The sequence below is a fragment of the Saimiri boliviensis genome, chromosome 7 (genome assembly GCF_048565385.1).
Source record: "Saimiri boliviensis isolate mSaiBol1 chromosome 7, mSaiBol1.pri, whole genome shotgun sequence".
NCBI lineage: Eukaryota > Metazoa > Chordata > Mammalia > Primates > Cebidae > Saimiri > Saimiri boliviensis.
The window spans coordinates 66891306-66962036 of NC_133455.1; the positions used below are offsets into that span (position 1 = coordinate 66891306).

Below are 70731 nucleotides of genomic sequence, written 5' to 3' on the forward strand. Positions count from 1 at the left end.
GATCTCTTGACCTCGTGATCCACCCGCCTCGGCCTCCCAAAGTGCTGGGATTACAGGCTTGAGCCACCGCGCCCGGCCGTGAATTCTTAACTTACAAATCAGTCCTGTCCTCAGCCTAAACTCCCACAAGGGCTTCACTATGGAGCCCCAGCTCCTAACAGGGCACGGCAGGCCCTCCATGGTGAGGTCCCCACTGACTCCTCCAGCCTCACTCCTCTGACTCCTGCCCTCACTATCTTGTAACACAGGCTCATCGCACAGCACATATGATGCCGTTTCTAGCCTCCATATTTTGTTCAGCTGTCCCCCGCTCTTCCTGTGTAGGAAGTTTTCTTGACACCCCACCAAGACCACCACCACAAAGTCGGAATCTTTTCCGGGTATTCCTTTTTTTTTTTTTTTTTTTTTTTTGAGACGGAGTTTCCCTCTTGTTACCCAGGCTGGAGTGCAATGGCGCGATCTCGGCTCACCGCAACCTCCGCCTCCTGGGTTCAGGCAATTCTCCTGCCTCAGACTCCTGAGTAGCTGGGATTACAGGCACGCACCACCATGCCCAGCTATTTTTTTTGTATTTTTAGTAGAGACGGGGTTTCACCATGTTGACCAAGATGGTCTCGATCTCTTGACCTTGTGATCCACCCGCCTCGGCCTCCCAAAGTGCTGGGATTACAGGCTTGAGCCACCGTGCCCGGCCCTTTTTTTTTTTAATCGGTCTCCCTCTGTCACCCAAGCTGGAATGCATCGACGTGATCTTGGCTCACTGCAACCTCCGCCTCCCAGGTTCAAGTGATTCTCGTGCTTCAACCTTCTGAGTAGCTGCGACTACAGGCATGCACCAGCAGGCCCAGGTAATTTTGTATTTTTAGTAGAGACAGGATTTCACCATATTGGCCAGGCTGATCTCGAACTTCTGACCTCAATGATCCATCCTCCTTGGCTTCCCAAAGTGCTGGGATTACAGGTGTGAGCCACCACGTCCCCAGCCATTTCTGGGCATTCTTGACATAACCTGTGCTTCCTCCACCAGGGCACTTATCTGGAAATTAGAGGATTTATTCAACAAACATTTATTCAGTGTCTTCTGTGTACCAGATAATTGCACTAGGTGTGTGAATACAAAGACTAATTTGATGTGGCCCTCCACCCCCAGTAGCTTTATCCAGTTTTATTATTTATTGAGAGAATTTCACTCTTGTTGCCCAGGCTGGAGTGCAGTGGCATGATCTCAGCCACCTCCCAGGTTCAAGCAATTCTCCTGCCTCAGCCCCAAGTAGCTGGGATTACAGGCATGCACCACCACACCCGGTTAATTTTTGTATTTTTAGTAGAGACGGGGATTTTCCATGTTGGTCAGGCTGGTCTCGAACTCCCAACCACAGGTGATCTGCCTGCCTCAGCCTCCCAAAGTGTTGGGATTACAGGTGTGAGCCAGCACACCCAGCCCAGTTGTATTTTTAAATGATTAGTTTTTGAGCTTTTCCCACCTAGACCATGGATTATCCAGGAACAGCAGCGGTGCTTGACCCGTTCTGTATCCTCAGTGCCATGCCCGATGTCTGCATACAGTAAGGTGCGAAACAGGGGACAGGAGTGGAGGCAGGTGGGTCTGGACCTCCAAGAGCAGAGAGGCTTGTGGTCACTGGACTCTGGGGCAGTGCCTGAGAGCCCCCACCTCCAGGCACACTCACATTTGTGGCCTTTTTGCTTTGCAGGGTCTCACTGGTGCTCACCCTGCCTCCTGTACGTGTGCAGTGAGCCATAGCAGGGAGCCTGGGTGCACCGCTCCCCTGGTGCTCTTGGGCATGCTCAACAAACTTGCCTAGAGTATTCAAGGACCCAGCAGTTGTGGGTCCACATCTCTCACGGGCATCTCTACAGAGCTTTTTCAGCAAGTGTTCCTTCCTAGATTTTTCAGTCTCCCAGGTTATGATGAGCTGTCACAGATAGAGTTAGGGGACTGATGGATGGGGCAATGGTAGACAGAGGACACCACGTGACCTGAAATACTGGAACTAGCTGTCTCCACACCCTGCCCTGTGCCCACTTTATTTCCACTGAGAATGGAATACAAGTATAACCCTAGCTCTATTCAATAAGGGCTGCTGCAGGTTCTGGATGCCCCTGCCTCTTTAGCAACCCCCGCTTCCTCCATGCATTCATTTCTTCACTCATTCAACAAACATGTGAGCACTTCCTTGCCCCAATACTTTGTGGGAATACAATAAGTCTGCCCCAGTGCTGAGTGTCAGAGCTCAGAACGGCAGGAGGGCCCCTTACCCAGGGCTTCTCCTCCCCACCCCACCCTCAGTGCCCATTCCTGTAGGCACTCACTGTGTTACAGTGAGTCACAGGAGTCCTTGTTCCTTGTTCCTGAGGACATTAGGAACACCCCACCCAGGACATCAGCAGACCTGGGTGCCCAAACATCTCCCAGAGGGCTCCCACATCCCACTGCCCCCAAGAAATCTTCTGCAAACCACATGTCATCGCTTTAATACTGTGTAATACTTTTTTTTAAAATACAGTCTCTTCTGAGGTAGACAGACCACAACTGCAGAGCATCATCAGACAGGAGATAAATACGTCCATGTACAACACGCAGCAAAATGAGGTAGAAATGGTTACAGTGGGAGGAGAGGATCCCAGCGCCAGTCTGGGTAGAAGAAGGGGAGGGGCCCGCTTGGAAGTTGCCCTCCCCACTTCCTGCCCCTGGATTCTTTGGTATGCCCCCCCAACATTGCCAGAACTGGACCAGCCCTTCCCCTACCTGCCCCAGTGCCCATGAGGTAGGTGCCACTAGGCTGGGGGGGGGGTGTCCTTGTGCAAAGCTCCCCAAGCCTGGGGAACAGGAGGAGCCTAGTAGAGGAAGCGGTGGGGACTCCACCTCCCAGAGCTGCCTGCCTCTTGAAGGGAAGGCTAGGATCCCCTCCCTAACTTCCCTGCACCCTCCACCCCCCACCCCCCCCAAACATACACACCTGAGAGAGAACCCCTCACTCCATGCTCCCTCCAAGGGTCTTTTGCAGCCTGCAGCTGTGATCCTGCAGCCCACTGCTTCTGAGGCACCAAAGCCCTGCAGTCGGCTGGCTCCAAAGAGAGGAGGAAGGGGGGGGAGAAAGCAGGGCAGCCTTCCAGTCAGCACTCCTAGGCCAGCACAGGCCCTGGGTCCCTGAAAGGTCACCCACAGACACCCTCCCAGCCAGGGGGGGAGGCAGTAGACTCTGTAGGAAATGTACGGGCAGGCAGGGAACTGGAAGGGAGGCTGAGATGGGAGAGAGAAAAAGAGGTGGGGAGGGCATGTCCCCCCCGCTTGGACCAAAGATCAGAGTTGTGAAATGGGCTGGGGTGTGGGAGGGGAGCAAACTGCTAAAGCCTCTCTAAGGGAAAATTGGTGGGAAGGAGAGGAATGTGGTTCTGAGAGAGAAGGGCTCCAAGCCTGGTAGAAAGTTCAGGCAGGACTGAGACTAAACCCCCCAGGTCAAAGGAAACGCCCTGTCCATTTCCCTCCCCTCTCCCAGCTCTGGAGCTCCAGACCTAGGACTCCAGGAGAATGGTGGGAGGCATGTTTCCTCGCAGAGCCCCCTCAGTAAGGGATGCTCATCCCTCCTCAGAGCCTCCCAGCAGAGGTGGCTGAGGTCCAGTAGCTGATTTTGTGGCCAGACTGTTTACCCAGATGGAATTCTCCTAAGTCACTGGGGACCTCTGCCAAGGTGGGGCAGGTGACGTGACCTCTCTGGAGACTTTCTGCTTAGGCCACCCTCACATTTGGGCCCTCTCAGCCTACTTTCTGGGTCTCAGGAAGTAACTGGGCAAAGGCATCCTAACTCTGGATAGCCCTTCACAGAAAACACTCAGCAGAGGGGTGGGAGTGGGAGAGGGGGCGGGGAGCAGCAGGAGGGGAATAAGGCCTCCCCTCTCTCAAACCCCGCAGCCCACTCCCCACACTCTTGCCTAGGCCTTGGCCCTGGGGAGGAAGCCCTTAGGAATACATTCTGCTTCTGCCCAGGAATAGCTAGGGTTTCACTGAGGCCTCTGGTCTTCCTCTCCCCTTCCCCGTAAGTCCCATTTTTTTGAGTGTCTGGGAGAATTTGCTCCCCTGAATGGAGTGGGGGGGGGGGCGAGGGCAGGAGTGGGGGGAACACAGGAGAGCAGCCAAAATCTAACATTCTTTCTGAGGTCAGTTTCTTCCTGAGTTGTCAAAATAAAAAGAAAAACAGCAAATTCTACACATCTTACAAAAATAAAAAGCCTAAAATATGAAACAAGCTACATTTCTGGGATCTCCCCTCAAAAACAAAAAACTTCCCTTCTTTGGGGAATTTTTCCCTTGATCCCTAGACCCTAGGTTTCGGATGGGTAAGAGGTAACCCTCCTCCCCTCCTCCTCAGCCCCTGGGCCTCCAGAGCTCCTGCAAAGGGCCACTGCAGTCCAAATGAGAACAGAAGGCAGAAAGAGGCATTAAAGCTCAGGGACCAAGAGGCCCAGGATGCTGGAGAGCCAGGGATAGAGAATGAAGTACAGAGGGTGAGGGATGGAGAGCTGGGGAGGAAGGTAGGGAGGGAGGGAGGGGCAGGAGAGAAACAGGGCCAGCATGGAGGGCGGGGGTGTCAGTGACAAGGCAAAGGAGAGAGAAAACCAAGCGAATGCAGAGAAAGGGGTGGAGAGAATGAGGGAGAAGAAGGGTGCCATTCAGATAGCGAGGAGACAAAAGCGTTGTGGCAAGAGAGCAGGAGTTCCTAAGGCCCCGGGTGCCAGCCCATGCCGGATCTGCCCGGTCTGCCGGGCGGAGATGGCGAGCTTCCAGTCCACAATAAATAGGAAAAACCTGAGTACACGGCGCATATGGCATCTATCTGCCTGGCAGAAGCATTTCCTTCCCCCCCCCCAAAAAAAAAAAAAAATCCACCGGCAGAGCCCTCCTGTCCCCGACCCCACATTCACCATTCCGGCCCCTGCCAGCCGGGTTTAGTCAGTGACAACCCTCCCACGCGGAGGCGGCGGGGACGGAGGAGCAGCGGCCTCCCCGCGCGCCGTCAGTGTCCGGAGCCGTACATTTTGTCCCATTCCACGAACGTGTCCAGTTCCTTGGCGGAGGTCCTAGGGCCCACCTTGGACAGCGCCGCCTCCAGGTCCTTGTAGGAGAGGGGGCGCTGCAGCCCCGGGAGGCCCGCCCCGGCCGCGGCCTGCTGGCACAGCTGCTCCAGCTCGCCCCCAGAGAAGCCCTGCGTGCCCTGCACCAGCGCTGCCAGCTCCCGCTCACTGAGCGCGCAGCCCTGCTGGGCCAGCGCCCGCTGCAGGATCTGCCCGCGGGCCGAGCTGTCGGGCAGCGCCACGTAGAAGCGGAGCGCGAAGCGCCGGCGGGTCGCCTCATCCAGAGCCGCGGGCCGCCAGGTGGTGCCTACGACCAGCACGCCTTCAACCCCAGCGCCGCAGCTGCCATCCAGGCAGGCCAGGAGCGGCACCTGCAGCGCGCCCCCTGCCGCCGCGCCGTCGTCCCGGGAGGGGAGCAGCGCGTCCAGCTCGCTGATAAGGAGCACTGAGGGCGGGCGGCAGCGTGCGGCCGCAAAGGCGGCCTGGAGGAGGCGCGCGCCCTCAGCGGAGCCGGGCGCAGCCAGGGTCGCACCGCGCAGGCGCAGCAGCGTGGCGCCCAGTTGCGTGGCGAGGCAGCGGCCCAGCAGCGCTTTGCCCGCGCCCCGCGGCCCAAAGAGCAGGACGGTCCGCGGCGGGCGCAGGCTGCCGGGGTAGGCGGGCGGCCTGAGCAGGGGCCACACCAGCTCCTCCTCCAGCGCCGCCTTGAGCGCGCTCTGGCCCGCCACATCCGCCCACTGCACTGGGGGCCCGCAGTCCACCATCTTGCTCGTCACCAGCTCCAGGGCCCCAGGGTCCACGCCGCCTTTGGGAGGCTCCCCCGACGGCACGGCGAACCCCCCACGGGGAGCCGGGGCCCGCTCCGGGAACTTTTCAAAGGCCTCGAGTTGCGGGCCGTACACGGCGGAGCCCAGGACCTTGAGGGGGACGCCGCCACCGTACTTGCCCGACGCCTCCTCCGCGGCTCCCGGCGGCTTGGCCCGGAACCCGTTGCCCCGACACTCGCCGTTGTCGGCGGCTGGGTAGGAGGCGCCATCGGCCGCGGGGGCCTTGGCTGGCTCGTACACGTACTTGCGGTAGCGGCCCTCGGCGCCCTCGTCCGCGGCCTTGCGCTTCAGCGACAGCCCGGCCTCGGCGCCCGACGCGGCCGTGGGGAAGCCATAGGCGGCGGGCGGCGCGGGTGCGGGCAGGGGCGTGGGCGCGGGCAGGCCTGGGGTCAGGTAGGGGGCCGGGGGCGGCCCCGGGGGCGGCGGGAGCGCGCCGTAGCCGGGCTGCACCGCATAGCCCCCAGCGGGGTAGTTGTACAGCGGCGCTGAGGGCCCGTACCCAGGCGGCGGCGGCGGCGGCTGCAGGAGCGCGGCCGGGGGCGGCGCGGGCAGCGCGGCGCCGGTCTGGGAGCAGTAGCCCGGCCCCAGGTACCCCGCGCCGTAGCCCGGCGCGTACTCGGGCGCCGCGGACGGGCCCCCGCACGCATTGCCGGCGTAGAGGGGTTCAGGGAGGTTCCCGGCTAAAACTGGGGAGCTCCCCAGGGCCCCGGAACCGCCCCCACCGCCCGACTTGGTTCCTGGGAGGCCCTCGTGGAGTGAGGCCAAGGGGTAGGATGGCTCCGGCCCTGACCAGGGCTCGGGGTCCCCTTTGGCGCCGTTGAGGAAGGCGGCGTCGCTGTAGCCGCCCAGGGCGGGACGCTCGTAGGGAGAGTCCAGGACCCCCGAGTACTTCTCTGCGTAGCGCTTTAGGAGGTTGGAGGCAGTGAGGGCGGATATGTCGTCGTGTGCCCAAGCGTAGTGGCAGCGTTGGCGACCGCCAGGGGGCAACTCCAACTTGTGGGCGGGCGACGGGGTGGTGGAGGAGACGTCCAGGTGCTGCTCTGGCCACTGGTTGAGGGGCTGGGCGTGTTCCGGTGTCCAGTGCATCTTCAACAGAGCTGCGGGCAAGAGACGAGAGGGCTGGTGACGTCGAGCTGCTGAGGACCCAGCGGGCCACTGCTAACCATAGTCCAGTCCGCCTAGACGGTGGCTTGTGACAGGCTGGGCTTCCGGCATCCACCGCCTACCGACCCACTCTCCCGGGGCCCTCCCTCCAGGGACCAAATACCCCTTATGTCCTATGATTAAAGTTGAGACTATTTTCTCAGCGCCCAGTTGGGTCTGGAAATGATGTGGTTGGCCCTAACTTCACCTTGTAGGCAATGGTTATTATTTTTGTCCTGGCCACTCCAGTCATGTCCTGTGTAGGACACGTGATCCTTACTTTCAGACCTTACTTTCTAGTGAAGGATTGGACAATGGGTGGGACACCCCAGCCCTGGGAATAGTCAGACTCAAGTGAAGCTCAGCAACAGATGTTTGTCACCCACCCACTGTGTGCTGGCCACTACAGAGGCACCAGGGTTATGTAAAGAGGTGTGTGAGGCCTGCCCGGGATCCCTGGCCTAGTGACCCAGAAGTTTATTATTCCTAAATGCTCTGTTCACCTCAGCCTTTCCTGAGATTCCAAGGCCCCCTCTGGGCCTGAGATCAAAGATGCTGGTGTATGGCACTACCTTATCCATGGGAAACCTCAGTGGCTGACCAGGAGCATGCATTTCCTTCCCACTTGGTTTTAGCTTCTGCCTGATGAAGTCAGGGCACCTGGATTCCAGACCCAGCTGCATGTAATAGCTGTGTGCCTGTGGCAGGTGCTGCCACCTGCTTCATTCCCAATAGGGCTCACCACAATACAAAAATATGTACAACAGATAGGTCATATGCTGCAGAAGACAGGGGAAAGTTAATACACAACAATACACATCATAGGATATGGACCACACATTTGTCTCTAAGCTTCTCAGTAGCCAATAAAGAGGGAGAAGTAGTCAGACTCACTTTGCAAAGTAAAAAACACTGTACTTTAAAAAAGCAAAGGTGTTTCTGTCTTAGAGATCATAGAACTTTTTTTCGTGGTCCTCAGGAAGCAGACCTGTGAGATGTAATAACCTCCTTCTTGCCCTCCATGCTGTGAACACAGCAGAGATGTTCGGTGGCTGTTCCTGATACTGTCCCTTAGCACCACCCAGCATGAGCCAAACAGTCTGGTAAAGGAGATCCGGGGCTTGAGGAATGGCTCTGCCTAGGCATGTAGCTCCTGTGGGCCAGCCTGATAAAATATCTCAAAGGCTAAGAAGCCCATGTCACACCCAGAGACAGCTGATGCTGATGATGGTTTCTCAAAGCTCAGATTTTGATTAAGACAAGTTTCTTAACAGATTCACATGTTCTCATAGGTTCAGCATTCTTTCTTCAACAGATTTTTATGGAGCAAATCCCAAGTGTTTCGCTAGGCATGGGGAAAGATTAAAAGGTGAATAGGATGGTTCAACCAGGTAGAGGAGACAGGTAGACGATGGCCTCTGTGAAGTGAGAAAATGGAGGTATATACCAAGGGCACTGGGACTCAGGGGAACATTCCGAAGAGGTGGTGCCTTTGCTGGACCATGAAAGGTGAGGGATCAGGTCGACCAGACAAAGTGAGTAGGGCATCCCAGATCACAAGAACAGCACCTTCAAAGGTGCGGGGCACAGTGCCTTCAGAAAGCCAGGGCTGTCCTAGCTCACGTGCCATGTTCCCTTCCTCAAGGCACTTTACTGCCACCTTCTGGAAAGCTACCGTAAACCTAGTGTCTGCTGCCCTGGAATTGTGAATTGTGCCCTGTTAGTAGAGCTGTTGTGCACAACCGACATAACCACACACTTCGAGTCCGTAGAGAACATCAAGAAATATTGGGTCACCAGAGCTTTGACAGTGGGTGTTTATAGAAGAAGAGGCTGAAGGTAACCCGGTCTCTGCTCAGTTCTCCACAGCTGGCCTTCCTAGCAGCAGCTTGTTGACAGCACCCCACCCCTGTTGATTCTCTTTACTTCATGTGGCTGTGACCTGATATCAATGGAAGAAGACAGTCTTTGAAAATAATTTAGTCTCTTCCCCACTCCCCTAAGGAAGGCATGAGCCATAGATGTAAAGCTTAAAAAGGAAGGGACGTGAGTTCTCGAGGTTGTCCCGCCCTGATGTGAGAGGTGATGCTGGCCACCGGGCAAGAGGGAGAACAGAGACTAACAGAGCTAAGTGCGGTGTCCTTGGGGATAGATGTGCAGCCCTCCAGCTCTTGCTGAGAAGGAGCTCTAAAGATCAGAGACATTACCTGCTGTGAAAGAGGGTGATTTCCTGGAACATCAAAAATCATAAGTGGTTCTAGCTGCCGAGTCTTAGGAGGTAACATCAAAGTTACTGGCCTGGTGGCTCACATCTGTAATCCCAGCACTTTGGGAGGCCGAAGCTGGCGGATCACCTGAGGTGAGGAATTCAAGGCCAACATGGCAAAAGCCTGTCTCTACTAAAACTACAAAAATTAGCTGGGCATAGTGGTGGGCACTTGTAATCCCCGCTACTTGGGAGGCTGAGGCAAGAATCACCTTGACCTGGGAGGTGGAGGTTGCAGTAAGCTGAGATGGCACCACTGCACTCCAGCCTGAGCAATGAGAGCGTGACTCCATCTCAAAACAAAAAAAGTTACACAAATGCCAGTATTGTGTTACTATCCAGACTACAAATCTGTTTTTTTTTTCTATTCACTATTTTCTGTGCTTTGTTTCCTTAACTTAATATGGAAAAAAGATATTTGACCTTGATGACAGCATTTACCCTGAGCATATTACACTGGACAAGCTGGGGAAAGGGCACAAACAGTAAATGAAGAAGGCTCAGATCTGGACTTGTCCATACACATCTCCTCCCCCCACCAGCCCCTGTGCTCCTAATGCTGTCAGTGATGTCATCCCTCCCTCATCCCCCAGACTTTTGGGCCAGGCTCCCTCTCACCAGCCCCTGGTCAGTCCTTGAGTAATCCTCACTCAAACCTCCACCTGCCAAGGAAGATCCTCTGACCCTGGCCATCACTGAGAACTGCTCTACCTCGGAAACTATGGACTCCAGTAAGCCACCTGCATTCCTCCACCCCAGCTTCATACCCATAATATCTCCTGTACTCCACAGCTCAGCCCCTCTCTGTGTCCCTTCCAGAGAGGGGACATTGTCTATGACATTCCATCTAAACCACCTGATCTCGATCCTCAATCTTTAGATACTGGCCCTTCCACTCCAGGTAAATTTCCTCCCATTTTAGCCAGGGCAAAAAATGAAGTCATTGGGTAAATCTCCCTTACCTCTGGCCCTCTTTTTACTTTTATATCTGTATCCATCTTGCACCCAGAAGGCCTCAGGGTCCATCCACCCCAGCCCTTGGCTCCATCTAGGTACTGGGTCCCTCCCCACAATTAGCTTAATTCAGTCACATCTTCAAAATGACCTCTCTTGACCCTGAGTTCCCCACTAGCTGCCAGCTCATTCCTTTTTCCTTCTTCATCCTTCTTTAAGGTATCATTGTCTAGAGGCAGGGACATGGCATCTGCTAGAGATCCTTTCAATAGTCTAACCGGGAAGCAGGACACCAGGTCAGCATCTTCTGCTAAACCAAGTTCCATAGTGCTATGTTTTCCTCTGACGCCTTCCAAGAGAAAGATTTTAGCCACCCAAGGACCAGCCTCAACCTAAGGGCAGGAAGAGGGCAGAAGTTTGAGAAGAGTGGGCGAGGTTGCCTTACCTGCACACAGGCTCAGAATACTGTCTTACAAGAGTCTGAGTACACACCCAACATGCACGTGCACACCAGGGATGTGCACAGGTGTGCACAGCTGCAGGCACAGGTGCTTATGTTCATGCATGTCCCTGGCACGCACACATTTAAAGTGTGATCTCACTTGGGTGCTTCTTGAGAGGCCCAGGCCTGCCAGGAACTTCCTCCCCTTGCCCACCATAGGTGGAAAATGTTGTCTTATCTCCCCCACCCCCAGGCCAGTTACAGCCCTCTTGCTTTCACACAGAGACCTTGGGCCTGCTGCCACTTTGTCTCCCACAGGGGTCTCAGGAAGGCTCTCCCCAGGATGGGGATCCCCTGCTTCCTGTCCAGGTTGACAAATCACCCTCCAGGGATCAGTGATGCTGGAGGTGAGGAAGGGCCCCAAGGACATGGGAGCAAGTGTAGGCTTTGAATCCAGGCCCAGACACACACTGTGTAACCCTGGGCAGGTTGCCTGACCTCACTCTTTCTGAACCTCAATTTCTCCATTTGTACTTTTTTTTTTTTTTTTTTTTTTTTTTTAGTAGAGACAGGGTTTTGCCATGTTAGCCAGGCTAGTCTTGAACTCCTGACTTCAAGTGATCCAACTGCCTCAGCCTCCCAAAGTGCTGGGATTACAGGCAGGAGCCACTGTGCCCAGCCAATTTTTCCATTTGTTAAAGGGCATAACATATGTCATGCTGAGTGGCTGTGAGGATTTAAAGATAATGCATGTAATGGACACAGTCCAGTGTGGGGCACAAATTACAAATTAACCCAAGCAGTGCCCCAAACTTGCTGAGTGACACTAAACAAGTTATTTCCCCTTAGGGTTGGGGAAACTTGGTTAATGTTCTGTGAAAAGAGTTTCCTTCCAGTTCTAATGTGACGGGCCAGTGCTCACAACATTTCCCCAAAACTCAAGCACTGGGGGCAGAAACAGTGCCTGTTCTGTTTTACATCTCTAATGCAGCCCTTGGGACAGCTCTGAGATCAGTACTGTTACTGTCATCCCCAGTCTACAGATGAGGAGACTGAGGCACAGAGATGAACACATCTTCAGGGTCACATGACTGACAGAGTGGAGACAGGACTCAAAGCCCAGGCCTGGAACCACTTGTCTGCAGGGGCTCTGTGGCCCAGGCCTTTGTTCTTACAGCCAGAGAGAAGCCTGAGGCCATTCCACACTGCACTCCTACACTCCCCAACACTCACTTCCTGGCCCTGTGGAAACAGTGGCTTGCCCCAGGTGCTATGTATTTACCCTTCAGACCAGGCAGGAGAATGTGTGTCCTCGCCCGGTAAAACACGCCAGTAGAGCTGTCTCTTTCCCTGTGAAGGGCTATCATCAGATAACCAGACACATCCTAGGCTGGGTACACAGTTCCTTATTTTGGGTTTTGTGGCTTTCCCAGATGGTACCTGGGACTCTATGGAAAAAACGCCCTCTCTCTGAAACTGCCCAGTTTGGGGAGCAAGGTTCTGTTCCTGAAGCAGCTCTTTCTCTGCAGACCTTGGGGTGACGCGCTGCTATACACATAGGAAGCTGGAACCCTGCTTGACTCTACCCACAGGACACAGCCCTTCAAACTCACAGGCAATCAATCAATAGATACAGAAAGAACTATTGGATGGAAAAGTAAAGTCATTCCTAAAATCCCTCCCCTCTTTTTCAGGAAGTCTTCCAAGATCCGTGGGGGTTGATTCAGCCTTCACAGCTGGTCAGAACACTCAAGCATGATTTCCCCTGTGGTCCTGCTGCCCACGGGTGCTGCAGGTGTCTCTCCCATCCTTGTGGACCACAGGCTCTGCATGCACAGGACCCAATGCAGGCCGTAGGTATCCCCCCAGCCCACTGTGGCTTCCTGCAGCAGCAAATGCCCTGAGCTGTCACTCTGTGACCATGGCGAGGACACTTAACCTCACTAAGCTCCACTTTCTTCATCTCCCCATAGAGACCGTTGGTTTAGATTGGTAGATTTCCAACCTTCCTTTCTCATTAGAAACACTGAAATAAATTTATACAGGGTGAGGAAGAAACCCCAACCACACAGCATAACACCCACTTCCAACCCCTGAAGGAGACTCCTAAGGTCCCTTCCAGATCTTCCAGAAATTCTCTGCTTCTGGATTCCGTCACTCATGTGGGAGGGAAGGGACTGGACCAAACTGGGCTGGGGGCAGGGTAGGCAAGGAGGGGCAGCTGTGAGCCGGCTCCAGGCCTGTGTGGCGAAGGGGCCATGCCTCTGGGCAAGCCTCCTCCGAGCTCCATTATCTCAGCCTGGAACAAAGAGGCTGGAAGGGAGAATCCCATTGTCGGCCTCCCTTATGGAAATCTCATTAATCTATTCACCAAGGCTCCCACAGGCCTTTTGTCCCAGGCTTTTTGTCTGCTGCTTACAACGGATGCCCCAGGGGGTCTCTGGCTGCCTGGCAGAGCTTGAACAGGACTGTGCCCCCTCCTCTAGGCCCTCCCCCTCATGCCAACACCCCCCCCAAACCCTTGACTGCAAGAAGAGAGGAGAGGGAGGGGTAACAAAGGAGGAGTGGTCACCTGCCACAGCCCTGGCACCTACCACACGGGAACCTCTTCCGCCAGTTCTGGGCCAGAGAATAGCCCCCAGCACACCTGGGCCCCCAGAACCTTCCTGGGGGATGCTCTGGAGCCAGCACAGGGCCTAGCATGAGTAGGGTTCAATGCCTGTTTAGGGGTGAGCCAGAGGATGCCGGGGGTGGCGGGGTGGGGAGGGCTGCATGACTCTTTCTTTCCAGGGCCGCAGCCCATGTTCGACAAGTACACTGCCTTGCCGCCTTCCAGCTGTTAGACACTTCCGTGATACCTTCAGTGTGCCAGCCACCATGTGCCAGCTATGACTCCCAGCTTGAGAGGCGAACTGGACCACACTGGGACCCAGGCTGGCAGACTTGATCACCTAACAGGGAAGAGAAGATAAAGTGGTTCCCCAGAAAGGAGGGAGAGAGGGAAAGGAAGAGAGGAAAAAAAGAAGGAAGGAAGGAATGGGGGAAGGAGGGAAGGGGAAGGAAAGAGGGAGGAGGAGGGAGGGAAAAAAGAAAGGAATGAAAGACAATGGGAGAGAGGAAGAAGGAAAAAGAGGTTTGAGGTAAAGGTGGTCAAAAGACAAAATTTCAGTTAGGAGGAATAGGTTCAAGAGATCTGTTGTTCAACATGGTGACTAGAGTTAATAAAAGTGTGTTATATACTTGAAGATTACTGAGAGTAGGCCTTTTGCTATGGCTCATCCCTGTAATCCTGGCACTTTGAAAGGCCGAGGCAGGTAGATCACCTAGGTCAGGAGCTCAAGACCAGCCTGGCCAACATGGTGAAACTCCATCTCTACTAAAAATACAAAAATTAGCCGGGTGTGGTGACACACGCCTGTACTCCCAGCTGCTTGGGAGGTTGAGGCAGAATTGCTTGAACCCGGAAGGTGGAGGTTGCAGTGAGCTGAGATCGCACCACTGCATTTCAGCTTGGGCAAATGAGCCAGACTCCATCTCAAAAAAAAAAAAAGTAAAGAAAAAATTACTGAGAGTAGATTTCAGGTGTTCTCACCACAAATAAGTATGTGAGGTAATGCATATGTTAATTAGCTCAAATCAGCCATTCCACAATGTATACATATTTCAAAACATCATTTTGAATACCATAAATATACCCATTTTTATTTTAAAACTTTTTTTTTTTTTTTTTTTTTTGAGACGGAGTTTCGCTCTTGTTACCCAGGCTGGAGTGCAATGGCGCGATCTCGGCTCACCGCAACCTCCGCCTCCTGGGTTCAGGCAATTCTCCTGCCTCAGCCTCCTGAGTAGCTGGGATTACAGGCATGCACCACCACGCCCAGCTAGTTTTTTTTTTGTATTTTTAGTAGAGACGGGGTTTCACCATGTTGACCAGGATGGTCTCGATCTTTCGACCTCGTGATCCACCCGCCTCGGCCTCCCAAAGTGCTGGGATTACAGGCTTGAGCCACCGCGCCCGGCCTTTAAAACGTTTTTAAATAAAAATACTGTATTACCCTGTTTTTTCTGAGCCAGAATCTCACTCTATTACCCAGGCTGGAATGCGGTGGCGTGATCATGGCTCACCACAGTCTCAACCTCCCAGGGTCAAGCCATCTTCCCATCTCAGCCTCCTTAGTAGTTGGGACCACATGTACCAGGTACACATCACTAAGCCTGGCTAATGTGTGTGTTTGTTTTTGTAGAGATGGAGTTCCACCATGTTGTTCAGTTTGGCCTCAAATGCTGGGGCTCAGGCAATCCACCCGCCTTGGCCTCCCAAAGTGCTGGGACTACAGGTGTGAGCAACAAACTCAGCCTGTACTACCCTTCAAACAGAGATAACTGTTGATTTTCTGTGCAAATGAAGAATTACAAGAATAAATGTAGTTGATAGATTTTTTAAAAAATAAGGTCCTAGAGCTAAAAAAGAAAAAACAAGGAAAAGAAAGAATGCTGGAGGTTCAGAGATAGCTGGGGAGTCAGGAATTCTTTTTGCAGCTGGCACTGGGGAATGTGGGGGACAGTAGGTCTCAGCTGGGAGGCTGCAGGAGAAGAAGGAAGGAGCAGAGCTGAGCAGGGAGTGCTGGCACCCACTCCCCACAGCACTCTAGTTAAGCAGGTATTGTTTGCAGATAAAACAGTGCCAGGCTCACGCCTGTAATCGCAACACTTTGGGAGACTGAGGGGGACAGGTCACCTGAGGTCAGAGTTTGAGACCAGCCTGGCCAACATGGTGAAACCCCATCTCTACTAAAAAATGCAAAAAATTAGCTGGGCATGGTGGCGGGCACCTGTAATCCCAGCTACTCCGGAGGCTGAGGCAGGAGAATTGCTTGAACCTGGGAGGCGGAGGTTGCAATGAGCCGAGATCACACCATTGCACTCCAGCCTGGTGACACAGTGAGACTCCATCTCAAAAAAAAAAAAAAAAAAAAAAAAGTGCCAGATAGAAATGGCTGGCCCCATGTCACACAACCCTCTGGAGGCCAAGCTTCGACCTGAATGCAGATCTCCTCCCACTTCTGCAGGCTGTGGAAAGGCAAGGCTACAAGGCAGGGAGCACACCTCTGAGAAGGGCATGAGATCCGAACACTCTCCATCCCTGCCCCTAAGTGCACTCCTCGGCCGGAGAGGGGATAACAGAAGGGCATGGGAAAATTAGGACGAGGGCCACATGCCACGAGCTCAAGGAGTGGGGATGGTCAGGACGCGTGGCCAATGTGGGAGTGAATCTCTGCGTGTCCCCTGCTGTCTGCGAACATCACAGGCCTCTCTGGCCATTTAGAGCCAACAGTGCAATGCACACCAGCCTTCCTTCCCCAAGGCACTAAAGGAACCCTCCCTCCACCCACAACAAAACCAGAAAAAGCATTCCTGCCCATTCAGGCCCACAGGCAGGCCTTGCTTGTACAGCCCGCCCGTCTGAGGTGGCCTCCCCCTGCTGACTCTCCCATCCTTCAAGACCCACAGCAAGGCCTGTGTCCTTCCTGCATCACCTGTGGCCACTCCAGCTATAGCTGACCCCCAGCCTTCCTGGGGATGCTGGAGAAAGTCCCACTTGGCAACAAGAATAGAGGATGGGTGAGCTGTGTGCCGTCTCCCTCTTGTGCACCTATCACACCCTCTTTCACAGACATTGTTCCCTCAGCTCCGCCTTCTCCTGCATGCTCCGTTCCCTCTCTGCTGGATCATCCTCATCAGCTCACAAATATGCTGTTATGTTTCCTGTTTTAGGGGAAAAAAACCCAAAATAGATATACATTTTTGAGACAAGGTCTTGCTCTGTTGCCCAGGCTACAGTGCAGTGGTGTGCCCATAGCTCACCGCAGCCTCCACCTCCCAGGTTCAGGCATCCCTCCCACCCCAGCCTCTTCAGCAGCTGGGGACCACAGGCACATGCCACCACTCCTGGTTCGCTTTTTAAAAATTTTATTTATTTTGAGACAGAGTCTCGCTCTGACACCCAGGCTGAAGTGCAGTGTCAAGATCTCAGCTCACTGCAACCTCCACCTCCTAGATTAAAGCAATTCTCATGCCTCAGCCTCCCCAGTAGCTGGGACTACAGACACCTGCCGCCACGCCCAGCTAATTTTGGGATTTTTTTTTTTTTTTTTTTTTTTCTTGAGATGGAGTTTCGCTCTTGTTACCCAGGCTGGAGTGCAATGGCACGATCTCGGCTCACTGCAACCTCCGCCTCCTGGGTTCAGGCAAATCTCCTGCCTCAGCCTCCCGAGTAGCTGGGATTACGGGCACGCACCACCATGCCCAGCTAATTTTTTGTATTTTTAGTAGAGACGGGGTTTCACCATGTTGACCAGGTTGGTCTTGATCTCTTGACCTCGTGATCCACCCGCCTCGGCCTCCCAAAGTGCTGGGATTACAGGCTTGAGCCACCGCGCCCGGCACAATTTTGGGATTTTTAGTAGAGACAGGGTTTCTTCTTGTTGGCCAGGCTGGTCTTGAACTCCTGACTTCAGGTGATTCACCCACTTCAGCCTCACAAAGTGCTGGGATGACAGGCGTGAGCCACTGTGCCTGGACCCAAAATAATTTCTTAAACCCCCTCCAGCTACCTTCTCTCTCCCTCTGCTTGCTTTTGCCTTGTCTATGCTACTGTTTCTGCTTCCTATCCTTCCATTCCCTCTTGAACCCCTTCCCAGCAGGCATTTACCCCCAACATCCCACCACCTTTACCTCATAACCACACAGCTGCATCTGATGCTCAGCCCTCCTCTTGCAAAACCAGGGCCCTGCACTCTCCTGGCCCTGCTGCCTTCCCCCCACCCCCACCACCACAGCCTCTCTGCTGCCCTCCATCACCCACTCCCCTCTAAACCCTGCGGACCTAGGGCTCAGACCCACAGCTTTCTCTTCTCTCTCCATTGGTAATTCCATGCATGATCCCAGCCCATCTCCTGGCTTTGACCATCACCTTTGTATTAATGTTTCCTAAACGTGGTTCTCGAGCTGAGATTTCTGCCCTGCACTCCGCACTTTATTCAACCTCCTTCCTGACACCTCCACTGAAATATTTAATTGGCATAATTAACATGTCCAAAAATGAAGTTTCTGGCTCCCACACCTGCAACCTAGCCCTCCCTCAGTCTTCCCCGTTGCAGGAAATGGCAGCTTCGTCCTTTCTAGTGGCCCCGCCTGAAACCTCGCGGTCATCCTTAGCTTCTCTTTCACTCACCAGAGCAGCAAATCAGGTTTTTGGCCCTAGCTTCAAAATCTACCCCAAATGCCATCCCTTCTCACCACCTCCAGGGATGCTCTCACCTGGACGACAGCAGCAGCTCCTCTCTCTCTCTCTTTTGTGCTTTTGAGTCAGGGTCTCACTTTGCTGCTCAGACTGGAGTACAGTGGCATGATCACAGCTTACTACAGCCTCAACCTCCTGGGCTCAAACAATCTTCCTACCTCAGCCTCCCAAGTAGTTGGGACCACAAGTGTGGTGAGCCACCATATTCAGCTAATTTTTAAAATTTTTTTTAGAGTTGGGGGTCTCACTGTGTTGCCCAGGCTGGTCTTGAGCTCCTGGCTCAAGCAATCCTCCCTCCTTCAGCTCCCAAAGTGCTGGGATTCCAGTCATGAGCCCCCGTGCCTGGCCTCACTTCCATCTCACCTCCCTCTTTCTAGACTGTCCTCTCTTTTCTTAACACAGCTGCCAGTGTAACTCTTGAAAGTGTGTCCCATAAATCGTACTTCCACCAAAAGCTTCCAGTGTTCCCATCTCACTCAGAATAAAAGTCAATGTCCTCTCATTCACCTGCAGGGTCCTCCTGGTCGGCTTCCATTACCCCTCAGCCTCACCTGCTGCCACTGCCCCTCCCCCCTCCCACACCTTGGCCTCCGCAGCTCCTCCCACCAAGCTGCCTCCCACCTCAGCGCCCCTGCCTTTGTCCTGCCTGGAACACGCCTTCCCTGGGCTCACACACTTCCTAGCTTCGGGTCTCTGCTCAGCAGACATTGTCCCCTTCAACCTGATGTTCTCTGTGACACTCATCCCTCAAATTATGGAACAGCACGTTGAAGGGGACAATCCTATTTGTTGCTGTATTGTCTGTGTACCCACTAAAAAGTTCCATGAGAGCAGGGACTTTGCTTTGTTCACTGTTCTATTCCAAGCACCTAGGGCAGTGCCTGGGACAGAGTAAGTTCTCAGTAGACTACAGGATGGATGGACCGACAAATGGACACATGGATGGATGGACAGACAGATGGACAGATGGACAGATGCACGGACAGATGGATGGATGGATGGATGGATGGATGGATGGATGGATGGATGGACAGACAGACAGATGGACAGATGGACAGATGGACGGATGCACGGACAGATGGATGGATGGATGGATGGATGGATGGATGGATGGATGGATGAGCCCAGAGGCTTAAAATGGCCTCTGTGTTAAAATAAAGAAAACAATCAGGGTGACAGAATTTGAGTCTACATGTGATGATGAGGGTGACAAGGGGTGAAGCCAGAGAATCACTTCAGGAATAGCTAGGGGAGGTCCAGAAGGCGAGTTTGTATCTATGAACACCAGAGGAAAGTGTCCAGCCCCCAGAGGCACCCATCTCAGCCCCCTAGAGACTCCACATAGCCTCCTTCTATTTAAATCTCTCTCTTTCTGTTACCCCCAACACATCAGGCCTCTGTTGGAGAGGACAAAAGGGGCGCTGGAATTCCCATCAAAGGCCGCCGGACACATGGTAAAGAGATCAGAGCGCTCGGGATCCCGCTTCCTGGAGGTGCTGAGGCTGCCCCGCCAGTCTGGCTCCTCTCTGGGGTGGGAGGTGTGGTGAGGGGTGTGCTCTGGCCCTGGCCGCCTCATATGTCAAATGCCAAACAGCAGGAGGTCAGCCTGGGAGAAGCTGGCCAAGCCGCCCCCATCTGGGCCATGTGTGTGTGCGCACACGCTGGCGGGAGGGACAGCACAGAACTCCCTGCCTGTGTCTGCGGTCAGGGCCACAGCCAAGCTGTGACCATCTGTTGTCATTCTGAGAGGCCAGGCCAGGGGCCCAGCACCCTTGAGGAATAAACCTTCCCTTTCACCCAGACTTCTAGTGTTTGCAAAGAACTTCCATAGCCATCCATCGGTTTTGTCTTCACAATGTCCCTGCCAGATGGGCATTATTCTCCCCATTTTATAGAAGAGGAAATGGAGACTCAAGTGTGGGAAAAGACTCTCCCAAGGTCATACGAGCTGTAAGAGGGGAAGTGGGACTTAGCCCATATGTCTGTGCCTGCCTACCCCAGCCTAGAGGCAGTGAGGCTGTCCAAGGTGCCCGGTGCCAAGCACAGGGTCCTCATTGCAGACTCAAGCAGATCTCCAGGGCCAGGCTCTCAGGCACAACCCCCCACCCATCCCCTGGCTCAGCTCAACGCTCCCCCACTGCCCCCTCTTCCAGGAAGCCTTCTTGGGCTGACATCCCCAAGTAAGTTCCTTAGATGCCTCAAAGTCTAGAGCTCCCTACAACCACTTCTTTCCTACTGTGCTGCCCAGGGGTATTCATCTCCTCTGTGGTCCACAACCCCTTGAGGGCAGCCCAGTCACCTAAAGGAACAGATGACTCCCTAACTGCAGATGGCCCACACCTCATTTCCCTTCCAGGCAGCCCAGCAACCTGGGAAAGGAACACAGTGTGGCAGGAAGAGTCCTGCCCAAGGCCACCAGCCAAAAAGGGGCAGAATTGGCACTTGCACCCAAGAGCTTGGGCTCAGCCCCGAACACAGCCACTAATGCTGCACTGTCCAAAGCCAGTCGCTAGCTCCATGTAACTATTTAAATTTTCAATCATGAAAATTCAATAAAATAAACATTTTACTTCCTCAGTGGTACTAGCCACATTCCACAAGTTCAACAGCTACGTGAGGTAGTGGCCATCACAGCAGACATCACAGACACAGAACCTTTCCATCACCACAGAAAGCTCTATTGAACAGAGCTGCTCTAATCCCAGCTGGGGCTCGGGTCCACAGCCTGGTGCTTCCTGACACCTAATCTAGCAAAACCAGAGCTTTCTTTTGAAAGAGACTCTTTCCATGGAGTCTCACTTCTTAAGGTCTTCAGGTAGACTTCCTTCGGATTTAGACTTCTTTTTTTTTTTTTTTTTTTTTTTGAGACAGAGTTTCATTCTGATCACCCAGGCTGGAGTGCCATGGCGTGATCTCCACTCACCGCAACCTCTACCTCCTGGGTTCAAGTGATTGATTCTCCTGCCTCAGCCTCCTGAGTAGCTGGGATTACAGATATATGCCATCATACCCAGCTAATTTTTGTATTTTTAGCAGAAACAGGGTTTCACCATGTTGGCCAGGCTGGACTCGAACTCCTGACCTCAGGTGATCCACCTGCCTTAGCCTACCAAAGTGCTGGGATTACAGGCATGAGCCACTGCACCCTACAGACTTCTTTCCTTAGGATTCTCAGACAGTTTACAGCTACCCTGGACTCGCGCTTCCCCTAGAACCAGGGGAGGGAGGATGGGCTAGCTAAGCCGCCTCCCTTCACCCCAGCTCCGCCTGTCTGGCCTGCCTCAGGAGAGGAGGAACAGGCTGAAGAGGAGAGGAAAGCAGGCAAGGCACTTTGTCATCTTGCCTTTGGGCCACACTGCCCTCCCCTATCAGCTGCTCAACACCCCTCCCCCACCCCGCCCACCATCCTCATCTTCATCCAATCCCAAGGACAGATGGGGGCCGGCAGAGAGGGAGAAACGTGACCACAGTGAAAGCACTCTCAAGTGGTAACACAGTCCGGGGGTCACAGCTGTGTCCCCCGAGGCCTGGCCAGTCTCATGTCGGGCCTTGATGTCTGGTAGGGGGTGGATACTTAGGAATCCTGAGGGGAGATGGAGGAATCTGTTGGTGCTGGATTATTCCAGCAGACACACCCCAGTTAGAAATGCAGTCACTCTGGTGGTCACTCATCCATCCATCCATTCAACACACACTGAATAAGCCCCCACCATGTCACAATGTAACAGGAGGGTGTAGAGGTGGGCAGCGGACTCCCTAACCAGCTTGACCAGGTAGGGACATGGCTGGTGGGCCTAATCCTCATCCCAGGCTAGATGAAGGTCCTTTGTCTCTGCCCGGTGGTCTGAGCAGGGTGGACACCTCCAGCCTCGTCCACACACACAGGCGCAATGCCGGCGGGTGGGTGCGCAGACACACACACTCCCAGCTGCTGCCAGAAACCCCCCTCCTGTGGTCTCTCTGGCCAATCACAGCACTGGGGAGTAAGTCCCACTGTCCAGTGGCCCTCAGGGAGTGTATTAGCACATTTGAACTGCTCAAGCTACAACTACAAAGCCTGGGGCCTTGGGAGGAGACACAGCAGGAGGGGTGGGGCGCTGTGGGGAGCTCTCCTCCCCTCTGCCTCTCAGGGGGAAGCTCAGGACTAGATTAAGCATTCTGGGGCACAGAGGAATTTGGGGGCCCCAGCTGCAGCCGTGAATAAGCGATCCATAAAATCCCAATTTACACACTCACTGATCAAACAGCCCATCTACTACCCCAGGAGGTTGGGGGTGGCTCCTGGGCCTCCCTTGCTCTCAAAGAAGGTCCAGGGGAGCTGGGAACTGGACACAGGACGCAGGCTCCTGATGTTTTCTATCAGTCCCACCCCCCAACCTCCATGAGGCATGCCCAAGCCAAGGGCATGGGACCTGCCGGTACCCCCTGCAACGTGGCTGCCTTGGGATGCGCTGGGGGCTCCCTCGGTCAGGCAGCCATCTTGGCCTACCCTCTGTGAATAACAGCTCCTTTTTTCTCTGGTGTTGCCCTGGGGCCGCCAGGCCTGACTCCAACCTCATCAGAGCTGCTAATCACTTTTCCAGCTCTCCTCTCCTTCCCCCCCCACCCGGCCCCCTTCTGCCCAACAGCCCCTCCACGTTTTCTCTGGACCCTTCCCTGGAGCTGCCCTGGGATGTTCAGAGCGCCTTCCTTCCACTGCCTTGTCTCACCCCAAAGCTAGGCAATATCCAGGAACACAAGGTGGCTCTGGGCTGGTTCTCTGTCCCCAGCCCATCTTCTGGGAGACAGGCGGTAGAGAGAAAATTACCCTTGTCCGTGCAGCCAAAGAAAACAGTGTGCCTCCCTCTTGTCTAGGTGTCGTTTGCTCCCCTTGGTTAGGCTGCCTGCCATTTCAGCCAGAGAAAAACCATTTTGGTTAACAAGGATTCTCTTTTAAACCAAATAGAACCTCTGGGAGGCTCCAGGCTGTCAGCCAGTCACACCTTCCAGGAGGATTAGCAAGGCTGATTTTCCGTCTCCGTCCCACCTACTTGAGGTGAGCTGCAGGAGCCACTACAAGTGTTCATGGGGACCAGGCGCGGTGGCTCAAGCCTGTAATCCCAGCACTTTGGGAGGCCGAGGTGGGTGGATCATGAGGTCAAGAGATCGAGACCAACCTGGCCAACATGGTGAAACCCCATCTCTACTAAAAATACAAAAATTAGCCAGGCGTGATGGTGCGTGCCTGTAGTCCCAGCTACTCAGGAGACTGAGGCAGGAGAATGGCTTGAACCCAGGAGGCAGAGGTTGCAGTGAGTGGAGATCATGCCACGGCACTCCAGCCTGGGCAACAAGAATGAAACTGTCTCAAAAAAAGAAGAAGTGTTTATAGAGGCCAGGGAAAGCAAGTCTTTGGGGCTGGGAATTGGTCACTGCGCTGCACCCTGCTTCTCACTGCACGCAAGTTATGTTGGAGCAGATCAGAGACGGAGCCAGCTCTTGGGCCCTGGAGGAAGAAAAGAGTAGGGGCTGCCTGTCTCTGTGCTTCCCAGAGGCCACTGCGCAGTGGGCTGGGAGCTGGGCCTCCATTGTCTCATTCAGTTCCCACAGCAGGCTGCTGGGGGGATTGTGGTGTAAGCCTGTTCTACAGTGAGACACACTCTTCCTTCTTTCCTTCCTCCCCTTCACTGGCTGCTCCAGGGACCCCACCCCAAGAGAGCCTGGACCCATTGGTAACCTGGGTAAGGCAGGTGTCTGAAGGGCAATCTGAAAGACTGACCCAGGCTGGGGGGGGTCTCCGAGCCCACTCTAGCAAGCCCTCCCTCCCTCCCGTGATGCAGGCATTGCAGGAGTGCGCACTGGCCCGAGTCAGCCTCTGGGATGTGGGACAATGTCTCAATCTGTTTCCTCCATTTCGAAATGGGGGGTGGAGAGGCAGCATCCCCCTCACAGGCTGGCCTGAGGGCAGTGAAGGAGAGCTGGAACTTTCATGACTAGCTGGAGGGGCCACCCCTGCAGGACCCAGGGCAGGCCCCAACTCGCTCTTAGAGACTGGCCAGGTGCGGCAGCCTAGGAAAGAGGCAGGGGCTGCTCTCCAGGCCCAGAAGGACCCCACTGGTTTGACGGAGGACTCCAAAGAGAGAACACAACCCTGGAGCTGCCTGCGGGGCCCCAGAAGAGCACTGCCTTGCACGAGTGAGTTCCCTGTCCTGCTCTGACCAGCTGACCATCGCTGAAAATGCAGTCCCGGCCAGGCACAGTGGCTCACACCTGTAATCCCAGCACTTTGGGAGGCTGAAGTGGGCGGATCACCTGAGATCAGGAGTTCGAGACCAGCCTGACTAACATGGAGAAACCCCATCTACTAAAAATGCAAAATTAACTGGGCCTGGTGGCGCTTGCCTGTAATCCCAGATACTCGGGATGGTGAGGCAGGAGAATCACTTGAACCCAGGAGGCAGAGACTGTGGTGAGCCAAGATCGAGCCACTGCACTCCAGCCTGGGCAACAAGAGTGAAACTCCGTCTCAAAAGAAAAAAGAAAATGCAGTCCCAAACCACAGCTTCCCAGGATGTCCTCGCCCGACCCCTGGCTGCTCTGACCTGTGTCCTGGGACATCTGTCACCAACTTCTCCTCTCTGCTAATGGAGGAGCCCCAGGGCCCTGCTCTGACTCCAGCCCCCCGCAGCCCACCCTCTGCCACTTATAAACTGGCAGGCAAGGTCCCATGCCCCTGCTTCAGGTCCCTCTTGACAGCCCACTGTGCCCAGACACAACTTCATCTTGAGCCACATTCTTCACTGTCCTTGAGAATCTTCAGAGGAGATGTAGGAATGCAGGCGAGAATCTTAGGTCCCTCCAGGAGGGTCCACAGAGACCAAGGAAAACATCTCCACCTTCTCTCCAGATTCCATCTGTTCAGCGTGGCTGGAACCCTCGGGCGCCCTGCGTCTCAGTCTCTCCAGCCTCCGCTCATCCAGCTGGTCACTCTCTAAAATAACCCACAGCTCTCATGCCCCCCACGACAGCTGGCCCCACATGGGAACTCTCTGCTCTCCTCATCTTTCTTCCGTATGGCTGCCAGGGTCGTCTTTTTTCTACAACAGAATCAGCCTCCTACCAAGCACAGAGAGGATGCAAAACCCTTCAGCCTGGCACCGGAGGTAAATGGGTCTGCCCTTCCTTCCAGCCTCAGCCCTTCCAGCTCCTCCAGTCACATCAGCCCATTCTCTCTGAGGCTATTGCTGCCTCCCTCTTTGGTGCCCCCAAGCATGTCCCGGGAACCTCTGCCTCGCCACTCCAATGCCTGATTTAGAGGTGACATCACTTGTTAACTGGGTTCCCATTCCCTCATCTGTTTAGCCAGCCCCTGCCTGTGAGCCCTGGTGCAGGCAGCTCTCTAGCCCTCTCTGCTGCTCTCTCTACCCTGACCTGCTCCTTCCCAAAGTCCCCTCCCTCAGAAAACATTCCCCGACACACAGTGGTAGAAAGAGCAGGACCACTGGAGAGAGGATGACCTGGACTTTTTAATATTCATGACTTTTTGTCAGCAATTATTTTTTTAAATATGACTTGCATTTCTTTTCTTTCTTTCTTTCCTTCCTTCCTTTATTTATTTATTTATTTATTTATTTATTTATTTTTGAGACAGAAGCTTGCTTTGTTGCCCAGGCTGGAGTGCAGTGGCATGATCTCGGCTCATGGCAACCTCTGCCTCCTGAGTTCAAGTGATTTTCCTGCCTCAGCCTCCTGAGTAGCTGGGATTATAGGTGCCTGCCACCACGCCCAGCTAATTTTTGTATTTTGAGTAGAAACAGCATTTCACCATGTTGGCCAGGCTGGTCTCAAACTCCTGACCTTGTGATCTGCCAGCCTTGGCCTCCCAAAGTGCTGGGATTACAGGCGTGAGCCACGGTGCCCGGCTGATGACTTGCTTTTTTCACTGAGGAACAGGGATTTGCAGTTGACTCTGTACTTTGCACCTTCCCACCCCTGAGTCAATTCCGCTCCCACCCTCCCTTACCCCCCCCCCCCGCCCCCGAGGCTGTCTCTAGTACTGAAGGCAGCCTTGCACCCAGGCACTCAGTGAGTGGGCACTGGGGGGAGGGCGGGGGTGCTCAGTTGAGGTCTCTGTGAACTGTCCTCTGTCTACTTGGGACCCCACTGTGATCCGGGGCTGGCGAGCTCCTTCCAGTGCCTGTCCCCTCTTGGGTCTGCACCTGAGGCTCCTCTTTGCTTGGGACTTGGCCCTGAATGGGCGTGAGAATGGAGGATGAGGCCAGGGCTCTTTACCACTTTCAGCCTTAGGCCCCTTTTGCGGTCTGGAAAACCCGAGGCCTGTTCTCAAAAATACTTCCTCAATGTGTAAAATAAAACTGCATGGGACTATGAAGGGAAGTCGTAACATTGGAATACAGTTCTCTGCAGGAGCTCCTCAGGGGCCACGGACCACAGGGCTTAGCCCAAGAGCCTAGAATCTCCTGGAGGGCCCCACCCTTCCTCTCCCCGTAGCCAGGTTTAGGCTCCAAGGTTGACTTGAGTCCATTTGGGTGGCATGTGGCCTCCAAAAGGCTTAAGCTTTAAAGTCTGGGTGATCCTGTGTGCCCTGGCCCTAAATATGGCCTCTTCCCATGCATGGGGATGGGAGAAAGGCATGTGCCCACAGGGCCAGGCCTGACCAAAGGTGAGGAAACAGGCCCAGGCAGCCCACCCAGGTGCCCCCAGCAGCCGCCTCAGCCCCTCCTGCCCTCTCCCAGCCCTGGGGGTGCTGAGCCAAGTAACTCCAGCTATGCAGCCTGGCCGGTCCACCTGGGTGTGAGGGGGCAGGGCTGCCTCAAGGGGATGGCCCCCCACACCTGCAGGGCCACAGGGACACGGGGGAAAGAGACACTGGGGGGAGGGTGCAAGGAAAAGACGGAATGACAGCAGCAGCTCCAGCCTGCCTGCTCCCTTATGGGATTCTCAACACAAGCCAAGTCCCGCCCTGAGAGCGTCACACACATCAGTTCATTTAATCCAGGCGAGGATGTCATTCCCATGTTGCAGATGAGGAAAGTGGGCACAGTTAACTTGTCTACGTCACCAAGCTAGGACAGATGCCGCCCCAGCGGTGTTGCTCCAGATGCCTCTCTGCCTGCCAGGTGAGCAGCAGGTGGTGGTGTTCTCATCCAACAGCTGAGAACACCTAGGGGGCAGTCAGTTCCCACCCTCGTCCTCAACCTCCCCTGCCCCCCAAGGCCCTCCTTCCTTGAACCCCCTCCCACACGTAGCCACCAACCCTGGAGCTTAGCAGATCTCAAACTTGTTCTCATGGGACCAAAGAAGTCCTTGCCCAGGTCTGAGAGGCACTGGCCTCCAGGCTAGGATGTGGGACTCTGGTTAGGGTCTCAGCTGCACTCTGTGGAGAGTAATCAGAAAGGGTGGCAAGCCTGAGACTGTGCTCAGAGGAGTGGGGACGAGAAAGGCTCCCCAGGACCCGCATCTCCACATGACTGTGGTGGCCAGTGCAGCTCTGCACAGCCCCTCTTCCCCTTTTCCTCGAAAGCAGCCAATCCTTGGCTGGGCCTTACACCTGTTATCCCAGCACTTTGGGAGGCTGAGGCAGGCAGATCACGAGGTCAAGAGATTAAGACCATCTTACCCAACATTGTGAAACCTTGTCTCTGTCTCTACTAAAAATACAAAATTTAGCTGGGCATGGTGGCGCACCTGTAGGCCCGGCTACTAGGGAGGCTGACACAGGAGAATTGCTTGAACTGTGGAGGCAGAGGTTGCAGTGAGCCGAGATCATGCCACTGCAGTCCAGCTTGGTGACAGAGTGAGACTCGGTCTCCAAAAACAAACAAAAGAAAAGGCAGCAAATCCTCCATGGAAAACTTTTGGCTTCACAGAAGGACTGGGCCCCGTCTGAGAACACGTGGGCCATCTCTGAAAGTGCAGAGTCCCCATCAGGGGAGGCACTCAGCACCAGAGAATGTCTTCCTTGGCACTCCCAGGCAGGAGGAAGGGTTCTCTTCTCCTCTTGACAGCTCTTCTCTGATATCTACACACTACAAACTCAACAAGTCCCAGACTAAACTGACCTCCTCCTACCTCAACCTCCCAGCTGCCTTCCCCACTTTTAGGCAGCTCCATCTTTCTCCACAAGGGGCTCAGTCCCCAAAACTCAGGCCTGAAGAGGGCCACAATGTAGAAGATGGTGATGGTACAAGAATGGCCAGCTCATGCAGGACACCGTGTGCGTGGAAAGAAGCCCTTTCCTAGAGGAGTGAGGACCCGGCCGCTGATGAAATGCTGTTTCTTCAGAGAGCAGAGAGAGGAGGAAGCCGTAGCTTCTCCTGGTGTCCACAGAATTCCCAGGGAGCCCCTCTGCTCCAGCAGAAGCCAACAGACAGGCTGCAATGGGGAGGGAGCTGCATGATAAAGGGCTGGGGAGGCAGGATCCGTTTTCAGGTATAACCTAAATCCTACCAGTTTTCTTTCCCCACTGGCCTGAAAAGACCAAACACCTCCAGATCCTTAAGCATCCAAGGGTCAAACAGGGCAATCAGCTGCAGGTGGACTCTCCCCAAGCAGTGGCCCTGCCTCAGTTTGCTTCTAATGCCCACCGACACAGCCTCCCCCAGGAAAAGGCAATCTGCTCAGGAATCCACTGATGCAAGCCCCTGCTGTCAGATGCTGGTCCTCCCTCTCACAGCCTCCGGATCCTGTCCAGTACCCTCGCCAGAGCCCAGAGGTTGCCATTCCCCAGCTCACACACCCTCTGATGCTTCCTTCTGCTTAGAGAATGGAGGGACAGTGGTCCTAAAAGCATAGCCTGTCCCTTTGCCTCTTCACTGGTCCCCAACATCTTGTGAGCTCCTTGAAGGTAACATCACATCAGAAAGTAATTGTTGCTGGATGAATAGGTACTTGGATAAAATATTCAAGGCCTCACAGCCATGATACGTGCTAGGTACTTATGGCAAAACACCACCAAAGCTGGGGCCACCCTTGGGCTCTCCCTGGCCACGTGGGAGGCTGCGTGGTTAAGGAAGACCCAAAGCATAAAAGCCCCAGCTCACGACCTGGTCCATAGGTGTCCACTGCATGTGCAGGGAGTCTCAGGAAGGCCAGTCCTGGCTGGGCACCCATGGGAGCAGCTGAGATTCGCCCAGAGCCTTGCACAGTACTAGGCACAGTGCGTAGGTGCTCAACACAGGTTTGTTAATAGTAAATGAAGTTTTGTGGCTCATGTCTGTAATCCAACATATTGGGAGGCTGAGGTGGGCGGATCACTTGAGGCCAGGAGTTTGAGGCCAGCCTGACCAACATGGCAAAATCCCACCTCTACTAAAAATACAAAAAACAACAACAACAAAAAATTAGCTGGGGGCAGTGGCATGCACCTGTAGTCCCAACTATTCAGGAGGCTGAGGCATGAGAATTGCTTGAACCCAGGAGGTGAAGTTTGTAGTGAGGGAGGATCGTGCCACTGCACTGCAGCCTGGGTGACAGAGGAGACTCTGTCTCAGGAAAAAAAAAAAAAAAAAAAAAAAAGTCAGTGCAGCCTCTCTGTCACATCTTCCCATCCATCCCTGATTAATCACAACACTGGGCTGGGGACCTTGTGTCCTGAGTCTGCCCGGGCAGTGAGAGGGGACAGAGGGAGGTATGCTGCTACCTTCTAGATTCCTGCAGGCATCCATGCTGCTTCTCCTCCCACCCACCTCCCCACCCCCTGTCCACCTCCTTACCCCTCTCTGCCCTGAGTCTGTGTTGGAGAGGGTTTCAGAAATGGCCTGGCAGACTGGTTCCAATGGCTCACACCTGTAATCCCAGTACTTTGGGAGGTCAAGGTGGGAGGATTGCTTGAATCCAGGAGTTCAAGATCAGCCTGGGCAACCCCCAACTCTACAATTTTTTTTTTTTTTAATAGGTAACCTGGGCAAGCACTGCTGTGGTCCAGAACTTTCACACATACATGTCCTTTTCCCATCCTCACTCCTATGCCACAAGGTCATTCTCTGGAGTCCCTGGGTCATACGTCACTGAGCGGGTCACCAAGGTGGGCTTCAGAATTAAAGGCAAAGACTATATGAAACCAGGGCTCCTGTCTTAAAAAAAAGAAAAAAGAAAGAAAAGAAAAGAAAAGAAAAGGAAAAAAGGCTGAGCATGGTGGCTCATGCCTGTAATATAAGCACTTTGGAGGCCAAGGTGGGTGGATCACCCGAGGTCGGGAGTTCAAAACTAGCCTGACCAACATGGTGAAACCTCATCTTAAAAAAAAAGAAAGAAAAAGAAAAGGAAACCAGGGCTATATCACCATCATGTGAGCTTCTTATCCCCATTTTAGAAATGAGGAAATTGAAACCCAAACAGATGAAATTACTTGCGTGGAGTTACATTTGACTAGCAGCCGGGTGTCACTGAAGCTCAAGGCTTGGTCTCTAGGGTAGGGGTCATGACTGGTCATCATAAAATGGAGTTGGGGCTACGGAGGCAAGCCATGGACTCTGCCCAGCTCTCCCACTCACTGAGAACTCCCCACTCGGCCTCCAGCCCTAAAGATGAATTCCAAAGGCTGACGCTGCCCATACCTTGATACTAAAGGAAAAGACAAAAGGCGCTCAGGGGCTTCGCACTGCAGTCCCCTTTCCTTGGCTGAGCAAACCGGGGAAATGGCCTCAACAGTGACCACAGCCCTGAGCACCTGCACCTAGAGTCATTCAAGCGCAGGACTCAGGTCTCCCAGCTCCTGCCTCCTTTCATCCTTGCCATACCCTGCTTAGGAGGGGGACACCATTCTTCACTCTATTTTTTTTTTTTTTTTGAGACGGAGTTTCGCTCTTGTTACCCAGGCTGGAGTGCAATGGCACGATCTCGGCTCACCGCAACCTCCGCCCCCTGGGTTCAGGCAATTCTCCTGCCTCAGCCTCCTGAGTAGCTGGGATTACAGGCACACGCCACCATGCCCAGCTAATGTTTTTTATTTTTAGTAGAGACGGGGTTTCACTATGTTGGCCAGGATGGTCTCGATCTCTTGACCTCGCGATCCACCCGCCTCGGCCTCCCAAAGTGCTGGGATTACAGGCTTGAGCCACCGCGCCCGGCCCATTCTTCACTCTATTTTCCCACTTCACGGATGAGATACACAGTGTTTAACAAGTATGTGGAAGTGTTAACTGATTCATCAAGATGCTTATGAAACTGCTCGGAGAAGAGCAATTGCTATGTGTTCCTGGAGGCAAGTGGACCCTAAAACAAAAAAAAATGCCTGGACAGCCTCCCTCCAGGCCACACAGTCAGAGATGAGACAACCAGCACAGACCCCAACCCAGGCAGTGTGAACTCTTCCCACTTAAAGGCTGGCCCAGCACCTAGGTCTCATATCCCTGGTCCCCTGGTTCTGGTGGTCCCGCTGCTAGTAATAAGGCGGTGGTGGATCAAACACTGAGTGGGGAGGTCAGGAAGCCCAGGCTGCAGGCCTGACTCTGCCCTCAGCACATCAGAGAGGGCTGGATTGGGGTGAGGGTTTCTTTTCTTTTCTTTTCTTTTTTTTTTTTTTTGAGACAGAGTCTCGCTCAGTCACCCAGGCTGGAGTGCAGTGGCGCGATCTCAGCTCACTGCAACCTCTGCCACCTGGGTTCTCCTGCCTCAGCCTCCCAGCAGCTGGAATTACAGGCGCCCACCACCACACCTGGCTTTTTTTGAATTTTTAGCAGAGATGGGTTTTCACCATGTTGGCCAGGCTGGTCTCAAACCCCTAACCTCAAATGATTTGCCTGCCTCAGCCTCCCAAAGTGCTGGGATTGCAATTGTGAGCCACCGTGCCTGGCCTGAGGGTTTCTTGACAGAAGGTCCCCATGGGCTTCAGGGGATCCAAGAACCGTCTAAAGCAGAATGCAAAGTCTGGTGTCCATTAATGGAAGTACATTTTTCTGGGGATGGCTTTCATCAGTCCCTCCAAGTGCTCTGTAAATCAAAAAAAGTTATGGACCCCCAAAATGGATAATCTTGGAGGTTCCTTCCATTCTCTATGAAAGTATTCTTGGGATATATACGGTTTTAAACAGGAACTACACTCCCCATCCTTCAAGGCCAATTCAGCAGCTGCTCTGGGAAGCTCTAGCAGATTTCTTGCTTTGACTACAGGGGAAGGCTGGGAACCCAATGCCACAGAGCCTGGCAGAGTCCCTCTGCCCTGAGCTCCCTCACCAGACAGGCAGCTCCCCAAAGGGGGTAGGACCAGCCCAGGGCTAAGGCGGCAGATGCCAGCACCCCATGCTTGGCCTCATGTGCCCCCCCCCCACAGTCTCTGTCCCCTGGAGAGCAAGGGTTCTCAGGGCTGCAGAGCACAGGGACACCGAGACCTGGAGTCCACATCTCCCAGCTGCAGCCCTGGAATTTCACGGAGCCTACTCCTTCCAGGAACCTGGTTTTCATTAAATCAGGTAAAGGAGTCGTTAACTGCCAAGTCCAGAAGAGGCGAAGTTCTGCTAGGAGGCACAGGGAAGGTGAGGGAGACCAGCCTGTCCCTTGCCCTCCCTAGCTGACGGACAGTGGGGGGAGGGGGAGGCAGGGCTCCTAAGGGTCCAGCGAGGGGCAGCAGTCGGAGCTGCGGTTGGGGGGAGAGTCGGGGGAGTCCTGCCCCAGATAATAAGCAATTGTTAATGTGATCCATATGGGTCCTGACTGGCCTCTCTGTTTAACAGGATGATAATGGCAGGGAAAGAATGCTGGTCTGTGGAGAAGGGAAGGGGCAAAGTCCTCCCTGGACTTGGGGGGGGGGGGGGGTTGGGTCATGGGGAGAAGGAGGAGGAGGAGAAGGGAAAGGGAGAGGAGGAGCACCCATCCGAGGGTCTCTACCACCCAAGAGCACAGAGCTGTTTTCCTGAAAGTAGCCAGATTCCATGCTATAAACTCTGGCTAAAAGCCCTTACAAAACCCCTTTTATTCAGCCAACATTTATGGGGCACCCACAAGGTGCCAAGCCCTGTGGCGAGCCAGCGGTGGCAGGACCAGGGAGTACGTGCGCACTTCAGTGAAAGCCCAGTGTGGACCCCTGCCACAAAGGCGGAAGGGAGCACAGGTGCAGGCCGCGGAGGGAGAAGGAAGTGACAGGAGCTTGGGGCTGGGGAGGTGATGCCGAGGAGGCACATCTGAGTTGGGCTCTGAAGAATAAGGAGGTTGTGGAAAGACAGGGACAATGGGGAAGGCATTTGGCTGGAGGAACAGCGGGAGCAAAGGCAGAGAGGCGTGAAATTGCGTGTAGAGAGCCCTAGCTCTTGGCAATAAAGCTGCGGCCAAGGCAGGGCAGGGAGGGGAATCCTGATCCATAAAAAGCTGTGCCCATGGGTGAGCAGAAAGACAGGAAAGGGGTCTGCTGCACCACACTCAGTCTGGGTGGCTCTCCCTAGCCTTCCCCCAGGCTGGTACTGGAACTGACAGTCACAGGATCCTCAGCCACACCACGGCCAGAGAACCGGGCAGGGCCTCCGAAGCCAGACTCATTTCTGACTCTCTCAGCCCGTTCTTCTTCTCCTGGGGGGCGGGGGGGGAAGGGGCAGGAGGAATCCCACCCACCTCAGGAATGCGGGTCATCTAGGCCTCCCCAGGAGCAACTCCTCTGCCCCACACAGCCTAATTCCCTTTGGCCCAAGAGGGCTTCGCCCAGAAGATACTATAGCGAGGGCACGAGGGTCGCACCCGTCTGCCATGGACGCCAATGGAATCAAGTGGAAAGAATGGTGTTAAACATGGGAAAGGGGATTTACGAGGCCTGTCACCCGTCCAGCCCAGCCACCCCAGCCACCCCAGCAAGCCCCGCCCCTTTCCTCGCCCACCCCAGGAAGTCCCGCCCCGCCCCCTGCCCGCAGCTCGCACGGCCACCGAGTACCCGCGTCCCCACGGCTGAGTGGCTGCGGCACCGCAGCACCCGGCTACCCGGCGCGCCGGTCCTTGGGGGGCTAAGGCACTGTGGGAAACGGCGTCGGCTCCGGACTGAGAGGCTCCGGGAGGGATCCGCTTTAGGAGGAGGCTGTGGGATTTCGGTAGGGTCTGGGAGTCCCTTGCAGGGTCAGAAGGCTTCGCACCTTGGCATCTGCCGTCCCAACCCACTCCAGAGACTGGGCGGCTCCACTGAGGAGGCCCCACGCCCCAGCAACCGGGAAGCCCCTCTGCGCTGTAAGCCCAGAGCTAGGCTGGAACCGGCTCCCCGCTCCTCTCTGCCCCGCGGAGAGCAGGAGCCGGCTCCGCCGCTGCAGCCCGTGCGGACGACAACACAAACATTCTTCCGTCCTCTATTCTCCTCCAAATTAGGTATCCATGGAGACAGGGCCGGCAGCCTGACAGCCCTACGGCCTAATCCTGATTTAGTGACCGTCCCTTTAACAGCCCACCCACCCATCTACCCACCCCTGCGCTCCCGGCCGCCGCTGGGCGCAGGCTCCAGGCCGCGCGCTCTCTGCCCCGCGCCGACCCCTTTCTAGGCCTCCTCCTGTGGCGGGGCCAGGGGGACCAGCATTTGCTGATCACCTACTGGGTGCTTAACACTCTACGAAGGACCCTCTGAGGAGGGGGTTGCTAGCATGCGAATCTCCGTGTAGACCAGGAGAGGGCTCTTGCGGTGGGGAACTTTGAGGGGCCCTCTCTGGAGACCTGGGAGCTCCGAGGGTCCCCCTTGCAGCCTGTATCCCCCAGGGTGAAGGTGAGTACAACGCCCTGACTCTGAGACTGGGGCTCTGTTCTCCCAGGCCAGAGGAGAAGACTTGAAGAGGGTGGGCGTTAGGGGCGCGGGGACCCCAAGTAGCCTCAGTCTCCTGTCACTGCCCCGTCACCGTGCTGGGGAATCTCCGGCCAGTAACCCAGCCCCCACCCCTCCCACACACACAGGGGCCGCTGGACAAAGACCTGACGGAGTGGGAGGGGCCTGCTGGCCGGCCCTCGGGCTCCGGACGCTGGATCCTTCTGGGACCTGAACCCGCAAACCCCTGCTCCCCACCCCCAGGCCCGCAGACGCCCACCGAGCCGGCTGTTCGTTTTCGCTCAAGCCTCCGCACCAGAGGGGGCTGCGAGGCGGGTGCCCGTCGCGGCCAGGCGGAGATCCCCGGCTCTGCCCGCCCCCTCCCCCCGGGAAGTGACCCTCGCCTCCCACGTACCCGCTAGGGTCTCCCGCCGGCCCTGCCCTCCGACCCCCGCGGAGGTGAAACCAGCGATCCGCAGCCCCCGCCCTCTCCAGCCCTCCCCGGCCCCGCACTGGCGGACAAAGCTCCGGGCACCCGGACCGAACGGTCACCTCCCCCAACCCCGGACCCTGGCCGGTCCGCAGCCCCATACCTCGGCATCCCGGCCGGGTCCTAGGTGAGTGTGCGCGGCCTGGGGGCGCGTCCGGCCCGGGGACCTGGGCGGGGGCGCGGGCGAGGGGCGACAGGCCTGGGCTGGGGGGCAGCGGCGCTCACCATCCTGGAGCCACTGCTGCTGCGGCTGCTGCGGCCGCCGCGGGCGGGAGCGGGACTGGGCAGTGGGGGTGGCCGGACAAGGGGCGGCCCCGGCTCCCCCCGCAGGCAAGACCCCCACCCCCACCCCCGCCTCCCCTCGCCCGCCCCCAGCGCCCTCCCTCGCAGGCCCTGGCTCCCCTCCCCTTTCCCTGCTCCTCCCTCTCCTAGTGCCCCTCTCTTCCCCTAACTCCCGCCCCTTCTCTGGCCCCTCCACCCCTGGCTTCTTCCGCGCCCTCCCCCACCTCGCCCCCGCCCCGCCCCCACCTCCCCTGGGCTCGCCCAGCCCCTCCTCGCCACCCTCCAGTCTGGCCCCGCCCCCTCCCGCCCCTGGCTCTAAAATAAATTAGCCACAGAGGGGAAAAAAGAGCAAATGACCCTCGGTGTGGAGAGTGTCCTTCGCCACTCTCAGACCCGCCCGCCCCGCCTCTCCTGGCCGTCGGAGCGGGAAGTTGGGGTAGGGGTGGGGGTCGGGCCGGCGGGTAGGGGTCGGGGACGGCCCGGGGACGGGACCGAGGCCTGGACTGAGCAGCCCAGACCGTCGAGCGTGTCCGCTGGATGTGGGCGGCTTCCTGGGTCGAAGGGCAAAGGGGAAGGCAGCCGACCTGGGCCCGCCCCGTCCGCGGGCCGCCAGAGACCCCCTCTCCCAGAACTGCCTTGGCCCCCTGGTCACAACCTGGTGAACACTTGCTCACTTCCTCAGCCCCCACGTGGGCTGAGCACCCACTGCGTGAGTGACCCTGCTGCCCCTGTCCTCCAGGGGTGCAGAGGGCAGGACGCGCCGCCAGGAGAGGCCACTGCTCTTCGCTGATGCCACTCCGAGCGCGGTGGGTGCGGGGAGGAGGGCGAGCACTGGACAGGAGCAGCGGACTGTGGGGTGTAAAACCTAAACAGCGGCTCCACTGGAGGGCTTCCCCAGAAGGCCACAGTCACACTGGGCCAAACAGGATGACTGGCATGAAGGATGAGTCCCAGACCTCTAGTCCACTTAGAGGTGTCTGTATTCAACAGATACATACGGAGTGTTAACTTTGTGCCAAACATGGGACTGGGCACCAGGGATACCCAAGAGAGTCCAAGAGGCACGGCCCTGTCTTCTTGGAGCTCCCAGTGGAAGGGTACACAGAATTCTGCCTGGCGCACACACACACACACACACACACACTCTCTCTCTCTCTCTCTCTCTCTCTCTCTCTCAAGGCTTCATCAGGGATAAAGGCCAGGAACCCACTTTGCCCCAGGAGAAGGTAGGAGAGGGCTGTAATGCTGATAGAGGGTCGGGAGAACGTTCCTGACGTGGAGCCTCCAGATGTCCCAAGGCTATGGTGTTTCCACCCAAGGGCGGTGCTTAAGGGTCCTCTCTCCTGAGGGCTTTTTTTTTTTTTCTTTTGAATGGCTCCCTAGACTGGGTGTCAGTAGGGCAAGATTGGCACTCACCCCCTAGCCTGCAGATCCTTTTGCAGGACTCCAAAACACTACCCCCTCCCTCCTCCTAACGTGGATTCCCCTGCAGGCTCTGCGGTCTGACGAGTCTGGGGCACTCCTTAGGTGCCACTTGGGGAAAGGGAAGGGCCTCAGTAGCTCCCACTCCTTTCCCAGCCCACGTATGGAAGCAACCAGCACCCACGCAGCTTCTGGTACTTGCCAAGGTCACTGTCTCTTCCACCTTCAGAATTCTCTCTTCCTTTCCACTCCACACCCCCAGGGCCCTACCCTGGCACAGGAGGAGGGATGTGGCACGGCTCAGAGTGCTAGAGTAGCCCCTGGCTTCAGAATTAGAAAGGCACGATGAAGGGAGCCACGGCCACCATGCTAAGAGAGTGGAACCCTTGCTGGAGGGACAATCCCAGGCTGCCAGCTGGAAGGAACTCCTTGAATATTGCCTCATTGTTGGAGTGTCAGAGGCGCAGAGAGGAGAAATGACACACTTGGGATCACACAGCAGAGCTGGATCTAGAACCCACTGCACTCTTGCCACTCCTACCTGTCAGGTTCCCCAAGAGCCAGAGACAGGAACTAAGGGAAAGACTAATGTCCACATGAGCTAGGTGCCTCAGCAGGATCAGTGCCAGGAAGCCAAGCCTGGCATTGCCATTGGGGATCCTGACATTGGGCTCCAGGGTAGGGGGGATGACAGGAGTGGGGTTGGACTGAGGGCCCAACGTGAAGGAAGGAATTGATCATACACTCCCCTGGAGTTCTCTGTCTTCCAGGAGTCCAGGAGTAACGAAAGGGACAAGCTGAGAGCTAAGAAAAGCCTTGCTAGTGAGATGGCGAAAGGCATCAGCATGCTGGAGAAGTACTGAGTTGTTTCCAATGGGCGGACTGCTGTGGGTCACATTAAGAGGTTTAGGTAGCAGATGGGGGTGAGGTTGATCACTTCACCCCTCCATCTCCCACCCTGCACCAGTGCTCAGGCAATGAAGTGTGGCACCCCCTCCCAGAGCTCATTCGAGTCCTCTTAATACATCATCCAGCCTCCTGGGCTGACAAATACTTCGTCCTGGCAAAAAGCTGTTCATCGCATCTCTACCTCCTGCCCTCCTGGGCAAGGCCCTCAGGGACTGATCTCTGAGGACTCTGGGCTGACCCCACTCCTGGCTGTCCCCAGTCAAAGGATCTGTGCCCTGAGAGCCCCTGCTGAGGTGGTTGTGATCACCCCCAGGCAGGTCAAGTGCCTGGCAATGGATTGGATAATAATAGTGGTAATGATGGCGGTAATGTGTGGCTTCTGCCGAGGGCCCTCCATTCCTTCCTGGCCCCTTCGCTGGTGTCACATCCAAGGTGGAGGATCCCACCCCCATCCCACCCCCAGGGGAAACAGGTGCTATGCATGGCTGCGTGGCGGAGTGCAGCCACCTGCTGCGGACGCATGCCTCTGCGTGTGCAGCACAAGTGTGGGAGTGTGTGACCTTCCTGGTCCAGAGACCTGCAACAAGGGCTTTCTAAAAGCGTTAAGAAGAAAAATAACTCCGTGGGTCTAGGGAGAATCAGCACTAAGGATTTTGGAGGGAGGGGGGAGAGTTAGAGGGAGGAAGTAAAAGCCAGAGAGAGAGGGCCGGAGGAGCAAGTGGGGTGAAAAGGAAGGAAAGAAAAGGGGCCTGGGTGGGGGGAAGGATGAGGTGGGGGGAGGAAGAGAGAAAGAAACGGAAGAGAGGAAGAGGAAAGGGCGGGGAGGCTTCTTTGTGGTCCTCTGGACTGGCCACTCAGAAGTCATTATGAGCAGGAAAGGAAGGAAATGTGTCCCGGCTTGGGGATTGGGGTGCGTGCCCAGAGGACACCACACCCAGCTGGGCTTCCCCCCCACCACACTTGCCCGGGGCTCAGACTGCTCTCCCCACAAATGGAAGCTCTAGCCGGTCTCATTCTTGCTGTTTGGCCACCAAGGTTCAGTTCCCAGTGCCTCCCAAACCCTGCTCAAACCACCCCCGAACTCTTATTCTTCATGAATGTATATCAGCTTCGCCTTCCCACTGTTCAACAAGCTGTGTCTGGATCAGATCCCCACCCCACACCCAGCCTAGGAGTCCTTGAGAGCCTCCAGGCGAACTAAAAAACATGCTTCTCCCTCTGGGCAGATGCAGCTCAGACTTGGGAGGAGAAGCTGGGTGGCTGTCAGACCCCACTTGCTCCCTGGGGCCCAACACTTGGGGACCCTGATACGCCACTTGCAAAATCCTTACCCCACACGTGGTCCTGCTGTTTCTTCTGTGAGCAGAAGCACGTCCACCCCCCACCATCCTGGACATAGTGCAGCATAGCTTTTCAGCCAGCACTCCAAACTGATCCCACCATGTACCTTATAATCACACAGAAACTCTCACTATACACTCATACCTTTTTTTTTTTTTTTTTTTTTTTTTTGAGATGGAGCCTCGCCCTGTCGCCAGGCTGGAGTGCAGCGACAGGATCTCAACCGACTGCAACCTCCACCTCCTGGGTTCACGCAATTCTTCTGCCTCAGCCTCCCAAGTAGTTGGGACTACAGGTGTCCGACATCATGCCCAGCTAATTTTTGTATTTTTAGTAGAGACGGAGATTTCACCATGTTGGTCAGGCTGGTCTCGAACTCCTGACCTCATGATCTACCCGCCTCAGCCTCCCAAAGTGCTGGAATTACAGGCATGAGCCACTGAGCCCGGCCCGCACTCATACCTTTTTAATACCTTAGAATCTTTCTGCCTAGACTCTCATTTTTCCCTATTCTGCCTGGTGAGATCCTATTCATCCTTCAGAGCCCAACTGAGGAATGCCCTCCTCTGTAAAGTCTTCCCTATCTGTCCTGCATTCTAGCAGAGCTAGTAGCTCTACTCCCAGAGCACTTCCAGCCCTTTTTTCCCCTCTAGGTTCTCGGGGTCGAGCCGACTCCACCCTGTCCAAATGCAGAAGCCTGCCGCAAGTCCTGCATGATCCACCCTCTATCATGCTGGCCCATCTGGAACCTTGGGACCCCTACTGGGCTTCTTCCCTCCCTAAAGTTTACAGACCCAGGGCAAAATGGGGAAGTGCAAATCCAAGTGGCCCAGAGATCTCTCCACCCCCACTCTGCCTTCCCTGTGCCTGGGCCTGACAGAAGATCCCCGACACATCTGGTTGTACTTAAATCATCCAGGACTACCGGAGCAGGTTCCCTGCTTCTCTCCCTTCAGCCCAGCCTCCTCCCCTTGCTAAACCAGGCTTCCAGGTCTCCTCCAGGATGCCTTCCCTGACTGGCCCAGCCCCAGGATCTGCAGCCCACCCTGGAACCTCCACACCTTTGGGTCTGGGGCCTGCCAGGGTGTGGAAGGGAGGGTTACACTCAGCAAGGCTCAGTGTGTAGAATCTCATCTTTCCCAAGCATTGGTCCTAGATAGAAACCCTCCCTTCAGGTAGGGAAGGGGCCAGCCAAGAGCCTCCCTTCTGCTCTCTTGGCCTCAGGGGTGGCTATCTCCAGTTATGGGTGTGTGTAGTGGGAGGAACCAGTTCAGATCCAGGCAGAGCCACTCCTGTGGCAACTCTTGCTGTCAGCCATCTTCCAAAGAGCTTTGCAAAATATTAAAGGACCAAAGAGAAATAAATGTAGAGACTATAGCAAGTATAAGAATGCACAGTCTAGGCTGGGCATGGTGGCTCACACCTATAATCCCAGTACTTTGGGAGGCTGAGGCAGGCGAATCACCCGAGGTCAGGAATTTGAAACCAAGCTGGCCAAGATGGTGAAACCCATCCTTACTAAAAATACGAAAACTAGCTGGGTGGTGGGTGCCTGTAGTCAGGAGGCTGTGGCAGGAGAATCACTTGAACCTGGGAAGCGGAGGCTACAGTGAGCCAAGATCGGGCTACTGCCCTCCAGCCTGGGCGACAGCAAGATTCTATCTGAAAAAAAAAAAAAAAAAAGGATGCAGGGACTCTAAAAAACAAGTTTGTTATCTACCATGACCTGCTCCACCGGGTTCCAGGTTTGAATGTTCATTCTTTCATTCAATAGCATGTACCCATGCCTGAGTGTACTAAGTTCTGGGAATGGTGACTCGAGTAAGACCCCAGCGCTTCCTACAGAAACCAGGGTCAGTGGGGGACAGGGACAGGTGGATGAACAAATGCTAGATGCTGTCATGGACTTGAGTCAGGGAGGCACTGGGGTGCCGAGGTTGAAGGTCAGAGGCTGTGGACTAACCTCCATCACTTCCTGCACTGTCCCCAGGGAGCCACTTAACCATGGGGAGCCTGTCTTCTCACCTGGAAAAGGGCTATGATGTGACCTCACAGGGTCGTGGTAGGATTCCAAGGAGATAATGTGTGTGGAAACCCCTTGCAAAGTGCTAAGTGAGCTGTTGCTGTTATGATTAGGCTCAGAGGCCGCCTACCTGACGCTCATTGTTTTGATGCCTCAACAGCTGCCTCTCTTACCCTCTGAGGTGAGGAGCCACATTGGAGAAACTTCTGAGGGTGAAGAACACCCAGCCTAGAGCAGTGGGCAGTTAAGCTGCGCGCACAAACACACACACACTTTAGTTACACAAGCAGAACACCTTTGTACAAAAATTAGAATGGCATCATGTGCCCATAGCCCCAGTTACTCAGGAGGCTGAGGCAAGAGGATTCCATGGGTCCTGGGAAACATAGCGAAACCCATCTCTATTATTAAAAAAAACAATAATAAGAGAAAACAGCCGGGCGCGGTGGCTCAAGCCTGTAATCCCAGCGCTTTGGGAGGCAGAGGCGGGTGGATCACGAGGTCAAGAGATCGAGACCATCCTGGTCAACATGGTGAAACTCCGTCTCTACTAAAAATACAAAAAATTAGCTGGGCATGGTGGCACGTGTCTGTAATCCCAGCTACTCAGGAGGCTGAAGCAGGAGGAGAATTGCCTGAACCCAGGAGGCGGAGGTTGCGGTGAGCCGAGATCACGCCATTGCACTCCAGCCTGGGTAACAAGATCGAAACTCCGTCTCAAAAACAAAACAAAACAAAACAAAACAAAAAAAACAGTTAGCCAGGAGTGGTGGTGGGGGCCTGTGATCCCAGCTACTTGGGAGGCTGAGGCAGGAGAATCACAATTACTTGAACCCAGGAGGCAGAGGTTATAGTGAGTGGAGACCGAGCCACTGCACTCCAGTCTGGGCAACAGAGCAAGACCCCATCTCAAAACAAACAAGCAAACAAAAACCACTTTGGAGTCAGCTAGATATTACTCTATTTATCTCTCTACATATATGTACATATAGAGAGAGGTCTCCACAGTGTTTTATAATACACTTTTCTTAATAGATAGTTTTTTTGTTTTTTTTTTGTGTGTGTGTGAGGGCGTCTTGCTCAGTTGCCCAGGCTGGAGTGCAGTGGTTCCATCATGGCTCACTGCAACCTCCACCTCCCAGCTTCAAATGATTCTCCTGCCTTAGCCTCCCAAGTAACTGGGATTACAGGCATGCACCACCACACCCAGCTAATTTTGTCATTTTTAGTAGAGACGGGGTTTCACCATGCTGACTGGTCTCAAACTCGAGCAACTGTGCCCAGCCAATAGACAAATATTTTTAACATCTTTTTCTGTCTATAATATATTTATACTACACAATTATTAATGATAGCTTAATAGTCCATCAAGTGGACATGCCCAAATTAATATAAGAAGTTTCCTAGCTGGGCGCAGTGGCTGGAGCCTATAATCCCAGCACTTTGGGAGGCCAATGCGGGTGGATCACTTGAGGTCAGGAGTTCGAGACCAGCCTGGCCAAAAAAGATGAAACCCCATCTCTCCTCAAAATACAAATATTAGCTGGGTGTGGTGGTGCATGCCTGCAGTCCCAGCTACTAGGGAGGCAGAGGCAGGAGAATAGTTTGCACCCGGGAGGCGCAGGTAGCAGTGAGATGAGTTCATGCCACTACACTCCAGCCTGGGCAACAGAGTGAGACTCGGTCTCAAAAAAAAAAAAAAAAAAAGGAAGAAGAAGAAGTAGTTTCCTTTGTTGTTGATTTTTTTTTTCTTTTCTGGAAATAAAACCTTGATGAACAAGGCTGCAACTTTCACCTTTGTGCACGTGTCTAATTATTGCCTTAGGATAAAGTTCTAGTAACCAGAGGCTAAGAATGCATATTTTTAGCTCCGAGGAGCCAGGAGCCCAGGCCCCTGGGCGGTGCTCTCACCTCTCCTCCAGGCAGCCCTCCCAGACTGGCCTTCCAGGGTTGAGTACATCTCCCATGGTCCCTTCCTCTCTTAGAGACCTGCCCTGAGAGCCCTGAAAAATGCTGGGAAGGCCGGGCTGGTGAAGGCCAGGAGGGGCCGGGGTGGAGAGCACAAAGCAGGCTTGTCTGGGGCACAGGAAGAGGCCCCGCCCTCCGTGCCGCTGGCCCTACATTCCTCCTGGACAATGGCTGCCTTGGGAATCCCGGGAATGAAGGAGGCGGGCGGCTTCCCCAACCTGCGCCCTCCACCCCCACCAAGTTGTGCCCTTTCCCCAGATGGAAAGCAAGGGCACTTTGCATTGTGGCAAGGTGGGGAGGGCCAGCTACCATCCATGCCTACAGCCCCTGCCCCTCTTTTCACCAACACTAATCCACAGAGCCCCGCAGAGACCTGCCCAGCCACCCTATCCCCATGGACCTTGGGCAAGTCCTGCTCCCTCAACTGGAAAATAAGGAGCTTGGATTCAGTGGTTGCAAAACTCCCCACAGATCTCAAAGGCCGAAATGTGTGGCTAAGACATGCACAGGCTTTGAGTCAGATTGCCTGAGTTTAAATCCTGGGCTGCTCTTTACCCTGGGAACTTAAGCCCCTGGGTTGCCCGCTTCCCTCTCCCGCAAAGGATGTTTGTTGATAGAGTTCCACTCCCTCCCGATGAGAAGGCAAACTCCTCAGTCTGCGAATCCCGATTTATGCTGCATAACGCTGCTCAAAATACTGACCAGATCTCCAACCCCCAACCCTCTCATGACCTGTGCGGATTGTGGCCCCTGGACATTTGCCCAGCAATTGGCCACATTCTGGGAGCTGCGAGGGGCACCTGACGCCCCTCATGAAGCATCCCTCCCTGGCATGTTTCCATCTTCCCTTGCATCAGTCATGAGGCCATAAAGCTGTAAATGGCAAAGGCTTAATGGGAAAAAAAATTTTTTTTAATATAGGAAAACTCTTATTTATTGTTATTTATTTATTTATTTATTTATTATTTTGGAGTCTTGCACTGTCACCCAGCCTGGAGTGCAATGTCATGATCTCAGCTCACTGCAACCTCCGCCTTGGGTTCAAGGAATTCTCCTGCCTCAGCCTCCTACGTAGCTGGATTACAGGTGGCGACCAACATGCTCAGCTAATTTTCTTTTCTTTTCTTTTTTTTTAAGTAGAGACAGGGTTTCATTATGTTGGCCAGGCTGGTCTCAAACTCCTGACCTCATGATCCACCCGCCTCGGCCTCCCAAAGTGCTGGGATTACGTGGTGTGAGCCACCCCATCCGGCTATTCATTTATTTTGAGACGGAATCTCACTCTGTCACTCAGGCTGGAGTGCAGTGGCGTGGTCTTGGCTCATTACAACTTCCACTTCCACCTCCCAGGTTCAAGCAATTCTCCTGCCTCAGCATCCTGAGTAGCTGCTGGGATTACAGGTGTGTACCACCATGCTCAACTAATTTTTGTGGGTTTTTTTTTTTTTTTTCAGTAGGACAAGTTTTTGCCATATTGACCAGGCTAGTCTTGAACTCCTTTCCTCAAGTGATCCTTCTGCCTTGGCCTCCGAAAGTGCTGGGATTACGGGCATGAGCCACTGCACCAGCTGGAAAACTCTTACATTAGGTCGCAGGTCCTTATTTTTGCTTGGGAAATGCAGGCATTTCCAATGCCGGCAGCAGTTGCCAGGCATCATGGGTGGCAGAGACTCCAGGCTCTTCCTAACCCACTGGAAGTTTAGGACAAACACGTGTCAGCAGGGACCCATTCCCGAAGCTACTCCTGTAAATAGTTCCGAGCTATTTGCCACAAATCCCTGCCCACTCTCCCTCATAGACTTGTTCCCTCCTTCCCCTCACTCACCTCCTCATCAGCCCTATTCCTCTACCCCCCTGAATTCAGATCCTCTGCCTCGAGTGCCAGAAAACTCTCCTCATAACGGTTTGTACAATAAGGAAAATACATGATTGTATTTCATCCAATTTGATGTTAAGAAGCACTGCTGCTTCATGTTTCTTTCTTTCTTCTTTCTTTCTTTCTTTCTTTTCAGAAACAGTCTTGCTATGTTGCCCAGGCTGGTCTTGAACTCCTGGGCTCAAGCCACCCTCCTGCCTTGGCCTCTCAAAGTGCTGGGATTACAGGCATAAACCACCATACTTCATGTACTTTAGAAAGAAAACAACACTAAAACATTGCTAATTAAAATGACAATGACTTCTTATCACTTATCATTTTTATTTTATACTTACTGAAAAGGCTGTCTTAGACTTACTATTCTTGCACTTACTTAATAAGAAAAACATGGGTGAAATAAATTAGTTAAGGTTTTCTTAAAATGTTACCCCATTCAGAGTCCGATTCTTGGATCACTTTTCAACTCCCAGCTGTCAATGTCTGTTTTTCCACACAGAATCACCATCTGGGCCATCTTACAAGTCCTGGTGATACAGAACATTTCTTAAAAGTGCTCTGTCAGGCCGGGTGTGGTAGCTCACACCTGTAATTCCAGCACTTTGGGAATCAGGTGGATCATCTGAGGGCAGAAGTTCAAGACTAGCCTGGCCAACATGGTGAGATCCCATCTCTAGTAAAAACACAAAAATTAGCCGGGCGTCATGGTGGGCGCTTGTAATCCTAGCTACTTGGGAGGCTGAGGCCGGAGAATTGCTTTAGCCTGGGAGGCAGAGGTTACAGTGAGCTGAGATTGTGCCATTGTACTCCAGCTTGGGCAACAAGAGCGAAACTCTGTTTCAAAAAAAAAAAAGCTCTATGGAATTATCTATTGCTGCATGAAAGATTACCCCAAATCTTAGCAGCTTTAAGCAATCAACATTTTATATTGTACTTTCTGTGCGTATGGCTTAACTGGGTGGTTCTGGCTCCTGGTCTCTCATGAGGCTGCACTCAAGCTGTCCTTTGGGGGTTGCAGGCATGTGGGGCTGGAGAGCTCACTTCCAAGTTCACTCACATGGCTGTGCAAAGACCTCAGGTCCTAGCTGTCTGCTGGCTGGAAACCACCTCAGGGCCTCACCACATGAGCCTCTCTATAGGTCTCCTGACTGTCTTTATGACATGGCCCTGGCTTCCTACCCCCCAGCAAATGATCCAAGAGAAAGCACAAGTAAGCATTCAAGACGGAAGCCACCATCTTTTTTTTTTTTTTTTTGAGATGGAGTCTTGCTCTGTTGCACAAGCTGGAATACAACCGCTTTATCTCGGTTCACTGCAACCTCTGCCTCCCAGGATCAAGGGAATCTCCCACCTCTCCCACCTCAGCCTCCTGAGTAGCTGGGATTACAGGAACCCACCACCATGCTCATCTATCTAATTTTTGTATTTTTGTAGAGATGGGGTTTCACCATGTTGGCCAGGCTGATCTTGAACTCCTGACCTCAGGTAACCCAATCACCTCGGCCTCCCAAAATGCTGGGATTACAGGTATGAGCCACTGGGCCCAGCCACATATCATGATTTCTCCTGTATGCCTGTTGATCACACAGACCAACCCTGGAACAATGTGGTAAGGGGCTACACAAGAGTGTGAATAGCAGGAAGTTGGGACCACTGGGGGCCATTTTGCAGGCTGTCTATCACATCCACTTTTTTTTTTTTTAGACCAAGTTTCACTCTTATCACCCAGGCTGGAGTGTGTTGGCACTATCTTGGCTTCCTGCAACCTCCACCTCCTGGGTTCAAGTGATTTTCCTGCCTCAGGCTCTCAAGTAGCTGGGATTACAGGCACATGCCACCACGCCCGGCTAATTTTTATATTTTGGTAGAGCTGGCCAGGCTGGTTTTTAACTCCTGATCTCAGGTGATCCACCTACCTCGGCTTCCCAAAGTGTTGGGATTATAGGCGTGAACCAACACACCAGGCCCACATCCACTATTATCTCTGGGATTGCATTGTAAAGTTTGCCAGACAATCAAAAACTTCTAACTATCAGCCAGGACTCAAATTATCTTTACATGGCTTGTGGACCAAAACATTATGGGGTTATAGTTGTCCTGTCCTGACATTAGGAAAGCCACCAAGTTCACACATGCAGGACAGCTGAGCCAAAGCTACTGCCTGGCTGACACAGATTAAGATGCCGCTGGCTGTAACATGTATGCTGAATTCAAACATGTTAGAATTCAAACATGTTAGATTGTGACCACATATGCACTTTAGAATTGATGAAATACATCGTGTTACATGAGAAGTCTTGAGAAATGGGAGCTCCAGAGTGAACTGATTCAGAGCTCTGCACCATCTTCAGGGGCCCGAGTTCCCTCCATCTTTGTACTCTAACACCCTCAGTTTATGTGCTGTGTCCCTGGACGGTTCCCCTCAAGGTCAAAAATGGCAAAAATGCAGTTCTAAGCATCCTGTATGGGCCAACAATTCCTCTCAAATGCCTCCTTTTAAGAGTAATGAAATATTGGCCGGGCGCGGTGGCTCAAGCCTGTAATCCCAGCACTTTGGGAGGCCGAGGCAGGTGGATCACGAGGTCAAGAGATCGAGACCATCCTGGTCAACATGGTGAAACCCCGTCTCTACTAAAAAAATACAAAAAAATTAGCTGGGCATGGTGGCGCGTGCCTGTAATCCCAGCTACTCAGGAGGCTGAGGCAGGAGAATTGCCTGAACCTAGGAGGCGGAGGTTGCGGTGAGCCGAGATCGCGCCATTGCACTCCAGCCTGAGTAACAAGAGTGAAACTCCATCTCAAAAAAAAAAAAAAAAAAAAAAAAAAAAGAGAATGAAATATTTTCCAGAGACATCCAGATCTTCCCTTTCATATCATTGACCAGAAACCGTGTTACTGCCTGTGTTCTATTAGGTTCAGTTGCATATGTTAGCTAAACCCAGCATGATTCAAACAAAATTGGAGATCACTTTTTCCATGTAAAAAAGTCTGGAGGGCGGTGCTCCATAGTGTCAGTGTCACCAGGGACCCAGGCACCACCCATCTCACGTGATTTCATTGCCAAATCCACCTCATATTTCAAAACGGCTGCTGGAGCTCCAGCCATCAGATTCATGTTGTAGACCAAAAGCGGAAGGGCAAAAGTTGTTCCTCAGCAGACTCGGCTCCTTTAAGCAACCTTCTCAGATGCCCCACAGAACATTTCTGTTTACATCTTCTGGGTCAGAACTTGATCACTGGCCATTCCTAGGTGTAAGATATCATAGAGGCATATTTTTTTGATAGGTACTTTGTCACCCTAAATAAAATTTGATCCTTTTACTAAGGAAGAAGGGAGGAAAATGAATGTTAGTTGGCCATAAGCAGTGTCTTCCGCTGTCCACACACTTAAACCAATCCCTGGTTAGAGGGACAGGATGACTGGGATTGATCTAGATGCATCATGATTTACTCCTGAGTTGGACACAGAGGACATTCCTCAAGGGATGGATCTTTGCACAAAATCTGAATTCTATTAGTGAGGAAGAAGCAGATGGAGCAGTCACTACTGATTCTTTACCAATAACCATTGCCCTCCTTTCTTGCTAACAGAACCTTGAGTTTGCTCAGGAACCAGTCTGCCAAATTCTTCAGGGATGCTAAGCCCCCTCCCCTGGGACTGGGGGTGAATCCTAATTAGTCTGAGCACCCCCAGCAATTCTAATCCCTCTACCAGTGTTTGATCTGAGAATGGACATGTGGCATGATTTGGCCTTTGAGACATAAGGGGATTTTTTTGGGGGGCTTCTAAAAAGATCTCACAGAGGCTGAAATAGAAACAGCATTTCTTGCCGGGCGCGGTGGCTCAAGCCTGTAATCCCAGCACTTTGGGAGGCTGAGGCGGGTGGATCACAAGGTCGAGAGATTGAGACCATCCTGGTCAACATGGTGAAACCCCGTCTCTACTAAAGATACAAAAAATTAGCTGGGCATGGTGGCACGTGCCTGTAATCCCAGCTACTCAGGAGGCTGAGGCAGGAGAATTGCCTGAGCCCGGGAGGCGGAGGTTGCGGTGAGCCGAGATCGCGCCATTGCACTCCAGCCTGGGTAACAAGAGCGAAACTCCATCTCAAAAAAAAAAAAAAAAAAAAAAAGAAACAGCATTTCTTGGCCTCTGAATGTCATTGTCTGCCTGTGGTGTCTGAAACTGCAGCATCTGCCTTGTGACTTTGAGAGAAGTCAGGGTACAAGGACAAAAATCCAGAGGATAAGGATGGCAGAAAAAAGAGAAAGAAATGTGGAGAAATATTTAGAGTGGAAACCTATTCAGCAACAAAAATGAGCTGGGCATGGTGGCTCACGCCTGTAATCCTAACACTTTGAGAGGCTGAGGCAGGTGAATTGCTTGAGCCCAAGAGTTTGAGAACAAACTGGGCAACATAGCAAGACCCTGTATTTAAAAAAAAAAAAAAAAAAGAGAGAACTATTGATACAACAGCGTAGGTGAAACTCAAAACCATTGTCTGAAGCCAAAGAGCCAGACACAGAAGAGTACATACAATATGATCCAATTCATAGAAAGGCCTGGAACATGCAAAACTGATCTATAGATAAACACCAGATTACCTGGAGCAGGAAGTAGGGGTGGGTGGGAGGGGGGAGACTGACTGCCTATGGACATGAGGGAACTTGCTGCATGATGTCAATATCCCACATCTTGATTGGAATGAAGGTGACCAGGTCAACATTTGTCAAAAGTCATCAAACTGTAGTTTTAAAATCTGTGCATCCTGGCTGGGCATAGTGGCTCACACCCCATAATCCCAGCACTTTGGGAGGCCAAGGCAGGCGGATCTCTTGAATCCAGGAGTTCGAGACCAACCTGAACAAAATAGCGACTCTACGAAGAACACAGACTCTACAAAGAACACAAAAATTAGCCAGGCATGGTGGTACACGCCTGTAGCCCCAGCTACTCACGAGGCTGAGGTGGGAGGATCACCTGAGCCCGAGGAGGTCAATTTTGCAGTAAGCTGTGATCATGTTACCGTACTCTAGCCTGAGTGACAGAGTGAGACACTGTTTCAAAAAAAAATAATAAATAATAAAATGAAATCAAATCTGTACATCCTACTGCATATAAATTATATTTCAATAAAGTTGATGAAAGAAGGAAAAGAAATAAAACAAGCAGGAAACAAAGAAGTGCAGAAGTAACCTATGTCCTTGATGGCACTGTTGAGCTACTGACTTCACCAGCAGCCTTGGGACTTCTGGTTTTGTGACATCGTCAACACTGTATAAGCCATTTTTTTTTTTTTTTTTTTTTTTTTTTTTTTTTTTTTGATACGGAGTTTTGCTCTTGTTGCCCAGGCTGGAGTGCAATGGCGCGATCTCGGCTCACCGCAACCTCCGCCTCCTGGGTTCAGGCAATTCTCCTGCCTCAGCCTCCTGAGTAGCTGGGATTACAGGCACGCGCCACCATGCCCAGCTAATTTTTTTTGTATTTTTAGTAGAGACAGGGTTTCACCATGTTGACCAGGATGGTCTCGATCTCTTGACCTCGTGATCCACCCGCCTCTGCCTCCCAAAGTGCTGGGATTACAGGCTTGAGCCACCGCGCCCGGCCTGTATAAGCCATTTTTAAGTTGGGTCTTTCATAGCTGGAAGCCCAAAACACCTGTACGTCAAGTGGGAGGAGAGGCATCCAGATCCAGCCTGGGGAAGTGGGTTTTGAGGAGCAGCTGAGAAGGCAAGAGACTCTGAAGCTCTGCTTGATCTGGTGGGGTCTGCTCGCTGCTCCACAATCAGGCTCAGTACAGCTGGGGATTTCTTCCCACAGTTCCCCAACCTTCTCCAGTCCATCTGTGAAATGGAACCCTGGTAATCAAAGGACCTGGTCTCAGGCTTCTGGAGAGGACTGTTGCAGACAAAGCCTAAGAGCTCTGAGCACAGAGCCTGGCACAGAGGAAGGGTTCAATGTGGTGCCTGCGTTACCTCCCCTGGCCCTGGTGAGGATGACCTGGGCCTGAACCAAGCAGGGGCAGACAAGAGAGGAGGGAACAGAACTTAAAAACCTTTGGGACTGTAAATGTTTGATGACACCAAGCACTTGGGCATGGGTGACAATGTGGACAGGATCACTTCTCAGGCTTTTGGCAAAGATTACATGTAGTATCTGTTTTTATTATCAGGTAGGTTCTGGTAAAGGAAGAGAAGAGACACAGGAGGAGAAACAGGTTTATGAGGTTAAAAAAAAAAGTGTAAGTTGAGTTCAAGGTATCTGTGAACGATACGAAGTGGTGGGTAGGAGCAAGGGCTCTGCCACCTACTAGCTATGTGATCTGGGTCAAGTTACCACCTTTCTTGAAGCCTCAGTATCCTCATCTGTAAAACAGGCATTCTAAGAATGCTTGGTTCATTGGGTTGCTATAAAGATTAGATGAAACATAACTAAAAGAAAAAAAAAGGAAAACAAAAAGAAAAAAACAAGAGTAGATGAAGCAATATATTGGCAGTGTTCAGCACAGTGCCTAGCACACAGCAGGCACTTCTCAAAGGGTGATAATAATGTCATCATCCCTTCAACCCTTCACAGCCTGCATCCTCGGGTTAGGTGGGCAGCCTCGGTTGAGCCTGTGCACTGGAATACCAAACTTAGCCTAGAGCTTTTTGGGCTTTCGGCTTACCCTCCCTTGCCTCAAACAGGAGGATCCCCTGCGGAAGTTTTCTTCTCCTTTCCGTTTTCCTTTCCCCCTTCCGTCCCTTCCTTCCACTCTCTACTCTGCCCTGCATCTAACAAGAAGCTTTCCTTGACTAACGTCTCCATTCTCTGCCAACCTCCCTACGGCCTCCGGGTAGGTTCTGGCCTCCCAGCCCAGAGCTCTAGCCAACCCACTCCATTGCCCACACCCCCAATACAAACCTTGGGCTTTCTCCGTGCCAGTTCAAGGGCGGCCCGAACCCATGGGGACGCCTGCCTGCGAAGGGAAGGATGCCGCCTTGCACGGCAGCTCTACCACAGCCCCGTGGACCCGCTGGGAAAGGGGTGGGGCTGGCGAGGAGGAGGCCACCTGCCAGAGTGGCAGCAGACAGGCCAGCTAAATCCTTGACCTATGATTTAAGGGGTCGGGCATAGTTCAATAGAGCACTCCAGGCTGAGTTCCAGCTCATTCACACAGGTCAGAGGGATGAGGGGCGAGGCGGGGAGAAGGGCCATCTCATCCAAGGGCCCTTGGCTTCCTCCCTAGCTTTCCGGGGCATAATCCAGCCTGAAAACCACAAAATCCCTGAAAACCATCCGTTCCATTCCCATCAGCGTAGATGCCCCCTCTGAGAGGCCGGAGGAGGAGGGCGGGGCGTGGAGAGGGGAGGACAGCAGGGCAGGAGGGTGGAGATCTAGGCAGGCACAGGGCCTGGCACACAGCAAGGGCGGGAAAGGCTCCTCCCTCTGCTAACCGCGGAGCCCTTTGTTAGGTCCCGAGACGCGGGGACTCTGCCCGGCTTCCCAGGTCGGCCCTGGTCTCTGCTCCCTTCCTTTGCCTTTGGAATTTGCCCTCAGACCTGGACCCTACCAGGGGAACAGCAGGATTATCTGATGGAATTCTACGTGCAAACCGAGAGAGGTTTTGCCATAAATTCTAGTCCGGCTCCGGGACGAGGGCCACGCCTGGGTCCTTCTCCAGGCCACCCGCCTGCGTCCCCGACCCCCGGCCCAGGGCCTCCCCATGCTGCCCCCAGGGCTGCCCCGGGGAGCGCTATGCAAATGAGATGCAAACTAGGCCAAGGCAGCCGCGGGGATTGGCTGCCGCGGGAGACTCAGTCCGCCCAATCCCCGGCCGCCCGCCAGCCCGGGCGCCCCCGACCCGAGGCCGGGTCCCGCCCGTAAATCAGTCCCGTCAGCGTTAATGGCTCCTGACTAATTGCCTGGACTTGGGCTCCGGGCTCGGGTCGCCAGCATTAAAATTCAATCAGGCCTAGCGCTGAGCTATTAAATATTCATTGAGAGAGCTTCCCGAAACCGGGCTGGGGGATGGGGACGGACTGGGTTGGAGGGACTACCCGAATCCCCGGCTCCCGCGGAGGTGCCACTCCTCCCCAGCGCGCTCTCAGCTTCTGCAGCGGCTGCAGGGCTTCCATTCTGCACGGCCTGATTTCTCTCTGGAGACTTTAGGGAGACTGAGCCGCCCTGTAGAAGGAATGTTCAGTTATGCCAAGGGGGCTGTCTCCTCCACGCCTGGTCACCCCGCCGCACGACTCTTCGCCCAGTACCCACCATGAGCTCCTTCGCATGCTGGAACCTTAGATCCCACCGGGAGTGGAATAGCTCCAGGGCACAGAAGGCTTAATCTTTAGGAGGGCCCAACTTCCCTGGCCCTGCTGCCGGGGCTTTATGGAGCTACACTGGCCATCCTCAGCATGGCTAGAGAGAGCATCAGTCTGGGAAGCACCAGGTCTGTGCTGGAAGGGAGGAGTGGGCTTTGTACAGGCCTCCCCTCCTCTTCCCTGCCCCCAGGAATGCAGCCTGTCCAAGCTCCTGGGCCCCTGGTCTGATGCTGAGCAGGCTGCCTGGAAGTTCTCAAGGAGGGTACCAAGGGGGAGGGAGTTGGGCCTGAGGGGGCCCTTGGGAGTGTCAGGGACTTAAGCAGAAAGTGCACCCTCCACCCACACACACACCATAGTCAGAGGGTTATGAAGACGGCTTAGCAGATGTGATGACAGCCATGGTCCAAGGACCGAGTGAGCCACTCAAATAAAGAGCAAGAGTTTTTCTAGCCCCTCTATGATACATTGCCACATCTCTTCATGCTGCAGCGCTAGTCCCGAGGCAAGGAGATGTTTGGGTTGGGAGGAAGAGAAAGTCTCAGGAAGTGTGCTAGGAGAGACTCATTTCCCTCCACTGGTTTTTCAGGGATTCCTCAGGAGCAAAGCACCTGTTCACAGGGCTTGTCCCCTGCCCTTTGGACTGCTCCCTTCTCCTGGTGCCTGAGGACGGTGCAAGGCATGAACCCTGTGGGGCATGGGTGGAGCACCCGCAGATGCTGCAGGGGAGGGGTGGAGGCTGAGGGTGCCGGTCTCTACAAGGCCAGCAGCCATCAAGACTCCAAGAGGGTTGTAAATTCAGGGAACACTGTTTTGGTGGACACTGGATGGAACTTCTTGGTCTGCTATCTCTGAGGGCATCAACTCTTGGCCCTGAAGGAAGCCTGAGATTGTTGCCTGAGAACCCCTACTCCCCCAGGGCTTAGGTGATGATCTCCTTGCAACAAGTGGGGCCCAAGAAGCACCCTGTCTCCAGAAACCAGGCAGGCCCCAGGGCTGGGTGCAGGGCAGAATGTGTCTGGCAGCGATTAGGAGGGGAGCTGGGGCTGGGAGGCCTCAGGCTTCAGCCGGTCAGGAGTGACCCCAGCCAAGTGTCCGATTCCAAAGCCAAACGTCACTGGCAATCCAGGATTCCAAACTCACCCCACGTGTGGTTCCTATTAGGGCTGGCTGGGGTCTTCCTGAAGGCCAGGCCAGATTCCTGTGCCCCTCCCCCAGCACAGCCCCTCCCTCTCCAGGCAATTTGGAATGTCTTACTAGCCCCATGGGGTGGCCTGCCAGCACCCACCCTTGGAGATTTCCAGGGGTATCCAACTCTAAATATGCCTCTCCACCCAATAGAAGACGATTTTTTGCAATCCCTCAGAGGGAACAAAGAGATGGGGGACTTTAAACCTTCAGCTCCCCAGGGTGGGCTAATTCCTGAAGATCCCTGCACTGTGCCTGGGGAGTCTTTCCCATCTCCAGGTCAGCCATTTTTGTTCAGGCCTCAGCCCCTCTGCCTGGACAAACGCAACTGCCCCCACTGACCTTCTGCTACCAGTCCATTTCTCCACACTGCCCCTGAGCCAGTGCCCAAAACTCAGGCCTGTTATTCAGATTCTTTCCCTCCTTGCAAAACTTCCAATAGCTCCCCATCAACTCTGAAGCCATTGAAGACTGGTGGCCAGTGGGCCGCATCTGGTCCCATTATGTTTGTATCCTGTGTAGTTAGAGCACTCACGTAATTAATTTTTTTTTTTTTTTTTTTTTTTTTTGAGATGGAGTCTCACTCTGTCACCCAGGCTGGAGTGCAGTGGCACGATATTGGCTCACTGCAACCTCCGCCTCCCAGGTTCAAGCTATTCTCCAGCCTTAGCCTCCCGAGTAGCAGGGACTACGACTACTGCCCCAACACCCGGCTAATTTCCATATTTTTAGTAGAGACAGGGTTTCATCATATTGGTCAGGCTGGGCTTGAACTCCTGGCCTCGTGATCTGCCTGCCTCGGCTTCCTAAAATTCTGGGATTACAGGCATGAGCGACTGTGCCTAGCCAAAAAAAATTTTTAAAAATAGTTGCCAACATTTAAAAGCCAGGAGGCAACACATACATCTACATTTATTTAAAAATATATTTTTTTTTGGCTGAGCATAGTGACTCACACCTGTAATTCAAGCACTTTGGGAGGCCAGCATGGGCAGATCACTACTTGAGTCCAGGAATTTGAGACCAGCCTGGGTAACATGGTGAAATCCCATCTCTATCAAAAAAAAAAAAAAAAAAATTAGCCAGATGTAGTGGCTCAAACTTGTAGTCCCAGCTACTCAGGAGGCTGAGGTGGGAGGATCGCTTGAGCCCAGTGGCAGAGGCTGCAGTGAGTTGAGTGGCATCACTGTACTCCAGCCTGAGTGACAAAGTAAAACCCTGTCTCAAAAAAAAAAAAAAAAAAAAAAAAAAAAAAATTTAAAGGCGGAGTCTTACTTTGTCCCCAGGCTGGAGTGCAGTGGTGCAATCATAGCTCACAGCAGCCTTAAGTCCTGGGGCCAAGTGATCCTCCTGCTTCAGGCTCCTGAGAAGCTGAGATTACAGGCTCCAGCCACTGCACGTGACTCTATTTTTAAATTTTCTTGAAAACTCTGGCAACATGTTTGCATTCCTGGATGGCAACAACTGGCTGGGGCTGAGTAAGGACAGCGGCTTACCTATGCACCATTGTGAGAATTCTGGAATCCTCACCAATCCCTATTGTTTCCCAGGTCTGAGGCCCAGATGAGTGAATAGCCTTTTTATCACTAGGCTGGCACTGCCTTTTTATTTTACTTCTTGTCAGTTTCATGTCTTTAGTCATTTATGTTCCTATCTGCCCCTTCCTGCAGATACTTCAATTTGTTACGACAATCTCAAGTCAAAATTCCTTGACCTGGTATTTGTGTCCCTTCAGACTCCCTTCACAGATGGGTCCCGTCCTTATCCCAGTCAACTCCTCCCCTCCAATGCTCTTCTTGCAGGTATGTCAAACTTGCCATGTTTCCCTGGGCTGCCATCTTTGCACACACTGCTCCTTCTTCCTAGAGCACCACTTCTCTTCCTTCTCTGGTGAACTTTTAAACTTTTTTAGAGATGGAGTCTCAGTCTGTCACCCAGGCTGGAGTGCAGTGGCACAATCATAGCTCACTGCAGCCTTCAACTCCTGGGCTCAAGCAATCCTCCTGCCTCAGTCTCCAGAGTAGGTGGGACTGCAGACACAGCTGGCTATTTTTTTTTTTTTCTTTTTAGAGATAGATGGTATCTCACTATGTTGCCTGGGCTGGTCCAGAATGTCAGGCCTCAAACAATCCTCCCTGGAGCTCAGCCTCCCAACCCTGGTGAACTTTTATTCCTTCTTCCAACCCCAGCCCAGAAGCCGCTGACTCTGGGGCCTCCTCCTGATCCCTGCAGAAGTCAGTTACCCTGAAGTTGTCCAGTGGTCCTTATGATTCCAGAATTCTCACAGTGCATCCCCTCCCTATAGTGACAGCCCCTCCAGGGTTTTGAGGAGGCCTGCTCTCAGCACCCCCAGGGGTCACTGTGCTGAGGAATCAGGCCATCAGGCTGGTGGCCTCGAAGGTTAGGGGAAGGGGGTGTAGTTCAGTCCTGCAGGCGCTGGCCTCTGGGACAAATGCAGGTTTGTTGGAATCAGCAAGGCTGCAGGAGAGGCAGGCAGTAGGCACCTTCTGTGCTGAAAGTTGAGGTTCTGGGTCCTGGGTGGGACAGCTGTCTGTGTCACCAGGGGACCAGGGCGAGTCGCTTCCTGTACCAGGGCAGTCAGGTGCTCTCTGATACCCTGTGAGTGAAGTGAGCAGAAATGCAGAAGAAAAAGAAAAGGAGCAAAACATCAGAACTCAGGGTGCTGGGCAAAAGTGTTCTAATGAGAAAAATGTAACAGATTATTTGTGACTCTGATAGCTCTGGGGGTGGATCCATAAACATTCCCCGAGTTCCTCCAGTGTCCCCAGCACTGTCATCAGACATCTTCACCCCCTGAAGCCCATGTTGCTGAGTCCCCGGGAAATGGCCTTGACACCAGCCTCCCATCCCTGGCAGTCCCTGCCTCCTCAGGGTTCCCAGCTCTGTCACGGCACCTTCCCAAGGCTAGGGCCAGGCCTGATGCCCCTGGTCTCCCCAGGCCTAACCACTTGCCCACCCGCAGGTGTTGCTTCCCAGACTGTGAAATCAAATCCTCTGGACACACCCAGGAAGCAGGTACTGGGTCCCCATTTTACGGATGGGATAAGGACACAGCTCTGAGCGCTGCCCAAGGTTCCCCAGCCAGCGAGAACTTCAGCCCGCCAGGCCCGTCTCCTGCCCACCGGCTTCAGGCTCGGGCCTCGGCTTCTTTGCCTCCCTGCCACACAGCCCGGATGCGTCCGTCCGGTTCCGAGATCCAGATCCACGCGTCCGAATCCCGAGGCGGGTTTAACTACCCACCCGTGTGCTCGTCGGCGGAGCGAGTGACCAAGTGACAGCCCCCGTGCTTCCCACGGCCTGGCTCCACGAGGAGCAGACCCGGAACGGTGGGATTCTGTCTCGCAAGGCGGTGTGGCTCCGACTGGGGCCCGCCCCCCACCAAAGAGATGCCGGTGGGTGCTCTCGGTTCACCCCGCACTCGCCCCGGGGGGGCTCGCGGGCCACCTGAAGCTCCTGCCCCTCGGTGGCCAGGCCTGACCGTAAAAGGGGGGCGTTCGTATGCGGGGGCGCGGGGCCGGCGCGCGAGCCTCGGAGCCTCCCCCAGTCTGTGGGGGAAGAGGAGGGAGGAGGGAGCAGATGGCAGCAATTACGGCGCGGACCCTCCCCCGCCGTCGCCCGGGGCCGGAAGATCAGCTCGGCAGCTCGCTCCGGCACGAGGTGCTGCGGCCTCCCCAGCCGGAACCGGCGGGGCGGGGGTCCGGGAGGGGCGGCTCCGGCGCGCGCGTCCCCGCTTCTAGGGGAGAGTGGTGTGAGGGCGCGCTGGAGGCAGCTCCTTCTCCTGGGACCGGGACGGAGAGATTCCCTTCGGAAAGGCCGAGTCTCCGGCCGCCCCCACCCCCAGAGCTGCTTCGGGCCAGGGCCTCAGCCAGCCCCGGCCCTGCAGGTCCTCAAAGTTACGAAGATTTGCCGATTGAGCCAATGGCCCAGGCTAGGGAGAGGGGAGCTGTACGGTTGTGCCGGTTGTGACCTAGACAAGGTGGGAGGCGTGGTTGTGGGCGAATGGGATTACAAACTGGGCCTTGGCAGGTGCTGACTCGTTCTGAAGGAGATCACGGGGCACCACTTCTCACAAAGGTCTTGGTTGAGCCAGCCTGGCCTGCTCTTGATTTAGGGCTGCTGAGTGTAGACACGTCGGAGAGCAAATGGCTAGGGCTGGCTCCTGTGGGTCAGGGCCAGGGCCAAAGAGGGCAAGGGAACTCTCCTGGCCCAGGGTAGAAACAACTGGATCAGCTGGGCTCCCTGGGCCTTTCTTCCTTCTTCAGTTCCTCTCCCACCCTCACCGAGGCTTGTTCCTCTTTCTCTAACACAGTTCTTAAAACAGCCCCTGCCCCTCCCTCACTTCTCAACTGCCCAAGCTCCTGTTACTTCTCTGCACAATCAAAAAGGCTCCTGTCCACTCTCCCAGGGTCCCTGGCTATCAGTTCACACCGCAGGGAAAGAGACCTTTAGAAGTACAAATCAGAAAGCACCAGGACATGTCACTCCCCGATTAACATGGCTGCCCTGGGAAGGAAGCGCCAGCCTTCTCCCCCAGCGCCTACCTACACAGACCTCGCCTCCTATCCTCCCCACTGCCCAGACACTGCTCACACTGGCTGCCTTTCCGTTCCTTGAACTTGACAAGCTTTTCCCCCACTTCTGGCCTTGGCCTTGCTGTTGCTTTTCCTGGATCGCTCTGCCCAGATTCTTCCCAGGAACGTCACCTTCTCATCATCCCTGACCACAATAATAAAGCAGCCCCAACTGCCTGATCCAGCCTGTCACTTAACCTTATATATTTCTTCCACAGGACTCACCACATTCTGTAATTATCTTTCTTATTCACTTGCTCTGTGGTCTGTTTCACTTACCAGAATGTTAGCTTCACGCACGCCGGGACCTTGTCTTTCTTGTTCTGTAGCACAATGCCTGGTGCAAACCAAGAAGCACTCAATACATGCTCCATACATTTCAGAAAAGGGGTCCCTGGAACCAAACTGGATGCTAGTTCATCTGGTCACCTCTGAGAGGGCTTCTCCCTGGGTGGGGCCAGCTATAAACACCTGTACTCACCTGGTACACATCTAGATCCCTTGCACACACGGGCAGACCCATGGCTTACTATAACAATAATCTTGGCTGACAGCTAATCAGCTGACACTTGAGTGCTTCCTGTGTGCCAGACATCATTCTAAGTGCTCTGCATAGTTTAATCCATTCAATCCTCCTGTGAAGTAGACACTAATATCCTCAGTTTACAAGCAGACATACCACACACACAGATCCACACCATGACACACAGGCAGCATAAGCACTGAATTCATTATTACCATCCAACAGATAGATGAGCAGTGTAAAGAGATCAGGGTGAGCCTGGGACATTTACGAACCACTGGGGGAAGGTAGGAAGAACATCAGGGAAGGCTCAGCACGGGGGGTCAGCACAGGGCCAGCTGGGCAGGGTGGTACAAGAGGAAGTTGAGCCTCAGCCCACACCCATATTCTAGGTTCCCACAGCTCTTGAAGCAGTGCAGAGGAAAGAGGCTGGTTCCTTGGTTCAGTTCTGCCACCTACCAGAGGAGTGATCTTGGGCAACCATGTACCCTCTTGAGGCCACATTAGCAAAACGGTGGGGGAGGTGTGCATAATACCTGTCTCCCAGGGTCCGCACCAGGATCAGACTCTGAAATGCCCATAAAGCCGTGTAGGGCTTGCTGATGAAAGGGTGCAGGTTGCCAGCTGGGAAAACTGGGGCTGGAGCTATGCTGTGGCTCTTCTGGAACCACAGCTCACTGCTGTATGGCCCTCCAGGGTGGGGGGTTGGGGGGTGGCTGGGTCTCACCAACATTGCCTGCTCTGTAGCTGGCCTGGTGCACAGCTAGAATTCCATAGGTGTTTGTGGAGTGAAAGTCTGGATGAGGGAATGACCAGGGCATAGGTAAGAGGAGGAGAATGAATACATGAGCGAAAGGCAGAGTGAATGAAACAGGGACTGGAGACCACCCTCTGCCTCTGAGCCTCAGTTTCTTCATCTGTGAAAGCCAGTGGTGGGGCTTGGCCAACTTCTGTCTCTGGGCTCCAGTATGGATCAGATGAGACGGGGCCACTCCATGGAAGTCCCTCCTTGCTATCTATGCAGGGCCCCCAGGGTGGAAGGGGGAGCTGAAGTTACCAGTGTTCCTCCCCTCCCACCATTCCTGTCCCCCGGATTTATAGATTCCTCATTGTCCTGCACAAAGGCCTTCTTGAGGAGGGGGCGGGGTGGGCGAGGAGACAGGAGAATTAGAAAGGCAGAGGCTGAGCAACAGCCAGCCACACCCAAGGCCCCATAAATCTGCCCAGGCCCCTGTAAGATGGACTTGCTTTGCTGCACTTGAAGCGGCCTGCAGAGCTTCTGCTGCTGGGATCAGCTCACCTTCCTCACAGCTCTGGAGCCTCAGCAAGGTGGGGAGTGGAGGCGCAGGGGCATGAAGACAAGACTCGCATTGCTTTATCCCTCTGACCTCAGAAAGTCCTTGGTCTTGTTCTTGTGCTGTCCTGTAATTCTAGTCCACTGCTGTTAGCTCTGAGCTGAAAAATGAGCTTTCTGTGGGTATTCTGAGTCTCTTCGTGGGAGGGGATCTGGAGGCCCAGACTCTAAAATGGCCTCTTCCCCCACTCTGGCCTCTGGGTAGCGGGAGGGAGACTGAGGGAGGAATTGACAGATGGCGCAGTGTTAACAGATGACTGCAAACAAAATTACTCAGCTGCCGTGTCTCCATCTTCCACATGGAAGGGGAAGGCCTTTGCACTGGAAACAGACAATGACCTCGATCGGGAGGGTCTCAGAGGGCAGGGAAAGAGAGAAGCGATGGGGAATTAGGGCACCGGGAACAGGTGTACGAAAGACCTGACTCGGAATCCCATCTCTGCCACAGACCAGCGGGGTGATCTCAAACAGAGCTCATGGAGTCTCTGTTTTCTCGTCTGTAAGAGAGGTTGATGAAAAACCTTGTCTTATCTTCCTCACTGCTTTTTATGAAGATGATATGGATTCTATGTTTGAAAAATGGGCTTTAAAGACTTGTGAAGGTGTAAAAATGTAAGAGGTTATTTACTAGAAACTCTAAGCGCCAGCCCACTAGCTGTTCACAGAATCATTTAAAAAACTTGTTTTTCCTTACGACAAAATACTATAGAGTAGAAAACATCACAGTGTTTTACAGAGTTTTATGAAACATTAGCTACATGTGCATTCATATGTCCTGGGTCCAGATGTAAATGTATTTACTGTGGATGATGGTCAAGAAAGTGAAATACTCAGAGTAGAGAATATTCTTTAGTGATATCTCCAGAATAGAGTGGTGGATGAATGGAAACTGACAACGTGAAATATACCAGGTTAAACATAAATGTAAAAATTTTGCAAACAAGCCGGGCGCGGTGGCTCAAGCCTGTAATCCCAGCACTTTGGGAGGCCGAAGCGGGTGGATCATGAGGTCAAGAGATCGAGACCATCCTGGTCAACAAGGTGAAACCCCGTCTCTACTAAAAATACAAAAAATTAGCTGGGCATGGTGGCGCGTGCCTGTAATCCCAGCTACTCAGGAGGCTGAGGCAGGAGAATTGCCTGAACCCAGGAGGCGGAGGTTGCAGTGAGCCGAGATCGCGCCATTGCACTCCAGCCTGGGTAACAAGAGCGAAACTCCGTCTCAAAAAAAAAAAAAAAAAAAAAAAAAAAAAATTTGCAAACAAAAATGCACACCAGGTCTGAGTAGCTCTGTGTAACAGGTTGGTGGCAATGGGTGGAAGGACTTACTTAGGACTTACCTGACTGCCCTTTCGGTGGACAATGAAGCTCTCTCTGCTTTGGAAGGTGCCTTGAGCCTGAATCCTGAGGATGCTGTCCCTGAAGGCCCACTAGGCAATGACTGTGACTCCCTCACCACAGCCTTGAGCTGGGCCAGAGAGAATGGGTTATTCAGTGAGAACCTTGAACTCATGTGCTCGGACCTCCCCTCCAATCCACTAGGAGTGCAGAAGAATCTGCAACAGGTATGCCGTAGTGGTGGTCATGACACCCCTGCCTGAACTTCACCCATGACCCTCGTTCTCACCCCCACCCCAGGGGTCTTAGTCCAGTGAGGGTGAGCTGGTCAGAGCAGACCCTAAATCAATCCCAGACCTTCCTGGCCAGCACTGAGTTATGAGCTGTGGTTTTTGTGATGTAGATCATGGTTGGGGAGTAGGGGGCATGACCTACGGCAGGTCACACGGGACCCCTAGAAGGGGCCAGAGCTGGGGTCAGAGGCTACCTCCTCCATTCTCTGCCCTGCTCTGCTGGGTCCTATCCTGCATCTAGTCCTTCAGCTGGGCTGGGCCATTTCCCCACTGACTGCCAGCTCAGCCATAACTGCCACCAATCCTGGAGGCTGGGAGGAGAGGGGCTTCTGCTGGAGAAAGATCCCAGAAGAAAGAAAAAGGATGAGATGACACAATATTTGGTTTCCTAAAGGTGGCTGGTCCATGCTCCAAACCAGACTCAAAAGTTTCCTGACCCCCTTCTCTGTAGATTTGCCCCTGCACCCTCACCCCGACTGGCCCACCATCAACCTTCTCTTCTGATTGAATTCTTCAAGTCAAGACTCAGCAAAAACCCAGCCCAAAGGATTAGATGGCTGGTGATTAAGCATTGCAGTCAGAGAGCAAAGTAGGGAGAACCAAGCCGTGCTCCAGACAGTGTATGTTATCAGGGCTTAAGAGAGAGCGTCAGAGGGAGAGAGAGATGGAAAGAGCCAGATGGTGAGATGGGAAAGATCAAGCAGAAGAAAAGGGGAAGACAGGCAGACAGAGGAGTACCAGAAGAAGACACTGAAGACAGTGATAGAGAAATTGGGGCAGCAGGCAAAGGAACATCCTTGTGAACTCCCATCAGACCCCGAGGCTGAGAGGTCCAAAGGAGGGTAATCCATAAAATGCCTTTGCTTTTAATCCTTAAGACCACCAGCCTGAGACTGTATCTGTATCATCCAGGATGCTATCCATTATTTTACACATTAACCAACGACCTCCATGCCCCACTACCACAGTCATCTCTATCAGCAAAGACATACACAGGGTCAAGACCCAGCCTGGGGAACTTGGCAGGGGCTAGGAAGGGATCCCTATGGGGTCCTCTTGAGGAGGGAGGCCTGGACAGGGCACTTTGGGACAGGGCATCGATGCAGGTAGAAGGTAAAAGAATCCTCACAGTTGGCCAGGCATAGTGGCTCACACCTGTAATCCCAGCACTGTGGGAGGCTGAGGTGGGCGGATCACCTGAGGTCAGGGTTCAAGACCAGCCTGGCTAAAATGGCGAAACCCCGTCTCCACTAAAAATACAAAAAATTAGCCAGGTTTGGTGGCTATAATCCCAGCAGCTCAGGAGGCTGAGACAGGAGAATCGCTTGAACCTAGGAGGCGGAGGTTGCAGTGAGCCAAGATGGCGTCACTGCACTCCAGCGTGGGCTACAAGAATGAAACGCTGTCTCAAAAAAAGAAAAAAAAAATACAAAAGTTAGCTGGGTGTGGTGGGTCACGCCTGTAATCTCAGCTACTTGGGAGGTTGAGGCAGGAGAACTGCCTGAATCTGGGAGGCAGAGGGTTGCAGTGAGCAGAGATCTTGCCATGGCACTCCAGCCTGGGCAACAGAACAAGACTCTGACTGAAAAAAAAAAAAAAGAAAGAAAGAAAGAAAGAAAAGAAATTCTCACACTCTGGGTACCCATCCAGGTTGGCTAAAGCTGATCTACAGAAATAACTCCCTTTCCTTTGGGCCAGAAACAGAACCCCACCACCCTCCTGTGTGTCTGCCCTGCCAAGACCAAGACCCTGACACTGCACCTGATCCTGGAACCCTCAGCTACAGCCTCAAGCTTGTGGGGTGGGGACGCTCTTCCAATTCCTGCCCAGGCCTGCCACCTGCTGGCTGACAGTGGCCTCGCAGTAACAGGACCCTTGCTGAGGCTGAAGTTCTCGTGCTCGAGGTAGCTTCTCTGGGCTTCCCGGAAAGAGGATTTGAAAAGCAAAATGTGGGACCGGCGCGGTGGCTCAAGCCTATAATCCCAGCACTTTGGGAGGCCGAGGCGGGTGGATCACGAGGTCAAGAGATCGAGACCATCCATGGTCAACATGGTGAAACCGCGTCTCTACTAAAAATAAAAACTAGCTGGGTGTGGTGGCACGTGCCTGTAATCCCAGCTACTCAGGAGGCTGAGGCAGGAGAATTGCCTGAACCCAGGAGGCGGAGGTTGCGGCGAGCCGAGATCGCGCCATTGCACTCCAGCCTGGGTAACAAGAGCGAAACTCTGCCATTGCACTCCAGCCTGGGTAACAAGAGCGAAACTCCGTCTCAAAAAATAAAAGAAACAAAAAAAAAAAAAAAAAAAAAAAAAAAAGAAAAGCAAAATGTGATACCCTTTTTCACCTACGTAGGTGTTCTTATGGCCTCTCAGCACAGGTTAAAAAAGACTCCTTGTCCCTGACCATCCCTCCTGCTTGGTGTTGGGGCTGCTCTTCAGGCCAGAGGAAAATCTGGCGGGGAACTGACTTTTACTGAATGGCTGACAAGGTACTTGATGCAGGAGACAGAGATGACCTAAGTGGGAACAGCCAAGAACGAGATTAATGATAACCAGTGTGAAAAACGCAAGTGCTGAACTGTGTGCCTGACGCAGAGTAGTTTTTTTGTTTTGTTTTCGTTTGTTCATTTGTTTGTTTTGGTTTTATTTTTGAGACGGAGTTTTGCTCTTGTTGCCCAGGCTGGAGTGCAGTGGCGTAAGCGCAAACTCTGCCTCCCGGGTTCAAGCGATTCTCCTGCCTCAGCCTCTCAAATAGCTGGGATTACAAGCATGTGCCATCACGCTCAGCTAATTTTGTATTTTTTAGTAGAGACGGGGTTTCTCTATGTTGGTCAGGCTGGTCTTGAACTCCCAACCTCAGGTGATCCGCCAGCCTTGACCTCCCAAAGTGCTGGGATTACAGGAGGGAGCCACCGCGTCCGACAAGTAGTTTTCAATTAATAGGGAAATATTTCTGATTCTTTTATATTTTTCTATCATTACCAAGTAGTTATCTAGGTGGAAGATTCAAACATTATACACCTTTAAAAAGCAAACCCCTTTCTTCACCTTTCTCTTTAAGTTAAACACGTTTCAAAGAGCATCATTTTGTCTAGAGGTTCTCCATCGAGGCAGTACATTAGAATCACATGCAGAGATTTTAAAAATCCTGTTGCCCAGGTTGTACCCCCGACCAATTATCTCAGAATCCCTGGAGTGGGCTCCAGGCATCACTATTTCCAAAAAGTCCTTAAGTGATTACATTGTGCAGCCAATGTTAAGAATGACCATTCTGGCAGGGCACGGTGGCTCATGCCTGTAATTCCAGCACTTTAGAAGGCCAAGGCAGGTGGATCGCTTGAGTCCAGGAGTTACCAGGCTACACAACATAGCAAGACTCCATCTCTTCAAAAAATACAAAAATTTGCTGGGCGTGCTAGTGCATGCCTGTAGTCCCAGCTACTCGGGAGGCTGAAGTAGGGGGATTGCTTGATCCTAGAGAGGTCAAGGCTGCAGTGAGCCATGACTGTACCACTGTGCTCCAGCCTGGGTGACAGAATGAGATCCTGTCTCAAAAAAAGAATGGCCATTCCAGCATTGGCCATGTAAATAGCCAGCCTCTCTCTGTCTCTGTCTCTGTCTCTCTCTCCTCTGTCTCTCTCTCTCTCTCTCACACACACACACATACACACAAACACACAGACACACACAAACACACACACACACACACATATAGTAGAGATGGGGGTTTCACTATGTTGCCCAGGCTGGTCTTGAACTCCTGGCCTCAAGTGTACATATATATGTGTGTGCGTATATATATGTGTATATATATATGTGTGTGTGTGTGTATATATATGTATATATGTGTGTGTTTGTGTGTGTGTGTGTCATTACATTTGGCTTTCTTTCCAACCATGAACAACATGGCTCAGAGAGATTTTCAGGGCAACCCATGTAGAGATTTATCTTATTCTCCTTGAATGGAGGCATAATCTACACATGCCGTGCTTCCTCTAACCCTTCCTCTATTGATGAACATTTAAATTGTTTCTAATTTTTTTTTTTTTTTACTGTTACAAACAATGCTTCAAGGTATATTCAGTATATCTTTGCTTCTTTGATTTTTTTTTTTTTTTTAAAGATGGAGCCTCGCTCTTATTGCCCAGGCTGCAGTGTAGTGGCGTAATCTTGGCTCCCTGCAATCTCTGCCTCCTGGGTTCAAGTGATTCTCCTGCCTCAGTCTCCTGAGTAGCTGGGCTTACAGGCATGTGCCACCATGCCCAGCCAATTTTTGTATTTTTAGTAGATACGGGGTTTCTCCATGTTGGTCAGGTTTGTCTCGAACTCTTGACCTCAGGTGATCTGCCAGCCTCTGCCTCCCAAAGTGCTGCGATTGTAGGCTTGAGCCACTGCACCTGGCCATTTAAAATTTTCATTTTATTATTTATTTGTATTTATTTATTTTGTAGAGATGGTGTCTCACTGTGTTGTCCAGGTTGCCCAGGCTGGTCTTGAACTCCTGGCCTCAAGCAATCCTCTTGCCTCAGCCTCCCAAAGTGCTAGGATTACAGGCATGAGCCACTGTGCCAGGCCTACTTCATCTATCTTTGCTCACATATACAAGCACTGTGTTGAAAAAGATTTCTAAAAGCAGAATTTCTGGGTCACTGTGTATGTACATTTGTTATTTTGATAGATACTGTCAAAATGCCTTCCAAAAATACTTCACTAATTTACATTCCTCCCACAGTGTAAGCACTTAATATTATTAATGTTTAATTTTTGCTAAATTGATGGGCCAAAAGCAATATTACATTGTTATTTTAATTTGCCTTTTCCTGCCTCTTTGTGAGGTTAAGCATCTTTTCATATATTTTCTGGCTGTTTGTATTTCTTCTATGAATTAATTGCCCATGCTATTTGCCCATTACCTATTGTGCTTTTTTTGTTTTACGATGGGGTCTTGCTTCGTTGCCCAGACTGGAGTGCAGTGGTGCAATCTTAGCTCACTGCAGCTTCCATTTTCCAGGCTTAAGCCAACCTCTCAGCCTCCTGAGTAGCTGGGACTACAGGCACGGGCCACCATGCCTGGCTAATTTTTTTTTTTTTTTGGTAGAGGCAGGGTTTTGCCATGTTGCCCAGGCTGGTCTCTAATTCCTGGCCTCAAGTGATCTGCCTGCCTTGGCCTCCCAGAGGGCTGGGATTACAGGTGTGAGCTGCCGAATCTGTTCCCGATTAGGCTTTTTTGTAATTAATTAGGAATAGAGGGAATTCTATTTGCAATAATATGACTGGCTGGATTCTGGACTGATCTTTCTGCATGAAACAAGTAAAAATGCTGGTTAAGATATGCAAATTATTTTACAAGCATAGATGAGCTGGCCAGATAGCAAAGAAGTGCTGTATTAGGTTAAAGTCCAAGGGAAGACAGGAACTCAGGGAAACAAGACAAAAAAATCCTTTAGCGTGAGGATATTTGTCAAATCAGGCAAATTTGAACTTCAACTTTCACAGTCTCTATTTGTTGTTGTTGTTGTTGTTTGTTTTATTTTTGAGATGGTGTTTCACTCTTGTTGCCCAGGCTGGAGTACAATGGCGCGATCTTGGCTCAACGCAACCTCTGCCTCCTGGGTTCAAGCGATCATCCTGCCTCAGCTTCCTGAGTAGCTGGGATTACAGGCACGCACCACCATGCCTGGCTAATTTTTGTATTTTTGGTAGAGACAGGGTTTCACCATATTAACCAGGCTGGTCTCGAACTCCTGACCTCATGATCTGCCTGCCTTGGCCTCCCAAAGTGCTGGGATTACAGGCATGAGCCACTGCGCCTGGCCAACACAGTCTCTATTTTTGATGTTATCAATCTAATAGGAGATTCTCTAAAAAGCTGTGACTCCAAAGGGTTCATCTTTCATGTAAAATTGAACCAGAAATAAATCCGTCCCACTGTCATATCCAGAGGATTTTAACGAAAGCTGCCTCTGTGCTGAGCTGATAGCAAGGCTGTGTCCCTGAGTTTTAACCACAGTTGATCTTTGTGCTAATTTGTAGCCCTGGATGATCCAAAACTATACAAGTTAGGTATTTCGTTTGAAGTGGGTCAGGACTGGTTAGCACCTCTACATGCCTGGCAGGGGAAAAAAACCATATTCTCTGAAGGAAAATACGTGGGTCCTCAGCCTCAAGAAATTTCCAACATCATTTTCTAGGGAACATAATAAATAGGTCACAGGGGAAAAAAAATCTCTAGGCTGGGTGTGGTGGCTCATACCTGTAATCCCAGCACTTTGGGAGGCCGAGGCAAGAGGATCACTGGAGCCCGGGAGTTCAAGACCAGTCTGGGCAACATAGTGAGATCTCCTATCTACGAAAATGAAAAAAAAAAAAAAAAAAAAAAAAAATTAGCTGGGTGTAGTAGCAGGTGCTTGTAGTCTCAACTACCCGGGAGGGTGAGGTTAAAGGATCACCTGAGCCCAGGAGGTTGAGGCTGCAGTGAGCCGTGATTGCACTTCTCTCTGCATTCAGCCTGGAAGTAGAGTGAGACCCTGTCTCCAAAAAAAAAAAAAAAAGGGATAAATCATAAGAAATCCATACCTAAGCATTGAAGTAAAACTTAAGAACACCAAAGACAAGGAGAAGACCTTAAAGATGTTAGAAAAGAAGGCTGGGTACCATGGCTCACGCCTGTAATCCCAGCCCTTTGGAAGGCTGAGGCGGGCGGATCGCCTGAGGCCAGGAATTTGAGACTAGCCTGGCCAATATGGTGAAACCCTGCCTCTAGTAAAAATACAAAAAATTAGCCAGGTGTGGTGGCACGTGCCTGTAATTTCAGCACTTTGGGAGGCCAAGGCTGGCAGATCACAAGATCAGGAGATCAAGACCATCCTGGCTAACACAACGAAACCTTGTCTCTACTAAAAATACAAAAAATTAGCCAGGCATGGTGGCACGTGCCTGTAGTCCCAGCTGCTTGGGAGGCTGAGGCAGAGAATCACTTGAACCCAGAGGTGGAGGCTGCAGTGAGCTGAGATTGTGCTGCCGTACGCCAGCCTGGGTGACAAAGTGAGACTCCGTTGCAAAAAATATATATATATATATACAAAAATTAGCCCGCATGGTGGTGTGCACCTGTAATCCCAGCTACTCAGGAGGCTGAGGCAGGATAATCACTAGAATCTGGGAGGTGGAAGTTGCAGTGAGCCGAGATTGCGCCTTCATGCTGCAGCCTGGGCAACAAAAGTGAAACTCTGCCTCTAATAATAATAATAATACATTAAATTTTTTTTTATTTTTTTGAAAAGAAAAGACAATCTTTTAGGGAGACATACTGAACTCTCAATACGACAATGAAAGCTAGAAACCGATGAAATACTTTCCACGTGTCACGGCACTCAACGACTAAAAAATACAGTCTTTAAGCACTTTAAGATTTGGCAAAATCTGATCATATACTAGGTCATAAAGCAAATCTCAATTGATTTTAAATGTTTGATCACAGTGCTAGAAATAAGTAACAAAAAATAATTTCCATATGTTTGAAAGTTATTAAAGACATTTCTAAATAATTCACTGGTCAAAGAGGAAATGATAATGGAACAACTAAAGTAGTATTTAACAGGAAATGTAAAGTCTAAAAGGCTTATAGTCAAAGACTGGAAGAAAGGATGAAAATTAATAAGCTACACACACATCTCAAAAAATTAGAAAATCAGAGCAAGTCCACTCCTAGATATACACTCAATAAATACTTCGGGTTTTTTTTGAGACAGAGTTTCGCTCTTGTTGCCCAGGCTGGAGTGCAATGGCGTGATCTCGGCTCACCGCAACCTCCGCCTCCCGGGTTCAGGCAATTCTCCTGCCTCAGCCTCCTGAGTAGCTGGGATTACAGGCACCCGCCACCACTCCCAGCTAATCTTTTTTTTTTTTTTTTTTTTTTGAGACGGAATTTCACTCTTGTTACCCAAGCTGGAGTGCAATGGCACGATCTCGGCTCACCGCAACCTCCGCCTCCTGGGTTCAGGCAATTCTCCTGCCTCAGCCTCCTGAGTAGCTGGGATTACAGGCACGCATCACCATGCCCAGCTAATTTTTTGTATTTTTAGTAGAGACGGAGTTTCACCATATTGAC

General features: G+C 52.9%; 1 protein-coding gene across 1 annotated transcript; it reads right to left on the reverse strand.

Moving 5' to 3' along the window:
• Positions 1-2341: 2341 nt before the first annotated feature.
• Positions 2342-35537, reverse strand: FIGNL2 (fidgetin like 2). The gene is made up of 2 exons (XM_039472541.2): positions 35319-35537; positions 2342-7012 (listed from the first exon to the last, which is right to left on the reverse strand). Exon 2 carries the CDS (start codon positions 6999-7001, stop codon positions 5034-5036), a length of 1968 nt encoding a protein of 655 aa, XP_039328475.2. The 5' UTR covers positions 7002-7012; positions 35319-35537; the 3' UTR covers positions 2342-5033.
• Between the last annotated feature and the right edge of the window lie 35194 nt (positions 35538-70731).

Coding starts and splice junctions, on each gene's coding strand:
- FIGNL2 (XM_039472541.2), bottom strand. CDS start 7,001: ATGCACTGGACACCGGAACACGCCCAGCCCCTCAACCAGTGGCCAGAG.